This window comes from Apium graveolens, chromosome 7 (genome assembly GCF_009905375.1).
Source record: "Apium graveolens cultivar Ventura chromosome 7, ASM990537v1, whole genome shotgun sequence".
Taxonomy (NCBI): Eukaryota; Viridiplantae; Streptophyta; class Magnoliopsida; order Apiales; family Apiaceae; genus Apium; species Apium graveolens.
Genome location: NC_133653.1, coordinates 23,054,259 through 23,126,347, shown reverse-complemented (window position 1 = coordinate 23,126,347; position 72,089 = coordinate 23,054,259). Strand labels below are relative to the sequence as shown.

Genomic DNA, 72,089 nt, shown 5'->3' with positions numbered 1-72,089 from the left:
AAATGTTTTTGGGAGAGTTTATAAGAGATTTTGAGAAAATGGAAATAGAAGTGAAGGTAACCGGAGCCGGTACCGAAAAGCTGTTTGAGATTGCAATACAGTCCGAATTATTGGAAAAGAACATATTGTGCCAGAAAAAGTGATGCATGAAGGCAGAGAGCCAACAGTTAGATAAAAGATTAATACCGAGAAAGATGATAAGGGAATAATGAGGTATTCCTACAGAATTTGGGTTCCAAACGTTTAAGAGCGTAAGGACTGGATCTTAGATAAAATCCACAGCTCGAGGAATAAGATTTAAGGCAAACCCCGAATGTGATAGTCAGGGAGGTTACCATTAAGAAAGAAGGAGCCCATAACATAATGAAGTGGAAAACAAGGATTTTAACGTATAAGATAACCCTAAGTATGGGAGAAGGATGAAACATTTCATACTAAGGAAACAGAAAGTCAAGTAAGGAAAGGAGACCTGAGACGGTACTCCTATACGGCAATTCATGGACCTGTCTAAAGAGAACTTAGACTATTATCCCCAACCACCACCCTGAGGGGACAGTGTGGTGGGAAATTCTTTCAGGACCTTTAAGTCACTAAGCTCTCAGAGTTCCAAGGAACAAGCGAACCCAGTCGAGGCAAGAGCCTGGCTAAAGGAAATATAGGAATCATTTGAGATTCTAAATGATTAACGAATCACAAAAGACTGTTTTGTCACTTACCCTCCTAAGAGAGAGGCCACCCGCTGGTGAAAGACCAAGAAAAGCACGGAGCCAGGAGTTAGAATAAACTGATTAAAGTTCAGTCAATTGTTTTCAGGAAAGTAACTCCCAAGGTTATGAAGGTAGTATAAAAACTTTAGAGCCAGAACAAAAGCGGACAAGTATGATGAATTATGAATTTAAGTTGTAAAAGTTGTCAAGATTCGTTCTGAGGACACGAATCTAGAATGACGGGATGTTTGAAATCAATGCTTATGTTGTGTTGGTTCATGTAATGGTTGTAATGGAAACGAAAATAAAAGACTGAAAAGGGTAGGAGTATAAAGGGATATAAAGGAAATAGAGTTGAGAAGTGATAAGGGAGTTAGGTATGGGAAACCCTAAGAAACCCTTGCAATAAATATAGAGAAGTGTGTCATCATCAGCGCGATGGTGACTGATCATGAGATAAATTCAAGGTTTGAAGGCGTAAGCGATACGTATAGTTAATTCCCTTGAAGTTGACAGTATTCGATGAAACTTTGAGATAGATCGATTGATTAATAAGGAAACGCAGATGGACTGAGGAGTCAAGAAAGTAAGAAATTAGGAAAATTGGATGAAGGAAGTGTCCTTCAAGAATATGAAGTGTAAGACCGGTGGCTTGATACCCGGAAAGGGAGACGCCAGGTATGAAAGATATCCCAACATTGAGATGACTGTTGAGATAAACAACAAAAGTAAATAAGGAATTATTAAGAAGAAGTTCACGTTGAACACGACCAATATCTTCCAGAACATCCTTGTTATCGTTACCCAATTTAGGCAATAAAAGCGGATAACCGTTGTTATCTTTTGGAGGCCATATTGATTGACCTCATTTTGAATACAGATGTTATTGTGAAATTCGGCATATACTATCGAGGTGGGAATGATTGAATAAGACACCCTTATCAGGGATATATGACTTGATTGATCCATGGAAGGATGCATGTACCTTTTTAAATGTGGAATTAAAGATAGAACATCGGTAACTTAAAATGAATCATAGGGGAATGCATAAAGGTTGGCATTTCACCCTTAATAGGGATAGTATGAGTTTTGACAGTATGAATTGGAAAGGATTAAGGTAATAACAACCTTTAAGAATCAGTGGAGAAATTTTTCAGAAGTATATAGACAATGATTCTGGTATTAATAAATGGTATCTTGATATGCCCTGTATCTAGGGAATACAGGAGGAACGATTCAAGGATAACCTTAGAGGTTTTACAAGGAGAAAGGTAATATTCAAAATTATCAAGAATAGAAATGTTGATAAAGGAAATGTGATGTAATCATAATGATGCCAAGTGGGGCATGTGTTAAACAACGAGAAAGTATGGATCGAACCAGTAAAGGTCGAAATTGTTCAGGGAAATTAGGACCTAAGATAAAAGATGTTCTAAGTATGATTGAGAGTCAGTCGTGACAGTGATTAACCTCTAAAGACTGAGGCAATAACTTATGGAAAAATGGTGATATTTTTTTTTACTCATCAGATTTTAAGGAAAACATCTTCACACAAGCAGTGATTGGAAATGAGGTAGAAAATTTAGTTGAAGGTCATTTAAAAGACATTGATTGTAAGGAAATTTTACTATCAGGAAAGGCCAAAGAGGTGGCCAACACTTTAAGTGTAAGAGGACAATTATCGGCGCTCGTGCCAGAGGAATACAGTAAAAATGGTTAAAGCCGTGAAGGTTGTATTCTGGTTTGGAAGATTGACATTCCTTCTGATGACTGTGCAATACCCAATCGTAATAGTAGTTTGGTAAAGGTTTAATTCGTATAATCGCCATGAGCGGGCTATCTATCTTAGAAGGTACTATCTTGAGATAAGCCAGGACCATGTTACGGAATGACTAAATGAACCTTTGAGATGCATGTTTCCCAATAAAGACATATGATTAATAATGGTATTAACCTGCTATCGTTGCTTTGATTGAAACTCTTCTGCAATTTTATCTGCTTCATGTCATGAAAGTACGTCAGAATTTGGAGTGTTCTTCATGAATTATGAATGGTGATTATGTTAACTCCTTAGAAGAATTCTATACGACATGTATGGACTCCGTATGGTTAGTTATTAAGATTTCATGAAAAGTGAATGACGACAGTAGGTCAGTGGTGGACCATAGTAATGCAGCAATGATTCTGCGAGTAATGAGCTGATTACAACCGTGAGACTTGTATTGGAATGGATGTTGAGATTGAGTACCACTAATCGGGTCGTGTTGACGTATAAGTTATCTTTGATAGAAAAACTAGGTCGATTATTTACCTATTGAATATTTATTCCTTCTTATCAATAGAGAGTCGTATTACTATAAGAGGAAGGTTGCGATGCAAGCATAGAATTCTAGTAACGATGATGTCTAGAATGAGATCCCAGATTCAATTTTCGATATCGAGGGAGTTTCAAAGGTGATTGTGTATAAGCTCGAGGAAGAGCATGGGTCCATAGAATGATGGACGGAATGGCAAAAATATTTAGGCATGTGAAATACGATGCTATAATACTTGATGTTCATATAAATACATATATGTTTTGTTCTCCTATGACAAACCTCTATAGTTCAGAGGTAGATTCCAAGCCAGATATTTTATGGCAATAAATTTTTTTTACGTATATACAATTTTCTTCAGTTCGTTCATTTCTCTTCTTTTCATTTCATGTAAGCTGAGAAGAACAACCCTTCCAGAAGGGGAGGTATTGTCGAATGATAATCTATCTGTGTGATAGAAGCCTAGTAGGATACCACATGTTGTTTAATTGCTTGTCAAGTACTAAAGGCTGGCCACCTTCTGTACTAACTATGCAATAGAACAAGTGTTCATGATCATAGTGATTTCTCAACAAATTCCTTTACTTCTATATGATTGATCAAACTTTGGAAAATAGAATCAGCTGAAAAAGGAGTAGTAAAGTTATGGTGGTATTCGAAATGGAAACGCATGTGTGATACTAAGGTTGACGTGGTTATTAAAAGGTTATAGAACGCTAACGAGCAAAAGTATAACCAGTATAATATTAGGAACGGAAGGTAGTAGCGATTACGAATTGGAAAAGAATGGGTATTGAGAAGCAAAAGCTCTAATGCTAAAAGCTATAATGAGAGTCTGTGCAATAGACTTGAAAGAATTTGGAATGATCACTTAACACGGATTGAGTTTTCTCACGATAATAGATCGTATGTCAGGTATCGAGATGTCGTCTTATGAGATCTTTGAGGGAAGACAATGTCGATCCCCCTTATGTTAGGATGAAGTTGTAGAGCGCAAGATGCTCGGACCAGCAGTGGTCCAAAGGACCAAGGATATAATAGATTTAATCAAAGGATGGCTGGTAGTAGCCCAAGATGGGAACACGAAGTAGGTTGATTTAACACGAAAGGACAAGGAATAGGAAGTAGGGGACCTAGTGTTGTTATATGTATTCCCTTGGAAATGATTGATGAGGTTCGGCAAGAAAGGAAAGCTAAGTCCACAAATTGTTGGACCCTTGGATATATTAAGACGTATTGGGAAGTTAGCATATGAGCTAGCCCTACCCCCGAACATGTAGCAAGTCATAACGTGTTTCACGTATCAATGTTAAGGAAGTGTAATTCGGATGCCAGATAAATAGGGGCATATGAGCGCATAGACATGCAACCAGACGTAAACTATATGGAGCAACAGGAAGGGTTATGGATTGAAAAGGAACAAGTGCTTAGGAGGAGGGTTATCAAACTAGTCAGAGTTGGTGGTAGAACCGCAATGTGGGAAAATTTACTTGATAGTTAGAAAGTGCAATGCTAAGAAGGCATCCCTATTCATTTTTATCTGATTCCGGGACGGAATCCTTTTAAGAAGGGGAGACTGTAATAACCCCAATTTTTGGAATTTTTGAAACCCTGATGAATAGTAACTTTTGCTGATGATGCTGATTAAGGAAAATTATCAGACCACACTATATTGGAGTACTGTTATGGAAATTCTAAGATCGTATTAGTATTCCATAAAGTAAATAAGTGTATGTAAAGATCGTCAGAATCCAAATTCGAACACTTTGATTTTTTCCCAAAAATCCACCAGATACCGAAAGAATTGAGTATAAGGTAACAGGATAAAAATGATTTAAATTCAAGGATTATAAGAGAGGATCATAAAAGGAATATAATGTATTGAGAAAGGTTAAGGAAACCTAAGTAATAAGATCCCGGGTATGATCCATCAAACGATAAACGAGAACGAAAGTTAAGCGAACCGTATAACAGATCAGCGATCATTAGCCAAGTAAATAGGAGTTAATCAAAGAGGTTAGTGGATGATGATGTCATCACACCAACAAGAAGAAGACAATTGTGGGAAGATGACATAAGCATGACAAAAAGGAGGGATTGGTTGGTTGATTGTGAACCATTCATCCTTTACTATGGTAAAAAGTTAATTAAATAATCAAAAGGATATCAACCAAGCCAAGCAAATCATAACACAAAAATTCACTTTCCCATTTCAAGAGGAAGCTCTCGGCTTCTTCATTATTTCAAGGAAAAGAAAATCCAAATCCAAGATCCAACCATTGTTAAATTGCAAGGTAATTATCCAAGGTTCCTTATGATTAGTTATGGATATCCTATAAGTTTGAGCTTCAAATTCATTCACAATGTCTTCCTAAAAATCATGGAAGAAGAGGGTAAATAGTGTTTTTCAAGAACTTAAATTTTTGTTCTTGAGTTTTTGTTTAGATTAAGCTTGGATAAGGACTTTTAAGGGTGATTCCAAGCTAATTACTTGATTCTCCACTCTCCAAGGAAGGTATAACCCCTCCAAACCCTAAATTTACTTGAGTATTAGGTTTAGTTTTGTTGTTTTGGTTCATGAGAAGCATGATTCTTGTAGACTTAGAGATTGGTTGGTTTTATTATGTTTTGGAGTTGTAAATCTTGTTGGTTAGTTAATAAACTTAAGTAAACTCTTAGTTCATGATTGAAAAATGAGTATGAATTGGTAATATTGAGTTGTTGGGGCTGTTGTAGTATGGTATGGATGGATTTTGGTTGTATGAATGAATTGTGGTTGATTGGTGGTTGGTTTGGAGTAGAATAAAAATTGGTAATCGCGTAAATATAGCCGTCGTAATGTCCGATTTACTTTAGACTGTTTTTGTTCTTAACATCAGGACCCGAGAACTCACTGTTAGGTTTTGACCATTGCCATGATTAGATAGTTCATATTACGAGCTTCGTTCTGATATGTGGTTCGCTTGAATCCGATGTACAGTTTAGGAGAAACGACCGTTTTAAGTAACGGCGCTTCGCGACTGAACCATTACCCCCCGCCTTACTTTGAAACCTTGGTTAAGGACTTTAAATGACTAATTGGGATATGAAACAATTATGTTAAGTGTATTAGGCAGTTGGTAAGGTACTCGCGAAAGAATCTCCTTAAACCTCTTAATGGTTAATTTATTAAAAATGGTGGAGCCGAGGGTACTCGAATGACTTAGGTGATTCGTTAAGTGTAGGAGTGACCATAAGCGAACGTTAGGGTTCAATTGGTTAAAGTCTAGTTTCTTAAGCGACCGGGGTTTAATTCCAACTTATGTTGTTGTTCAAAGGTTATCGGACCCACTCTAAGCTTAAGTCTATTCGGGAGCACTCAGGCAAGTTTTCTACCCGTTATACTGTTGTTGTGATGTATACATATGTATATGCATTTTCTTGTGATAGATGCATGATGGTTAATTAGCAAATCTTACGATATATTGGAGCATGTGATATGGTATATATGCATGTCTGTTTCGTGATCTTGATATATATTTGTTGATTCAATTTCTTATAAGTTGCATAATACCTATGCTAGAGATAAGCAGTAGTTGCGTATACCCTTAGTATAGGGGACCCAAAGGTGAACATTTTCTAAAACCGGGAGTCGATGTTCCCGAGTATATTATATATATATATATTTTTATATATATATATATATTGATATAGTTTTCAAAACTATTAATCGAATAAATTTTATTCGATAACTTTATTTTAATTAATGAATATTAGTTGAATATTCATTCGAGGACTTATGCTCCGTTTATTTTATTTAATGAATATTATTTTGAATATTCATTCGAGGACTTAAGACTCCATTTATTTTATTTAATGAATATTATTTTGAATATTCATTTGATGACTTATGACTCCACTTATTTATTAAATAATATTCTTTATTTTATTAAAGAATAATGTTTCGATAATCAAACTTATTTTCGATTATTCAAATAAAGATCGTACTTTCGTATAAGTACATCTTTGGTTATTTATTATTCATTTCAAGTATAAGTTTTAAAACTTCTACTTCAATTATTTTATAAGGATTATCCTTTTGGGAATATTATTTAAATAATAATATTCAGATATTTTCTAATATATCGGGACTGATTTATTTCATTAAATCAGTTGTACTTCAAACATTCTTAAAAATGTTTTCGAGTCTTCAAAATGAATTTTAAAAGTTAGAGCGGATCCCAAAACTCATTTTTATATTTAAGATCTTCCTTTCGAAGGGGATTTAAATACTCGCTCAAAATCTTAGGGATCCGGCTCTGTGGTGTATTTTATATTCGCAACGAGGTTGCTGTTTTGAGAAAACAATTTGATTACTTGCCCAACGTTCGGGAAGTAAGTCCACCTAATTGAGTCAGCATAAGCGACAGGCCGGGGTACGGTCTATGAAGGTGTAAGAGGCTGGGTAACAGTCCATCCATGCGTGAGTGGCCGGGTAACGGTCTAACGCGAGGTCCTAATGCGGCCAGGGTGATGACCGGCGAGGAATTCATCCATCTACAGTAGAAAAGGTTACTTATTGGTATCTTTGCCTGATCAGCAAGATATCAGGTTTATGCCAAGGTTTTCTCATTTCCAAATTCATTGGATATTGCAACTCTCTTTATAATTTTCATAACAGAGGTTTTCAAGGAGTGTATGAAATGTATATATATAGGTGTATATATATATATCGGGACTTAATGAAGTATCTCGTAACTTCATTATTTATAATGATATTCAAAGATTGAATCTATTCAAATCTTGTCTTGTAGTCTCATCTATGTGATGAACTTTTGAAACTAATTATAACTTGAACGGTGGTAGTTCAAGTAGTATTTACAAAAGATATAAGTATATTGGGGTATCTTGTAACTTCATCTATTCAACTTATATCTGGTTAATGATTATCTTATGCATGACAAAGATTTTCACAAAAACGTTGAGACAAGGCTAGATATATGAGATCACCTTGCAACGATATTTTTATACATTTATAAACTGGAACTCTGTGTATATTATAGATGTTAGAGGATTTCAAAGATTATGAAAAGTATATATACTTATATACTGAATATTTTGCGACTTGGTCGCGTTAAGATATCAATTTGGTTCATTTCTTCTTGACCAAGACTTTCATGAGTACTATGAGAATGCTCACATATTGTAAAACATTATACATATTATTTTGGTGGGCTTGTTGCTCACCCTTGCTTTCTTCTTTCATCACACAACAACAGATAGAAAAGATGAACAGGACTAAGCTTCCAATTCACAAGCGGTTAGGAAACGTTCCGCAGTTTTCTGGAAGTGTTGATGCCGCCGTAGCTGAGGTAGGAGCTACCAATAGGCTAGGTTTTCAACTATTGATGAACCAAACTTATGTATATTTATGAATTATAATAATGGCAAAGAATATGTAAATTATTCAGAAACCCTTTTAAGGTGTAATGGCATATAATTGTGGAATAAAATGACTCGTGTTATTTTTGGATATTCATCTCTGAGACTATAACTTGTGGTGTGTGTGTTTATTGTGGGGTCACAGTACGGAGTAGTTGATTGTTTATTAAGATTGGGTGTTATTAAGGGAAATGGAACTCGTGACAACCCGGATCCCCGACCCCGGATTTGGGGGTGTTACATACTGTTTATCTCTAGCATAGGTATTATGCAACTTATAAGCATTTGAATTGATAATAGAATATCAAGATTACGAAACAGGCATGCATATAAATATCATATCACATGCTCCAATATATCGCAGGACTTTGCTAATAATAACCATGCACTTATCTCAAGATAATGCATCAATATATTACATCACAACAACAGTATAACGGGTAGAAAACTTGCCTGAGCGACTGGGGGTGGTAAAAGGCCCGGGGCGAGTCTGGTAACCTATAAACAACATATAAGTTGGAATTAAACCAAGGTCGCTTAAGAAACTAGTCTTTAACCAAATAAGACCCTAACGTTCGCTTTTGCGCTTAACAATTCATATAAGCCGCTCGAGTACCCTCGGCTCCACCATTTTTAATAAATTAACCGTTACGAATTTTAAGGCGACTCTTTCGCGAATACTCTGCTAACTGATCTATTAACCTTACATAATTGTTTCATACTCCAATTAGTCATTTAAGGACCTTAACTAAGGTTTCAAAGTAAGGCGAGGGGAAATGGTTCGTTCGCGAAACGCCGTTACTTAAAACGGTTGTTTCTCCTAAACCGTACATCGGATTCAAGCGAACCACATATCAAAACGAAGCTTATGACATAATCTAGCTAAACATGGCAAAGTCACAGATTCAACAGTTAGCTCTCTGTCCCGAACACTAAGAACAAGCAGTTGTATGAAATTGGGCATTACGACGGCTATTTTTACGCGATTACCAAGTTTTAAACCACTCCAAACAACCACAATTTCACTCACAACAAACCCTTATCCAAACCTTACTACATCACTCCCCAAATCTCAAGATTTTCCAATTTATTCAGCCCCAAACATGAACTACTAACTATACTTAAGTTTCATTAACTATAAACAAGATTTCAACATCTAAATCACTACAAATCCAATCCAAACTCTAAACACACAAGCATCATGCTTCTCATTTACTGTAACAATCAAACCAATCCTAATACTCAAAGTAAAGTTAGGGTTTGGAGGTGTTATACCTTCCTTGGAGTGATTAGAGTAGCTAGGAAGCCTTGAGATAGCTTAGGAATGCTTGGATCTTAAAGGAAAAATATGGAAAACAAAGTTAGTAACTTGAAAACACTATTCATCATCTTCTTCCTTGATTAATTGAAAGAGATTGTGAAGGAATTTGGAGCTTAAACTCCTAGGGTAGCCATAACTAATCATAAGGGACCTTGGGTAATTACCTTGTAATTTAACAAAGCTTGGATCTTGATTTTTGGAATTTTTCTTCTTGAAAAATGAAGAAGGCCGAGAGCTTCTTCTTAAGAGAGCAAGTCAACTTCTCTTCTTTTTGCTTTTTGAATTATGTGTGGTTGCTTCTTCTTTTTTCTTGGAAATTGATTAAATTTTTACCATGGTAAAATTTGCTTGGCCAAGAATTAACCAACAACACCCTTCTCCTTATCATGCTTATGTCATCAAGCTTGTGTCATCTTTTTACACTTGTCTTCCCTTTATGGTGTGATGACATCATCATCTACTAACCTCTTAGATTAATCCCTTAATTACTTGGCTAATGACCGCTTATCTGTTATACGGTTCGCTTAACTTGCGTTCTCGTTTGTCGTTTGAGGGATCATATCCGGGATCTTATTACTTGGGTTCCCCTAGACCTTTCTCAATATTTTATATTCCTTTTTATGATCCTCTCTTATAATCCTTGAATTTAAATCCTTTTTACTCATGTTACCTTATACTCAATTCTTTCGGTATCTAGTGAATTTTCGGGAAAAATCAAAGTGTTCGAGTTTGGATTCTAACGATCTTTACATAAACTTATATACCATATGAAGAACTAATAAGATCTCTGAATAACAATAAAAGAACTCCTACATAGTGTGACATGAAAAGTTTTCTTAATCAACATAATCAGCAAAATCACTATTCATAAGGGTTACAAAAAGTCCAAAATTTTTGGGGTTATTACATTCCTCAAAGCAAAATCCTCTTTTTCTCTGCAAATTTCCCTGCTTCAACAATGGCACCAGTAGTCAAGATCATGTCTCATTCAGGATTCATTTATGAGAAGAAAAATTTTGTAGCTCTTGTGAACAAAGAAATTCCGACCTCCGAGGATTATCATAAAATGATGGATTTTATGAAGGTATGCAAGCTTAGTTATGTCATGCTGGAATCACCCACTGTGAAGTTGTGGAGGAGATGTGGACTACTGCTGTCTATCAGGCAACTGACAAAACTATAACTTTTACCATCAAAGGTAAGGAATTTTGCATTAACAGTGATACTATTCAAGCATGCTTTAAAATTCCTGATAACACTACTACTAAACCACACACAGATGATGATTAGTTAGCTTACTTAATTCTATTGGCTATGCACTTCCTACCACTAAGTTAAGTGAGATTAGAAGGCTAGGAATTAGGAAAGAGTGGAGTTATCTGTGTGATGTAATTACCAAGGTGTTTTCTGGTAAGATAAGCAATTTTGATTCTATCAACACTACCATGCTCAACATGCTACTTACTGATAATTACTATAATTTTAGTGATGATATCATGTTTGAGTTAGGTTACAAGTTAGGGGAGATCAAAAAGAGATCTAAAAATATTTATTATACTAGATTCTTTATGATTATTGCTAACCATATTTGTGAGGACCTTGCAATTGAGAACCCAACCAACAAACTGGATTGTTGGGTTCAAGAAAGGAGAATAATTGCAGACTTAAACAGAGCAGATCACCACAAGGAGGTTCCCCTTGTTTATTTACATATCATGGAAGGCCCTCGGGTAAGTGAGGTAGATACTTTTGTCTCTACTCCTTCTACCTCCCAAATTTCTTTGCCATTGACTGTGGCTATGGCATCTGTGTCAATGACCCAACAGATGCCTACCCAAGCCACAAAATCTAAAGTTTCCAAATCCAAATCAAAGAAACCACACTCTGGTGTCTCTCAAAAGATGTCAGTTTCAAAATCTACCAAAACCAAATAGGGGAGTGTGAAGGGTGGTAAGATTGGTGAGGGACGGGGTGAACATAAAAGAAACCCTAAGAATAAGGATGGTGAGGTGAGTGTACCCAAACCTAGCCACACCACAGTTTCCCAACAAATTGTGGTGCTTAATAAGGAAATTAGCACAATTCTAGTTTCATCCTCCCAAAAGGATGCTACTATTGAAACAAGCTCCCAACCAGGAGCACATGCCAAAAGGGTTAGGGACACAGATTCACCCCAAACTTATACACGAAAGAAGAAATCTAGAAAACTTAGGGATGTACAGGGATCACACACAGTGCAAATTGTAGCTAAAGACTCAGTCACTGCACCATCTCAAATTCAGCTTGATGTGGCTCCTATAAATGTGGAGTCACAGCCAAAATCTTTAACTATAGAAGCACCAAACACACAAAACTCTCCCACCAATTCTCTGTATGTGAATATGATTCACACATCAATCCCTGATCCTCCTTCTTTAACTCTTTTGGAGAAGTCAAAATTCAATGCAAGTGAGCATCATCTTCTAGATGATTTGTTGGCTCACTTGCCAATTCTTTCAGGAACTGTTGTGACTTCAGTGCCTAAATTATCATCAATCTGCACAGAGTCCACAATAGTTTCAAAACCAAACTCTATCATTTCCTCTATTCCGGTGGATATCATTCATCCGTCGGTCAGTGATTGTATCCCGATAGATGTGCCTAACAGCAGTCATCTGTCGGCTATCATAACTACTACTGCGATGGATGTTCCTCATCCGTCGATACTCACTACACAAGTTGATTTTTCAACAATTGTTACAAGTGTAGATGAGTTAGTAGTTGTACAATCACTTCTAGAATTGAGGGAATGGAGTGAATAGAGTGAGAGGATGAGTTGCTCTCAGGCAAAAGGAGAGGAAAAAGGAGAAATTATGCAGGCTATTTCTTCCAGCCTGGAAAAAGTGAGTGAGGGGAGTTCCACATTAGTAGGTGAAGATGAGGGTGTGAGGGTGGTGAGCCAAGGGGAGTCCTTGATGCAAGAACGGAGAGAAATTGAGAGAAAAGTAGGTACAACTGAACTTTTGGAAGAGCCCATTGTAAGTGAGTTAATGGATGTCAATGAGGCTGACAAGAAATAGCTATTTCAATAAGAATATCAAGCTTTCTTAGACTCTGTTTCTTATGAAGCTGAGGCATTTACTCACCCTGTGTCAGCATATCAAGCTTTAGCTGAACAAGACAATGTGGTTACTGAAATGATGTTAAACTTGGTGTATACTACTGCTTCAATACAAAGGGCCAAGGATGTTATAACTGCTATGCCTTCCACAGCTGGTAATGACTTTGAATTGGCTGAAGAATCATTTGGGGATGGTGGTGAGGATGATGAGGATGATAGCATGAGCATAGGGGGAGATGCAGACATTTCTTCCTGGATGTTAACCAAAGACTGCTCATATTCACATCTCCAATCCACCTTATTCAAGCTTATTCATGACACCCAAATAGTAATTCAAGCATCCATAAGTGCCAGCACAAAAAGGTTACTCAAGGCACACCTGAAATCTCAATAGCTGCACAAGATTCAGGCTCTCCAAAAAAGTCAAAATATGGATGAAATCAAGCAAGAAATTTCTAATGTCAAACAAGATTTTCTAGCAAGATTGGATGCTAAACTTCCAGGAACCACTATGACTGAAATAGCTCACAAGCTCAGGAAGGAAGCTGATTTGAACAGAAAGGTTGAGACCATGGACACTAGACTGATAAATGTGGAGAAGTCAGTGGCAAAAATACTTACAAATCAGGAAGCTCAAACTGATCTGCTCCAACAGTTGATGGCTGCACAACTCTCTACCTCTACTCAACTTGATGCTAACAAAAAAGGGGAGAAAGATTATATCATCCCAGTTAGTCAGGGGGAGTCAACAAGTGAGGGGGAGAAAATGCTCAAGATTCAAGTCAGTAAAGTGATTGTGTAAGCTATTGCTTTCTATAACACACCAGCTATGGATAGCATTGATCTAATCAATCTAGCAGCAGCAAAGCTGGAATCAAGTGACAAATTGAAAAAGATTGATGTAGCAGCAGTTGAGAAATAGCTGGATGATAAATGGAAGCAAATTGATGAAGAAATCCAAAAGAATTTTGGTCCAATTGAGAAGAAAGACAAGGTCCTTTCTCACTTCTCTCAATTGTGACAAATTTCTGTGAATGAAGTGAGTCTGGGTAATTTGGAAAAGGGCCAATCTTCATGTATAAAGTCTCCAATGGCCAACTTGGTTTTGAAGCCCAAAAGAAATTATCCAAAGTCATTAGACAAGAATCCCCTGGACCTTATATTTGAGACTCCAACACCGGATGAAAAGAAGTTGTTGGCAAGGTCCATTGCATTCTTCAAAGATCCAACTGACTCAGTGCTAAAAAGAAGAATTGCTAAGATCTACATGAATGGAAAAGAAATCTGTGTGGTGGCTGGACACCCTCAGTTTGCAGAAGCCAAGAAGGAAGAAAAAGAGAGAATCAAGCAAGAAAAGAAGTAGGCTGCTTTAGATGCTAAGAAACTCAAACAGAAGAAAACGTAAGCTGCTATTGTAGCCAAGCTTCAAACTGCGAAAACTGCAACTGAGATTTCTGAGAAACCACATGTGGTAGCAGAAGATCAAGATCAGAAAATGCAAAAGGAACCTCAACAGAAAAGGAAGTTCAGATACAAGATTCTTCCCAAAAGAATGTTGGATTTTGATGATGAGAAAATGGAAGATTACATTCCCAAACAGTCTACAACTTCAACTCAAACATCCAAGCCCTCAGTGGTGCAGGAAGAATTTAAGGTGGATCCTACAAGGAACTTTCATGGTGAGCCAATAGTTCCCAAGGATGAGCCAGTAGACTGGGACAGTTTGCCACTTCCTGAACTCAATTTACCAATCTTCAACAAGTCAAAGAAGACAAAGATAAGAGCAATCAAGAAGGTCAAGCCTGTGAGTCTCAGAACCAAAACCTTAACCAAAGCTCAACCAACTGTGAACAAGGGAGATCTTCTATACATCTGTGATATCAAGGAATTTTCAGATATCAATCTCTACATGGATGAATTAGAAGAAGTGAGGGGAATTGATGCTCACATAAATCTTCCTGAAAGACTGGTGTTCAAATACAAGGGTGGGAAAGAGAATATATGGCCCCTTCACAGAATTCTTCAAGAAAGTTGTTCTATTTTGATAAAGATCTTCTCATCCTTCAAGAAAAAATTTGGATTCAATGTGACAGCCAAGAAATTGGTTCTAAAGAAGATAAAAGAACTCAGGAGCAGAAAAGCCTCAAATGCACTTCCAAGAACTCTATCCATTCCCTTCATAGAATATAAAGTGCACTTGAGGCCTTACTGGATGATGAAATTCATGGATGACAAAGGTGTTAGAAGATTCTTCATATTGGATGACCAATTAAGCATCTCAAGCAATGAGACTCTATTGGAAATGAAAGAAAAGTTGGATCTATCAAATGCTGAAGAATTTGAATTTACATACAACTCCAAAATCAAATAGAAGATAACAACTGGAAGCTTGGGAAGAAATCTAGATAGTCAAGGAAATAGAAAACATCTGCTCAGACTAGAGGAGCACCTTGATAATGATTGTGAAAATTCTTTGTACACTTTACTTTGTTCAATTTTCAAATAGACTGTAGCACTTACTAGTTTTATCTACCATAATTCAATCTGTATATTTAGGGTGTTTTGTTATCATCAAGTTTCTCTTAATTTATGGCTACAACTCCAGTAGGCATAAATTGGGGGAGATTGTTAGGAATATGTTGTGAACTTGATGATAAGTTGAACAAAACACCATAGTAGATTTAACTTAATGTTTTTGTAGCTCTCGACGGATGTTCTAATATAGTCCTGACGGATGAACTTTATAGTCCCGAAGGATGACAACTGAACATCCATTGAGAGTGTAGTTTATGTAATAATAAGTATTGTAGCACATTTCTGCAAACAACAATGTTTTAGCTGAGTAGATATTGTAGGATTCTTTGAGTCATGTTGACTACTAGATTGATATGCAGAATAGGTTGGCTAATTGTAAATATAAGATGTCTTGTAATTCTGCATAAGTGAAATATAATCAAGTGACAGAAAGACTTCTGACGGATGATCTACAAAGGCTCCTGACAGATAATCAACAAGGCTCTCGACGGATGATCAACACAGTCCCGACGGATGATAATATTCAAAATAGCAGTTGACAGTGACAACACAGTCACATGCGTCGGGTGTTTGCAAATGGAATGTGATAGCCTAATTGCAGGATTTAGAGAACATATAATCATTACCATTTCATGCAATTGTAAAGATATTCAAAGACGCTGGATAGAGTAATGTAGCAGCATGAAGTTAGACAAGATAAAGTTTGTCTTATTGTCTTGTCTTACTATCATGTAACTTGGTAATAAATAAACCAAGTGAAGCAAGTAGAACAACCAACTGTGTAAGCATAATTTTTAGAGAGATAGATAAAGCTGTATTTGTTAAGCATTTCTATGAAATTTTGTAAGTTCTCTTGTAAGCAGCAGTGTGCTATTCAAGCATCACAGAGTTCTCAACTTTATATATATCTCTGGTGGATGAGTTCAAATCCACCAGAAAGTTTAAAAGCTTTGTGTTTTATTACTTTGTGTTTTGAATTCTGTTTTATTCTGATTCCGCATTTCTTGCAAAATCAAACACAGTTATATATATTAAGTAAGAACATTCTTAAAATCAGAAAAAGTAGCCAGAATTACAATCAACCCCCCTTCTGTAATTCTTGTTGCATTGTTTGGGTTTAACACAGTCCATTCAATATGAAGCATTCATTGCAGAATCACCACAGCACTTTACCGGTACTGAGGTTTTGGAGATAAATGTTGAAGGACCACCTCATATGGCTACTATTCTTGAAGATCTGAAGTTAAATGTTGAAGGCATGGCATTTTCTGAAGCAGATGATTTTCACACAGCTCCAATTCCTGATGATTTGCTAAATAATGATGCTGGAGATGAAGTAGCTCAGTTTACACATGAGCCAGTTGCTGATGAGGAATCTGTTCATGAGAGTGAGTCTCATGATGGAGAGAATGTTAATGTAGTTTTAGATCCTGATAAGGATCTTGATGAGCTTTTCTTTCTTGAATACATGCCTAAATATGAGAAAAATAATAGATTAGTTGAGCTGGATGCTAAGAAGAGTAGAGAGTTTTCTGACGCTGAATGGAATTCTAACTGGAAGGATGCTTCTTATCCTATCTCTATTGCTAATGTTTCTTAACATCTGGAGAGAGCAAAGCAGAGTATTGTAAATCATGATATTTTGACATATCTCAAGGCTTTTACACTATTGGTAAAATCAGTTCTGCACACTCAGTCTCAGGCTAATACTCAAATTGATAAACTCAAGGAATCCTTCCTTGAAACCAAGCTGACCACAACCAAGGAGATCCAAAAGCAATCAGTACCCATCATTGCTAGACAAGACAATATGGAAGCCAACCAAGTTAAGTCGAAAGTTACTCAAGCCAAAATGTCTGGTCAATTGGATGAGGCACAACGGTCTATGGAGCTTATTGTTTCCCTCCTACTTGGGGATGATGCCAAAAATGGGGAGAAAGTGTTGAAATCTAAATGCAAGCAGCTCCAGTTCAAAGATGTTGCTAACAAGGATGGTCCTGGTGGTGATGGTAAAAAGAAGGAACTTGTTTTGATGAAACAAGGTGGAGATCTAATTTGTTCTAGTGGTACATCTAAAATTGCTAGTCAATCTAGACAAGGTGGAAAAAGAAAGAGATCTGGAAGGCAAGTCTCAAAGACTGTGCAAAGTCAAGAACTGACTGTGGCTAAATCTCAAAATCTAAAAGTCACAAATGTTGATGAAGACTAAGGCATTCTGGAGATAGAAGTTGGTGCTGAAGAAAGTCGGTATCTACAGATATTGAAAGTAAAAGGAAAGAAAATAACTCTATTCTACAAGGATCCAAAGATTCAATCTTTTGATTCTGAGGTGAGTAGAAGAATATTTGAAAGAGAAAATTCTAGAGTTGACATGGAACAGCTTAGGCTTTTGGAAGAAGAGTATAAATCTTTGAAGTCGGCAAATACTGATGTTGTCTTACCTTATGAAGATATTCCTGGTAGCAGACCTACAAAGGTGTGGTAATTAAGGAAGTCAGTCAAACTGATGCTGAAGGGCCTTTAAGGTCTCAAGTAATTTTAAATGCAGACAGGAGTTATAAGGGAAATGAAAAGATTGGTGAGAAGTCAAAGCAAAGCCTAAAGATAAGTCCAAGAAGAAATCAACATCTAAAAGTTCAAAATCACAAACGCTGATAGATCCAATATATTCAATAGTTGCAGCTCATGATGATCCTAATGATCAGAAGATACAAGATCCAAAGCCTGCAGATAAGTCTAAGAAGAAATCAGTATCTAAAAGTTCAAAATCACAAAAAATAGATCCAATATATTCAGTAGTTGCAGCTCATGATGATCCTGATGATCAGAAGATACAAGAAGAAGAAGCTGAAAGGCATATGTCATAGCCTACTCGTTTATTCGAGTATTTAACTCAACTCAAATAAGAATGTAATAAGTAAATAGTGGATCAATCATCAGAGAGATCTCACAAAGTAACATCTGTCAAAGATCAAAGAAACATTGTTCATCTGCAGACTTGAAGATTCACTGGAAGAAGTTCAAGAATTTGATCATGCCTCAGTGATGTAAATCAAGATCGTGGATTTAATCAAGTGATAGAGATCTCGTCAAGGTATCAATTTATTACAAGGATTCAATCAGAATATCAAAGTCAAGACATGAAGAAACGTCACGGAAGTTAGTCACTCATGAACCAGACAGTACATCGAGTGTCAGCATTGAAGTGGCGGAATTGATTCATAAGTCTCAGTGACTTTTAGAAGATTGTCAGAAGAATGGATGCTGCTCAGCGTTAGTATTAATTCTCTATTAATTAATTAAGTCATATAATTTAATTAAGAAAATAAATTATATCTGCAAAGATTAATTTATTGATTAATTGAATTAAATTGATTAATTAAGTTAGAATTAATATTAAGGATTTACAGAATTTTAATTGATTAAAATCTGTTTTAATTCTAAAAAGACAACTGATTGTACTAGTATGACAATCGGTATGACAATTGATAGTCATACCGAAAGTCATGCTAATTCAGTTGATTGTCTTGATAGAATTATTGTTTAGATTAAAATCACTTATTAATTCAGTAAGACAATTTCATTTGTACTACTATGACAATCGGTATGACAATCAATAGTCATACCGAAAGTCTTGCTAGTTCATTTTAATTGTCTTACTAGCTCTAAAGGATTGTCACACCAGTTCAACATTCTCGGCTGTGGTGATTAAAAACAAGCAGAGACCAATTCATTTACATAACACATACAGAGAGCAATCAAACAGAAGCCAAGAACAAAAAGAGAACAAGCAGCCAAAATATTTCATCTTATCTGCTAATTCAAGTTTACAATTTCTAGCTTGTAAAGTTAAATCCAATCAACTAGAAATCACTCTCTTGTTCTTGTGTATCAATCTAGCGGATTAAAATCCCTAGAACTTAATCTCAAATCGCTTTTAGCATTTGATCTTTTAATTACAAAAATAGAAAAAGTTCATGTCGAATTTATTCTAGATTTGTAATAATTGATTTGAGATTAATCCCTTGTAACCGATACCGTAGTTGTAACACCTTTCAAGTTTAATAAAAGTTTTATTTAACTTGAATTTTGTTTCACAATTTTATTCCGCATTTTATTCGACGAAACGGTATTGTTTGCATTCAACCCCCCCTTCTACAAACAAATTGGGACCTAACAATTGGTATCAGAGCCTTCTGATTAACGTACAAATCAAGATCCTAGACTTTTGTGTTTCTTTCACTTCTTGAATTTTTTATTCACTCAAAAAATTCATAATGACTACACAAAAAGTTGGAACCGTTAAAATTCCACTTTTCGATAAAGAAAATTATGTTATGTGGAAGAAGAAGATGCTACTGTTTTTACAGGTTGCTAACCCCAAATATTTGCAAGTGTTGAAGAAGGGTCCAAAAATTCCTATGGTTATGGAACCAGAGGTAATAGAAAATGATGTGGTGATCACCAAAGCGAGAACTTATGTGAAGGATCCTGAGGACTTCTCTCCTGCTGAAATAGAAGAAGCTTCCCTGGATGCTAGCCTTCAATTAATCTTAGTAGATTCCCTTAATCCCCTGATGAATAGACATGTGATGAATTGTAAAGATTCCAAACATATCTGGGAAACTATTGAGATTATTAATGAAGGCACAGAGGAAGTTAGGGAGAACAAACTAGAAATCCTAACCTCTGAATATGAATATTTCAAATCAAATCCAGGAGAAGGAATCACTGAAGTGTTTGAGAGGTACAATGCATTGATCAACAACCTGAATATTAATGGTAAATACTATTCCATCAGGGAGGTCAACAAAAAGTTCCTTTTAACACTGCCAACTCATCTCGAACATAGAATCACTGCCATAAGAGAAGCAAGAGATCTGAGTGAGATTTCTTTGGAAAGGCTCTATGGTGTGTTAAAGACTTATGAGTTGGAGCAGATTCAGCAGAAGGAAGTTTACGGGAAAGGAAGAGTGGTCAGCACGTCTACTGCTCTAGTAGCTGATGAACAACAACAACAACCACAATATCAACATCAATCTCAACAGTCAGAAAGAATGGTACAGTCTTCCAAGGTTGAAGATAATGTGATAGTAGCAGAATTTGATTCTCCTACTACAAATCAATCAGGAGATACCACTGCTACTGACGGAGAATCATCAAGTCAACATGGCAACAACTCAGGGGGAGATGCTGAAGGATCATCTAGTAGGACACAACATCACAATGAATTTCAAGGCGAATCATCAAGATCACATCTTCCAAGACAAACAGTCTGGAATAAAGCTCACCCTTTTGAGTTGATTATTGGTGATCCAGATGTTGGAGTCAGAACTAGACGTGCTACTCAAAATGAGTGTCTGTTCTCAGGATTTCTTTTTGAGATGGAACCTAAGAAAATTGAAGAAGCACTATCTGATCCAGATTGGGTGATTGCTATGCAAGATGAACTCAATCAGTTTGAAAGTCAACAAGTCTGGAAACTGGTACCTAGGCCTGTACACAAGAAAGCTGTTGGTACTAGGTGGGTATTCAGGAATAAACTAGATGAAGATGGTGTGGTTACAAGAAACAAGGCAAGACTGGTAGCTAAAGGGTATTCTCAAGCTGAAGGTATTGATTATGATGAAACCTATGCTCCAGTGGCTAGACTTGAGGCCATCAGGATATTTCTGGCATTCGCAGCATTTTCAAACTTTAAAGTTTATCAAATGGATGTCAAGAGCGCCTTTCTGAATGGAAAGCTGGATGAAGAGGTATATGTAGAGCAACCTCCTGGTTTTGAAGATCCAGATCATTTGGATTTTGTTTTCTTTCTTTTCAAAGCTATCTATGGGCTAAAACAGTCTCCAAGAAAATGGTATGACACTCTCTCTGAATTTCTTATTGAAAATAGCTTTATTAGAGGTGTCATAGACAAAACTCTCTTTTCTAAAAAACATAAGAATGATACTATATTAGTCCAAGTCTATGTGGATGATATAATATTTGGGTCTACTAATGATAATCTCTGTAAGAGATTTGCTAAGTTAATGCACAGCAAGTTTGAAATGAGCATGATGGGAGAGCTGAAGTTCTTTCTTGGATTACAAGTAAATCAAAGGTTAGATGGAACATTTATTTGTCAATCCAAGTATCTCAAAGAACTCCTCAAAAAGTACAATCTAGAGGATTCTGCATCAGCAAGGACTCCATCAACTACAGCTGTCAAGCTTGGACCATGTGAAAACTCCATTAAGGTAGATGTCACAAGCTACAGAGGTATGATTGGCTCGTTACTCTATCTTACTGCAAGTAGACCAGATATTATGTATGCTACATGCTTATGTGCAAGGTTCCAAGCGGATCCTAGAGATATTCATCTCGTTGCTGTTAAACGAATCTTAAGATATCTTAAGGGAACACCAAATCTAGGTATTTGGTACCCTAAAGAATCTGGTTTTAACCTTGTTGGATATACAGATTCAGATTATGCAGGAAGTGTTGTTGATAGGAAAAGCACCTCAGGAAGTTGTCAATTCCTAGGAAGCAGGCTAGTCTCATGGTACAGCAAGAAACAGCAAACAGTTTCCAACTCAACGGCCGAGGCTGAATATATTGCTGCTGGAAGCTGCTGTGCTCAGATCTTGTGGATTAGGAACCAACTACGAGACTATGGCTCTGTATTGAACAAGATTCCTATTTTATGTGACAACACAAGTGCAATAGCCATTACCAACAACCCTGTGCAGCACTCGAGGACAAAGCACATTGACATCAGGTATCATTTTATTAGAGAGCACGTCATGAATGGTACTGTTGAACTATTTTTTGTTCCAACAGAAGAACAAATAGCAGATATTTTCACTAAACCACTTGACGAATCCACATTTACCGGATTAGTTGGTAAATTGGGCATGTTGAATAGTTTTAGTGATTAATTTAGTTAATATCTGGGATCTGTTCTTGAATGAATTTACAAATGAATTTTTCATAAATGAAAAATTCATTTGCAAATTTATTTTATCATTTTATCATATTTCTTGCTTATTTCTATGTAATATATATTATCTTATCTATTGTTATTTTCCCTTCTTGTTAATTTAAAATATCTCAGAATATTGTATTTCCTCTAAAAATATTTTTCTATGAATTTTATTTGCTAAAATTCAAGAGAAATCTATTTTTGGAATAAAAATAATAAATTCTGATATATTGTCTTTGTTTCTGTAAAAATTTTAAGTGTTTATTTCAGTTTTACTATTTTGTAATATAGTTTCAGTACATAAATAGAAGTCTGTTCCTTTTATTTTATTTTGTTTTCTACTGCAATGACAATCGGCAAGACAATTGAATTGTCTTGCTGAAAATCATTTCAGTACTTATATATATATATATATATATACTTATTTTCATATTAATTCTGTGTGAAATCCTTTTATTTCCAGAATGATAATCGGCAAGACAATTGAAATTGTCTTGCTGAAAGTCATTTGCAAATATAATTGTCATTTCAGTGTTTTTCAGTATAGTTTTATACTGGCAAGACAATCGGTATGACTATTGATTGTCTTGCCAGTTATAAACATTATATATATCTATTTTATTTTATTTTGCCTGGTATGACAATCGGTATGACTATCAGATTGTCATACCAGTTATTATTTTAATACTTATTCTATTGTATTTCTTTTCCTTCTTTTGCCTGGTATGACAATCGGTATGACAATCCCGGATTGTCATACCAGCTGTTATATAAAGGCGTTTGGTGTATTGTTTTTAAACCATTTCATCAGTTCAGTTCATTTCAAAAAAATCTAACAGTTTTTATCTCTTAATTTTCTCTCTTCTCTCTCTTCGAACCAAACCATCAATCTGAGTATTTCCTTGCTCGAGTTTTTACTCAGCTTACTATTTCATCAATTTTTTGATATATACATACAAGTATATATATACAAAGGTGCTGTTGAATTTTTATTAAAAAAAAAAATTTATAAAAATCAGTTTGCCCCTTCAAATTCCATTTGTGTTGTTGATTTTGAACTTTTTTTTTTAATTTTAATTTCTGATTTGTGTCTTTTGGCTTATTAAAACTGTGTTTGTGAGTTAAAAAATTCTAACGAGATACATTTCTGTCTAAATTTTTCGATTATAATTAATTTAATTCGAATTATTAAATTAATTTAATTAATTCGAATTTTCTTAATATTATTCTTAAAATTTTGAAAAGCGTGTGTCTTATTATTATTTTAAATGGCTCTCAATTTCCAAATTGTCGCGCATAATCAGGTTGGTTATTTTAATCCGGAAAAATGTGATGTTGAAAAATTTAAGCCTTGGATTAGATTTTTAAATGACCATTCGATTGTTAGCTCTGCTATTAAATCAAATGTGATTTTAAATATCGATCTTCTTAGACTGATTTGCACAACCTCTACTGTGGCCGATGATTCAAAATCTTTTTCATTCACCGTGGCAAACACACAGTATGTAGTTGATGAAACAGTCATCAATCGTGCGCTAAATTTTCCACTTGACAATTTCTGTAATTTACCCTCTGAAAATGATATCACAAATTTTTTCAATGCTATTCACTATCAGGGGGTGATCAATTTAACCAAACTTTCTAAATCAAATTTGGTGTCTGAATGGGATATTTTCTTCGATACACTTTCCAAAGTGTTTGCCAACTGCACAAAATCCAATTTTCATAACATCACTTCCACTCTGCAGTATATTGGTCTTGCGGTTGTTTTCAATCAAAGGATCAATTTTGGCAAACTACTTTTTCCCATTCTCTTGAGACGTCTAACTTCTGCTTTACGTGATCATTCTACAAATCGTAGGGTATCATGTTACTATGCTCGTTTTCTCATGCTTATAGCAGATCATCTACTCACACCTGAACACAAAGCCCTTTTTGCTAACTCTGCTGTAACTGAACCCCCTCCAGTTAGCAAAAAGATTTACACTCGCCAAGACACAACCTTCAAATTCATGCAAGTTCCAGTACTTGTATCTGCTTTCATGGCCAATTATATTCCCTTACCTATTTTCAATCTTCCCGGCCATGAACGGCAACCTCAACCTCCAGTGGTTCAAGCCACCCAGGCTCTTCCATTACAGGTAGTAATTCCTCACTCTCACTCTCTTCCTACTTCTGTTGACAGACCCCCAGTGGTTGATAGGGCTGACCATGAAGTTGTAGAACCACAGCTTCAATCCCAGGTCATAGAGCCAAACACAGCGTCTCATTCTATCTCAACCTCTCCCCCACTGTCTAAAATGTTACCCAGGAGATTACTAGGAAGTAGTACATTGTTAAATATGAGTGAACCCTCAGCTCTGCCTCCTCCTAAGAAAAGAAGAACATATTCTGAGGCATCTGAAAGCCCATCCTTGTCCTCCCAACAGGACATGGACTTTGAAATGGCCAATGAACAGTTACTAGATTCATTCTCTCAACAGGATGAATCTATTGAAATTCGCCATAGGGCCATGGCATCTTGTACTGAGTCAAGCACAATTCCATTACTCACAATGGAACCATACACTTCCCCAGATCATACTCAGGACACACAGCGAGGAGTGCACGTAGAGTCGGTTACAGTGCCTGCCATAGTTACGACAGAAGAGCAGTCACATGCTTCAGAGGGAAAATCTGACTCTCCGCCATCTTTAATAGAGTCATTTTCTCCCCTCCCAGATCCAACACCTCTGGCTCCCTTATGGGATTCTCCACTCGCAGATTTATCTGGAGAAAGTGGAGGGCAACTCGGTCAATCTATCCCTGAAGCAATTCAGACATATATTCCAAAAGATTTGATAGCATTGACTGAGGATCGGGACTCGCGAATTCCCATTGCACCACCACTGACCTCTCTTGAAGAGGCTAGGGTGATTTTTAATGCAGGTACACAAGAACAGCAACTGGAAGACTCCTCACGAGCAATTATATTGAGAGAAACACATGCACGTGAGATGAGTGAACCAAACACGAGTGAACTTCAGGTGAGAGCACACACAGACACTGATACTGTAAACCTGTTAGCTCAGATTGCTGCCCTAAAAGAAGAACTTGCTAAAAGCCAAGCTGAAGCTCAAGCATTCAAAGCACAAGTGGTTGAACGGTCTTCTTCTTCCACCTCTGTCAACAATCAGCTTGCAATCATAAGGAATGACATCTCAGATCTAAAGACTACTGTAATACCAAAGCTCAATTCTATTCAGGACACTCCAAATTTATCAGCTGATGACATATCCAACTTCTGCTCTCTACACACAAGAATGACTTCTCTTGAAGACCTCGTTGAGATGAATCATTCACTGGACTCCTCAAGATTTCTAAAGATAGAGACGGGCATGGAACATCTAAATGAAGGGATGAAGCACCTATATTACATGATGAAGAATTCTCATTGCCCTAATGAAGAACAAAGAGCTTATTTTGAAGGACCGTCTGGTGGAGGATCAGGCTCTGGAGGTGATGGAAGTTCCAAAGGAAAGTCAGTAGAGGATCCCTCAACTAAGGGGGAGAAGAAAGGGAGTAGTGCCAAAGGGAAAGAAAAAGATACTTCTGCTGGAGATAAAGGAAAGGCTGATGATGTCTACTACAGTGGAGAACATGATGACTTCGATATTTTTGACATTCCCACTGAACCAGTTCAGGAAGATAAAGATGGGTTATTTGAAGCTGAAGAAGAAAGTGATTTTGAAGATTGGGAAGAAGAAGATACAGTGGATCCTAGGTTTGAGAAAGAATTTCAGAAAGAGCAGTCAGAGATGCTAAGAAAAGAAGCTGAACTCAAGAAGGTCTCTCAGATCATTGACAGGAGGAAAGACATACAAAGAACAGAAACTCTTCAAAAGCAACGTCTTCATGACATTAAGGCTCAAGAAAGGAGAAGAGATGTCAGACTAAAGATTGGTGAAAAATGGGATGAAGCTAGGAGAGTACTCGATATGCCTCAGCTATGCACTAACAATGATAGGCAATTCTTACATCTTCTTGACAAGCTGGAAATCTCAAATCCTAACAATGACATGTACATGAATGCTATCAAGACTGAAGTCTCAAGGATCACAGCTGCTTTTGATAGATCCCTAAATGAGATGAGCATTTTTGTATATTGTCAGAGTGAAGGATCATTCAAGGTGTCACTTCATCTATTTGAGAATCGTTCGTTGTCAGAGATTTGGGTTCTTTTAAACAAAGTCAAAAGAAGCTCAGAATTGAATGAAGTTCTTCGGGAAAGGCTTAAAGAGTTTGCCAGCAGGGCTAGTCCTCAAGTGGTCAACAATCCTCATCAGGTGAGATTCTTTAAGTCTGATTGTCTTCAAATCTGTCAGCTAGATGTACAATCTCTTAAAGACTACTCAGCTAAGCATCTGGTCTGGATGGAACATCATTTGAGAACTGCTGGATATTCATCCATGTTGAAGACTCAAGCTGCTGACTTGATTCAAGCTTATTCTGAAAAGAATGTTAAAAGGTACAATCAACTCAAGAATAAGCTGAAGTCAGTTGGAGTTCAACCAGTCAGACCATCAAGCTTCACTTCAGAAAAGGATCGTGTCTTTGACAAGGAATTGCTTCAAGATTTAGAAGAAGGTGAAGTCAGGAGAGAAGACAACTGAAGTCAATTAGCTCAAAACTCAATGTAATATGATTAGAGCGTTATGAATCAAGATAGTCTAATGTAGTTATATGTTCAGGCTAGAGGAACATCTATCTTGTATTCACTTGTAAATTTCATTTGGAATCTGGAAAATGTTAAATATAATCCAGAACTTTTCTGCTATTTACTTTACCTTACTGTTTATATCTTTTTCTTATTTGTTAGTTGAGTTATCCTCTAGGTATTTGTTGTTATTGTCTAACAAGCAAATAGGGGGAGATTGAAAGGCATATGTCATAGCCTACTCGTTTATTCGAGTATTTAACTCAACTCAAATAAGAATGTAATAAGTAAATAGTGGATCAATCATCAGAGAGATCTCACAAAGTAACATCTGTCAAAGATCAAAGAAACATTGTTCATCTACAGACTTGAAGATTCACTGGAAGAAGTTCAAGAATTTGATCATGCCTCAGTGATGTAAATCAAGATCGTGGATTTAATCAAGTGACAGAGATCTCGTCAAGGTATCAATTTATTACAAGGATTCAATCAGAATATCAAAGTCAAGACATGAAGAAACGTCACGGAAGTTAGTCACTCATGAACCAGACAGTACATCGAGTGTCAGCATTGAAGTGGCGGAATTGATTCATAAGTCTCAGTGACTTTCAGAAGATTGTCAGAAGAATGGATGCTGCTCAGCGTTAGTATTAATTCTCTATTAATTAATTAAGTCATATAATTTAATTAAGAAAATAAATTATATCTGCAAAGATTAATTTATTGATTAATTGAATTAAATTGATTAATTAAGTTAGAATTAATATTAAGGATTTACAGAATTTTAATTGATTAAAATCTGTTTTAATTCTAAAAAGACAACTGATTGTACTAGTATGACAATCGGTATGACAATTGATAGTCATACCGAAAGTCATGCTAATTCAGTTGATTGTCTTGATAGAATTATTGTTTAGATTAAAATCACTTATTAATTCAGTAAGACAATTTCATTTGTACTACTATGACAATCGGTATGACAATCAATAGTCATACCGAAAGTCTTGCTAGTTCATTTTAATTGTCTTACTAGCTCTAAAGGATTGTCACACCAGTTCAACATTCTCGGCTGTGGTGATTAAAAACAAGCAGAGACCAATTCATTTACATAACACATACAGAGAGCAATCAAACAGAAGCCAAGAACAAAAAGAGAACAAGCAGCCAAAATATTTCATCTTATCTGCTAATTCAAGTTTACAATTTCTAGCTTGTAAAGTTAAATCCAATCAACTAGAAATCACTCTCTTGTTCTTGTGTATCAATCTAGCGGATTAAAATCCCTAGAACTTAATCTCAAATCGCTTTTAGCATTTGATCTTTTAATTACAAAAATAGAAAAAGTTCATGTCGAATTTATTCTAGATTTGTAATAATTGATTTGAGATTAATCCCTTATAACCGATACCGTAGTTGTAACACCTTTCAAGTTTAATAAAAGTTTTATTTAACTTGAATTTTGTTTCACAATTTTATTCCGCATTTTATTCGACGAAACGGTATTGTTTGCATTCAACCCCCCCTTCTACAAACAAATTGGGACCTAACAGAAGCCAATCAGTTTTATAAAAGAAGAAAGATGATTCCTGGAACTGATTGGGCTGAGAAATTGAAGTTAACAACAACCTCTGACAATGCTCAAGTTGTAGAAGAAACAAATGTTGAAGCTCAACCAGTCACAACCTCTGATACAACTCAAGTTGTTGACATTTCAAGTAAAATGCAAGTTGAAGTCACAAATCCTGATTCAGAGGACTTAAACTCTGATATGCCTGAATTAACTTTAGAAAAAAATAAGAAGCTACTATGGGAAGCAAGAAACCTGCACCAGTAAAAGATTTTTCTGAGACTATAAAGAAGAACTATAGTGGAAATTCTCAGTCTAAAAGAGCTGGTAGAACAAGTGGCTTGGGATATGCAAATGCTGATTATTTTTTTTTGAAGCTCTGATTCTAAGGAACCCTGAAAATCTAAAAGAGATTGGTGATAACACAAAGCTTGAAGATTTGAAGATTAAATCAGTTCAGTTTGTGAATGATCTAGTTGGTGAAAAGTTGATCTATTTTCTGGAATCTGGATGGAGGTTGAGGCTCACTCAAGAGCATTTGAAGAATAAACCATGGCAGGAGTTGGAATTCATCACTACTTTACTCAAGGTAACCAACTCTACTACTGCTAGATGGTCTGAATTTTTGAAAAACTTAGTACAAATGAAGTAGAGAGGAATGACATACAAGTCCAACTATATTTCAAAATATATTCATGAATCTGGACATGTTGATATGCCTACTTGAGGAGCCAAAATGGTTAAGTCTCTAGGAAGAGAAGTTCTTACTTTTAATCTTGATTGAAAGAAGATTGGATATCTGGAACTGGATGATTTAGCACTTGGAGAATCAAATTTACATGACCTCAGAGCAGCTGTTTATCAGAATGATGAATCTATAGAGGAGCTCAAGGATATCAAACAGCAAATGCAAATGTATGTAAATGTTCTTAAAAGACAACTACTCAATAAACTCCTTGATGAAGCTCCAGATTGTACTGAAGTTCAATACTGAAGAAAAAGTTAAGAAGCACTGACTGTAAGATGGTTATTTGTTTGAATTTCTACATTTAGATAGTTTTGACATCATCAGTTTAGAACTTGTCCATATTTCATAATGCACAAGTTGGGGGAGATTGTTAGAAGAAATTGATGATATCAGCATATAAACTGTCAGAGTTTATAATCAGCATTTGATATCAGACTTTAGTAGAAGGTGACGTCATCAACATTTTTTCATCAACATTTGCTAATTAGTAAAAGACATCAATATTTGGTCACTACAGCTAAAGATCAGGAGATATCAAAGATGAAAAAAGTTTTACAGAATTCAAGTTGGTGAAGTACTTTACTTCTATTAGCAATCAAATTAAGGATATATTTTGTGATTTCTTATTGTAATAGAATAAGATTCTTTATTTGATTGTGTAGCTGTGCAGTATATAAGCATAGATTAGGTTAACACTTCATGTGTCGCGTATTGATATATCTTTTGTGTAACCTAGAAGCTTTCAAGAATATATGTTCATCCTTTGAGAGATTAGTTTGTAATAAGTTTTTATCAATTAATAGAAAATTGTTTATACTATTGAGTGCTTAATTCGATTTATCTGCATAAACTGTATTCACCCCCCTCTATAGTTGTATTAAGGATCTAACATATCATATATGTATCGCATGTATAACTTTACAAAGTATTTTATTTTACGAAACATATTTAATTTGCAGAATATTTGTCAAGTTTGCAGAACATACACATTCTACTTATTAAATTTAAAGGATCTTCAACAATTTTAATGAATTAGTAATATTTGTATAATATAATTTACGTAGTATTTTAATGACAGAACATATGTGGTATTCTTCTCCGATGAAATATGGCTCTCCCTTGACTCTACATATCTATATTATATTATAAAACCGGAATAGGGTATAATTTGGTTCAACGGTTATTCCCTAATTTGGTTATTAAAAAATAAATAAATAGTGTTATATATTTGCTAAACTACTAAATTATTAAAATATTACATGCATAGTCTACTTATTCTACTAAACTACAACCACGGTTTATCCTATTATTAAAAAAATAAATAAATAGTGTTATATATCCGCTAAACTACTAAATTATTAAACTACTAAATATATTATACTTATCCTACTAAACTACGACCACATGTTATTCTATTACTTTTTTATAAATTTATTATTATTATTATATATTTATATAAATATTTTAAAATTATTATATGACAGGATAAATAAAAAAAATTAAATATTAACAGGAATCCGTGCATCGCGGAACATACACATTCTACTTATTAAATTTAAAGATTTTTTAACAATTTTAATGAATTAGTGATATTCGTATAACATACTTTACGTAGTATTTTAATTGTAGAACCTAGGTGGTATTAATAATGATCTCCCCAGGACTTTACATATACTAGCTTACGGCCCGTACGATGCACAGGTCTTGGTTAATATTTTTTTATATATACATAATTTTATTAAAAAATTATATAAATAATTAAATATTAAATAATAATTATATAATTATAAATTTTATTAATTATATAATTATAAATTTTATTAATTATATAATTATAAATTTTATTATGTATTATTTCAAGTTTAGTTCAAATAGTATATGATTGGAGATTTTTTTCATTAATAATAATGTAATTGTTTGTTGTTGGTGAGATTCGAACCTAAAAACATATATGTATCTTTATTAATAACAATATAAATATTTGTTGTTAACGGAATTCGAACCTAAACTTATATATCTATAACCGAGACTGCATGCACGGCTGGTAAGCTAGTATCTTTATAAATATTAATATAAATGTTTGTTGTTGACGGGATTCGAACCTGAGAATTTGTGGAGTGTTATTTTTTAGTGTTTGGATCTAACAGCGGTTATTATTTGATAAAAAAGATCCGACGGTCGAGATTGAAAGGGATAACCAAAATGAGGGTTAACCAAACTACAAATTATACCTCCGATTATTATAGTATATATATATATATAGGGGCTACTCTAATGGAAACCAATTTAAAATAGAAACCAGAAATCGAATAATTTTTTTAAAAAAAACTAATTCGAAATATAACACATATAGTATGCAAATCGATCGTTAAGAGATGTAGAAAAATATAGTGAAATCGGATTTTAAAAAAACTTACGCTTTGACGGGAAAAATCAAATTAAAAATAGAGGGAAAAAGCTGAAATTGGGTGTGGGAGGGTGCAGAGTAGTTGAGTGAGGTGATTTAGATAATATATATATATATATATCCATGTAGTCCATCTTTTAAAAAAATAAATAGATAAATTAATGTTAAAAAATATAAATAATCACCGGAGAACCCGAAGGGGCCTATTAAGCAAATCCCAATCCCGCTCATCGTAGTAGTCTGAAAACAAAAGGCAGAGCTTGGTCGATTATACAGGTAGTTGTGAAAAAGGACAAGACATAACTCAAGAATGTTTTTTCACATAGTACTAGAGAGAAATATGCAACTACATCCCCGCCACTTTGGTCGAGATCTTCGTCCTAAACTTGTCTCCAAATTAATGAAAGATGTCGAGGGCACCTGCAGGTACAAAGCAAACCCTAAATTTGTATCCCCTACTCATTATATACACACTAATTTCAAGATAATTTCTTTTTCTTGAATTACGTACAATTATATGCTGTGAATTTCATATTTACCTAATTGAACTGTTTACAAGATTAATTGACCCTTATGTTATTTTGAAATTCGATCATAACTTTAATGCTTGCTTTTGGTGGGTTCACAGCGGGCGACATGGGTTTATAGTGGCAATTACAGGTGTGGAGAATGTGGGGAATGGATTGATAAGAGACGGCACGGGCTTTGTTACCTTTCCTGTTAAGTACCAATGTGTTGTTTTTAGGCCTTTTAAAGGTGAAATCTTGGAAGCTGTTGTTACTATGGTTAATAAGGTAACTAGTGCTCTTGACTGATTATATGATTTGTAATTTGCTTTTTAGTTGTCGGATATCTTAATTATTTATATGTTGCTGTTGCAGATGGGATTCTTCGCTGAAGCTGGACCTGTGCAGATATTTGTTTCTAATCACGTCAGTCCTAATTTATACATTCTAAATTTTGATTTTGGTGTTGGTACTTTTTGTTCTAAGCTCGTTTTTGGTACACCGCAATAACATATCATGGTATTGTGTTAGATGGTCTTTTGTCGCTAATGCAATACTCAATACAAGTAATATTACCACATATAAAGGAAACATGACTTTAGTTTAGTGCTTAGAAAAACAGTGAACGAATATTCATCCAGCAGAATGCAAGGAGGCTGTCTTCCGTGTATTATGTTATAGGAGTGACTAGCGAATGCCTGTGATTACCACAGCATATAATTATCACAATACTACTTTAAATTGGTTTCCCGTTACTGGTTTTGCTTAATTGTAAGGTAACTAGCCAGACATGTTAATATGAGTCTTATAGACAGAATATGCTTAACCTTCAAAAAGTTGATTGTTTACAATAAGATCTGGCGTCATGTCACTTCTGACGTCTTTAGTTATTAGGAAGAATACATCCTGTATAAGGTTTTAATAGGAAAAGCAGCTTAAGAAGTCACCTCACTAAGAATGTAATAGCATGATCTACTCTAATTTTCAATTAGAGACTTTATTTCAATTTGCTTTTGATTCATTCATGCCTAATTATTTGACTGAACATAATTAATATATAACTACGAGACATAGGTTTTCTCTAATTTTTTCTATGAATCCATGAGCATACCAATTTAAATTTACCCGAGACAAGTGTAATGTATTCATATTTCATTTGTGTTTTCATTAGTTGATCCCGGATGATATGGAGTTCCAATCTGGTGATATGCCTAACTATACAACTTCAGATGGATCGGTATGTACCTCCATTTCATTATCTTACTCATCTTTTTATCAAGTTTCAATTCTTTATTTATGCTTGACAATTGAACTCAATTTCAGGTTAAGATCCAAAAAGAAAGTGAAGTCCGGCTGAAGATCATTGGAACCAGGGTTGATGCTACAGAAATTGTAAGTGGTCATCTGTACCCTCTTCTATATTATTACTTCCTCCGTCCCAAAAAGATGGGCCCGGTGAGGTTTCACACCTAAAGAAATATGAGTTCACTCTATTATACTTATAGACTAATGTGGCCTCTCATGACATAGTAAAAATTGTTTGCTAACCAGTGCATCATTAGTATTTGCTATGAAATTGGTGCCTGCTATTTATACATAGTATATCTGCTATATATGGGACAAAAGGTTTGCTATCCTAAGTCTCCCTTGCTTCAAGTAGTTCCGGACAATATCGCTTTGTTAGAACATCAACTTGCTCGGAAAAAAATTGACCCCATGAAAGCATATGTGAACCTAAGGGCCTGTTGTGGAAAAAAAATTTAGTTTTCTATCTCTAAATTTTTTAAAATTTTCCAAATTCGGCATTTCTGGGGAAACTACTGAAAACTAAGAGAACGTGTTTCACTAGTGTTATTGTAGGTTTTAATTCAGGAAAAGTAAAATATACAAATAAACAGAATTTTAAATAGCATTTTTCGAAATCAAATATATTTCTCATAGGTTTGTTGTAACTTGTCGTTCATATATTTTTTTAATGTTTGCTCAACTAAATATATAAATATTTTATGTTGAATGAAGCTTACGTATATTCTAATGAGAGATAAGAGTACTAAGTTGTTTAATTTAATCTGGAACATGTTCTGCTTCTAATACTTTTGTAAGCCTATGGCTAATTAGTGAACTGTAATTGAAAATGATGTTAGATGTTATACTATCATTATATTATGAACACTTTGTTTGCACTCTTTCTTAGTTTGTGTTGATTTTTAGAAACATTGTGATGCAGGACAAGATTTACCCATCTAATGTTTAACTTGCTGTGCAGTTCTGTATTGGAACCATAAAAGATGACTTCTTGGGTGTGATCAGTGACCCAACTTCTTAACAGACCTGAAGGCGTATGCGCCTTGTTCAGAAGTCATGCCTGGCGTTAGATCCTCGTCATGCTTAGATTTTCTGCATTCATTATATTTGATCATGCTTAGATACACTAGTCAGTAAAACCAGAATTCTTCAGGTGCTTGTACCTTAATTAATGTAATATTATTTGTACTATCCTGATCAGTGGCAGAGGGTAATGGAAAATGCATTGAGGGTAAATTATAGTTCATATAGCTTGGTGGGGTTGGAGTACATGGCTTAAAATTTTAACTTTCATTATGCTTGATCTAGTATAAATCTTAATATTGTTGAACCCTTAATGATGTGCTGCATTTATAACAACTGAAGGATGCATATTTATCCAGCTTTGCCAGGCCGAGTTTTATACTAGATCAACTGTTTATACATAATGGGTATTTATCCATATTTATCCGGTTTTGGACCGGGCTGAATTTTCACGAAAAAATAAGGTCCCCTCGAGGCACGCAGACCGGATCAGACCGAATCTGATGAGGAATTTTTCCGTATTAAGCTTCAGACTTTTTTCTGAATCAGATGGGGGCCTCAATTTGTGCTTCGGATTTTTTTAAAATTTCTACCTTTATATTAGTTTACGAAAACGTGTAACAATTAAGTAAATCAATTTTAAATATGGAGCGGCGTAAATTTATATATATTGTATTCAAAAGGTGCCTGGTTGACCTACTTCACTATTTTCTAAAATATCTTATTAATTCATTTTTTTTATATTTTATATTGATTACTACACATTAAATATGCATTTAAAACACTTTTAATACACTTTAATCCTAATATATTTTTTTAATACAATTCTAAACTAATTTTAATACACATTAGTTGCATCCATTTTTAGGATTTTTAATACACATTAACTTTGTATTTTTAATCACATTTCATTTTTTAGTTTCTATTAAACTCAATGCAATTTATATTCGCTACATTGTAGATTAGAGGATGTTAACTTTCGAGTAATATTTTATGTAAACGAACCGTGCAAATTATGGAATTATATAAATATTTTGATTTATATTTAGAATTTACATATAATTAATATAAGGAAGTTTTTTCTTTTACACGTTAATAAATAATATATGGCCCGTATTAAACTTAACCAACAAAACGCTTTTTGGCTATTATATTTACCAACCCTGCCGTTTTTTAGACCGATAAAATCAGTGAAAAAGTTAAAACAATTTTTTACTACATTATATTGTACCTTAATAAATTAAAATTTTAATTAATTAAATTCTTAAACTAAATACTAAACATGTATATTATCTGATAGGATTTGGCTTTTAAAATATTATTCAGTTATATTTAAATTTTATACTTTTGATTTTAAACATTACATTCACATGATAATTGCTATTTTTCACATTCACAATTTTTGTTACGATCATTAAAATTTTAGAAATGTTTTAGCAACATTCTTCCAAATATTTATTTATGTAAATTGTTACAACTTTTTAAACAACCCTAAAATAGCTATTAAATAATTTTATACAATAAAATTAATTTTAAACTTTTTAATAATTAAAAAATAAAAAATTTAAACTCGTCAAAGTGCGGATAAGTTACCTGAACTCATAAATAATAATCTATTATTTCACGTTTATAGAGGTGGCTATTAATTTTGTCTTACATTGTTTTTTTTAATTTTAATAAAATATGGATGACAATCTTCAAATATTTAAAATATAGTTACTGCCTTGCCTTCAGGTTTTTTTACTACACTTGCCTTCAGGATAATGAAGTGCTATTTTGACGATTCTAAGGTCGCTTTTTTATTTATTAAAAGTCGATTTCATTTACTTAATTTTACATAAATATTATTTAATTAACATTCTATTTGAATTTAATTGTTGCTATTGTTTATTTCAAATAAAAAACGAGTTTGATATATTACGCCAACTATATCGAGAATACTTAATTTATAACAAAAATTTATATCTATTACAAAATATTTGTATTTTTTTATCAGCGGCTATCCTTTAGGTGCGTACTGGTAAATCCTACGGATTCACTCAATAACATGGAAAACACGTGAACTAAGATAAAATATATTTAAGCTGACTCAGGAGGCATAAATATAGTTATTCACTCTTTAATTAACTGAATCAACTCTCACTGGAAAATATTTGCATTTTCACATAAAATGCTGGTAAGTTAACGGTCAAATGATGATCTGGCTCATTAACATTATCAAATACGTAAACAATTTCTTAAACAAATTTTCGTGCCGCGACTTTATACTGTATTTTAATTAGAGATGTTTAAAAATTTTGAAATTTGAAATTCGATCTGATCCAATTCACAAAAAAACCGAAAAGCTCAAACCGGAGAGAAGTCTGGCCCGGCCCAAAGCCCGAAAAATCCGGATAAAAACCCGTATTTAATAAAACCGGGATAAAAGGCCGGATCTAAAAAACCCGGATAAAAGTCTGGACATTTTGAAAAACCCGATTAAAAAACCGAATTTTTATATAAAATTTGAAAATATACGATATTTTTTATAATTTTTGAAAAAAATTATTATAATATTAGAAGCAATTAAGGTATATATGGTTATTCGCCGATTTATTTTGTTAAAGTTTTCTGTTTTTCGTCAAATTAAAATGTATTAAAGATAATTACTAAATTAGTCGTATATGTAATAAATTTCATTATTATAAATTGCAAATGATGTTCTATTTAAATTTATAATTTTAGATTATATAGTCTGTGACTATATAGAATATATGAATTAGGCAGTCTCGTGTATCAAGAATGCATATAGAAAAATAACAACTAATAAGCTTGTGTTTGACACTAATCTTGGACAATACAAATTGTTGTCATGTTGTACATAATTATATTATTATAATTACATATATTATATTAAAACTTAATTATTTATTTCCGTATTTAAACTACTTTCTTCGATATATTAAGATATTATTTTATTCATTATTTAAACTACTTATAACTTTAGTTATAAAATATAAAAATAATATTTAATATATAAATAAAAAATGCGGATAAAACCTGATCCGGTTCGGCCTGTAAGCTTAAAATGGACCTTATATTTCTAAGGAAGTTCTATACGACTCGATTTTAAAAAAGTCTAACCAGATCTATTTTCAAAGAAAGCCAATTTTTTAAAACGCGAATGCCGGAAGATGAAGAAAAAATGACAAAAATACCTCTTTTTTTAAAATTTGTGACAAGAATACCACTTTTTGGAATGTTTGGCCAAAAATACCTACCTAATACGCATTTTAAAATGGGGTATTACTAATACGCATTTTAGAAATGGGTAACTTGTATAAAAAAATTTAAAAAAAAAATTAAAAAAAAAATAATTATGGATACGCATTCGTGAGATGCGTATCATGCCTTTACAAAGCATGATACGCATGTCAGGAATGCGTATCATGATTTTACTTTTTTTTTGTTTTTTTTTAAATAATAGTCATTTGTCAAATGCGTAATAGCATTACCCATTTTTGAAATGCGTATTAGAAATGTATTGTTGGTCATATCTTTCAAAAACGGATATTCCTGTTACATTTTCTAAAAAACAAGTATTTTTGGCCATTACGCGAAGATGAACTTCTTCTTGTACATCTCTCGGGGAGAATTGTTTAAATTAAAAAATCTTGAAACCACTGCAGCAAAGCTCAAAACCTCGCAACAATAAAATTAAATTGTTAAGCCCCTCTCTCAAAACCCTAGATTTGTATAGGCACAGCGCCACTCAATTCGCATCAAGGTGATTACTTTTTATATTTTTTCTATATGTATATGTTCATTTTTTGCCACCTCCTTTGCTGTATTGTAGCTTAATTAATCCTTTACATTTCTTGTCTAATTTAAGATATGAATGAATATACAAAGTATCTGTTGTCTATATGTTCATTTATGTGTTTGTGTGTGGTTGAATTTGTAATTTGTTAGGGTTCTAGTAGAGGATGTTGATATGTTATATTTTTCTATGTGGTTTAGGTTTCGAAAGAATGAGACTTAATGTAGGGAGTTTTGTGTTGGTAATTGGTTACGGTAGATGGAATGAGACTTCATGTAGGGAATATTTAATATCGGATAGGTAACTGGTAACGATAGATGGAATGGGACATAATGTAGGGAATATCGTATCGGTAATTGGTAACGATAGATGGAGTGAGGCTTAATGTAGGAAATATTGTGTCGGTAATTGGTTACGATAGACGGAATAAGAGCTAATGTGGATAGTGTTGTGTCAGTAAGCGGTTATGGTAGGAGAATTGATGTAGGGATTATTGTTGTTGTAACGGTAGCTAAGTTATATGTATCTTTAAATTGGTTATTGTGAGTAATATGGAATTGTTTGATTAGATATTTTGTTTTTCGGTATGAATGTTGGTGTTGACTTTCTGTATGAGCTTGTAAATCCATTTGTGTCTACTGACGTGTCTGCGTATTTTGTTTTATGTTTTTTTGGCAGAAGTGATAAGTGGGGAAGCTGGATAGAGAGAACGTGAATATGAGTATGCGAGCGGGCGAGAGTGAGGTGGTTGGAAAGAGTGGGAAGAAGAGTAAGAGGAATAAGAAGATAGAGATGGATGGGGTGGAAGAGATGAGTGATCGTACGGATGTGGGAGATGGGGTTGGAGAGATTGGGAAGAGGAAGAAAAGTAAGAAGAAAGAGATGGATGGGGTTGAAGAGATGGATGGTTGTACTGATGTAGAAAAAGCGGAGCTTAAACAGAACTTGGAATCGAGAGTAGAAAAGAAGAAAAAGAAGAATAAGGGGAGTGGCATGGTCGTGGGTCTGGAATCTGTGAATGGGGAGAGTTTTGGACAGTTTGATACTGATAATCAACTCGAAAAAGTTAAGAAGAAGAAGAAGAATAAGGAAAACAACATGGTTGCTGGTGAGGAATCTGTGAATGGGGTGAGTTTTGAGAAGTTCAATGCAGTAAATCAGTCGGGAAAAGTTAAGAAGAAGATAAAGGAGAAAAGAATGTCAGTATCTAGTGAGAAGGTAACTGATTGTGTGGATGCATTGACAATGGAAGAGGCAGGTAGCATAAGTTTGAATAAAAGAGAAAATAAATTGATAAATGTGAATGAACATGAGTTGCCAATGGATTCTTCACCGCATGACACACAAGATGAAGATAATACAGTTGAAAACCGAAAGAAAAAAAAAGCGAAGAGGAGAAGTTCTGAGACTACTGAAAGTTCATATACTTTGAAGGAGAAGCCTGAAATTGAACCCAAAGAGAACAATAATGTTGTAGGGAATGTGGAGAAGAAGAAAAAGAAGAAGAGGAAAAGGTCTATGGAAAAAGAAGATGAAAATGACAAAGGGGAGAAGAATTCAGTAAGGGGAGAAGATGTTGAGAATTTTATAGTTGATGATGGTATGGTTGCTCGAGAGAAGGTTAAGAAGAAGAAGAGGAAGAGGAAGAACGAGGAAATAACAAAGAAGGATCGGCGTTCTCATAATGCACAAGATGATGAAGCCACGAATGTTTCCAAAAAGGGGAAGACCAAGTCAGTAGATAATGATTCCAATAATCCTAAATCCAGAGAAAAGAAGAAAGATAGGTTTTCTATTGATGAAGAGATTTTTCTTCCATCTGATATGATAAATTCTGGGGATGAAGAAAATGAAAAAGGGCGCTTAGTCCAAGGCAAGAGATTCACACCGGAAGAAGATGAGATTCTAAGAGCAGCTGTTGAAAAATATATAGAGTCAAATTGCTTAGGTGAAAATGGTCTGGAAATGGTCATGAACTGTAAATCTCACCGACAAGTAAAGAATTGTTGGAAAGAAATAGCGGAAGCCTTACCACATAGGCCTAGAACAGCGGTATATTACCGTGCTCATATATTGTTTGAGGGAGGCGAGAGGCATGAATGGACTGAAGAAGAACGAAAAATGCTTCTGGAACATTATGAAAAACATGGTAACGATTGGAAGATGTTGGCTAAAGAATTGAAGAAACATAGATTTCACGTGAAGGATACATGGCGAAGAATAAAAATGAAACGAAATAGTGGACATTGGTCCCAAGAAGAATACCAGAACCTGTTTAATTACGTGAATGTTGATTTGCAGGCTAAGCTAAATGAAGAGAAGAAATCTAAGCATGGAATGTTACGAGATAATATATGTTGGACTGCAATCAGTGACAGATTGTCAACAAGAAGCGACGCACTTTGCTGTATGAAATGGTACAACCAATTAACATCTGCTATGGTTGCTGAGGGTATTTGGGCTGATTCTGATGATTACCGTCTGCTTGATGCACTTTTCAAGTTAGACGCGTGCTGCATAGAAGATGTGGATTGGGATGAATTGATTGATCACAGGTCTGGTGATGTATGTAGGAAGCGGTGGGACCAAATGGTGCTTCACATAGGCTTTCATGGGGTCAAGTCTTTTGCCGAGCAAGTTGAAGTTCTGGCAAAGCGATACTGTCCGGAACTAATCGAAGCAAGGGAGACTTGGGATAGCAAACCTTTGGTCCCATAAAATAGCAGATATACTATGTATTCAGAAAAAACCTTTGAAGGCTGAAAGGTAGCACATACCATAGTTCTGTCTGGGGTATGCATCGTAAAGATATTTAGCGATGTTTATGTTTAGGTATTGTTAGAGTTGGTATGCGGTATCCTTTAAATTAATGCATGAATGTGGAGATTACAGGTCAGGATGATAGTTAGATAAATAGTTTTGCTCTGAAATAGTTTGTGTTGCTGCTCATATTTTTTAGAATTGTTGTCATGAATTCCTTGTTTTCGAGAACACATATATGTGTTCGGTGTATGATCTCTTCATTATATGCAGTCATTTGAAATGTTTATCAATCCACTGGGGGGATAAAGTAAAGGGGCCTTTTTTCATCTCTACTGCCAATTCATTTTGCACACATGTTTGCTAATCTTATATTGTAGCCTTGCTATTATTTCCCAAACTTTAACCTGATGTTCTAGGTATACGTAGATCTGGCAAAATGGGCGTGGATCCGAAGAACCGAACCGAAATTTATGAAACTGAGATCCGATCTGAGATCCGAATCATACAATTCGATAGTTATCCGAAAACCGATTTAAACTGATCCGAAAAATACTCAAACCGGAAATTTAACCGAAAATAATCCGAAATACAAGATCCGATTATAACTTGGAACCGATTATAACCGAATAATATATTACCTGAACCGAATATGACCCGAAATAAGTAAAATTTATACTTAAACAATTTTATGTTTATGATAATATACTTATTTAATCATATTCTTTTGTAAAAGTAAATAATATTATATTAAAAAAAACTAAATTAAATAAAAATGATATTTTTAAATCTCAAAAATTGAAAAAAAAATTAAGTTATGATCCGAAAATATTCGAGCTGAATTTAATCCGAACAGAATTTTATCCGATCTTAATCCGAATTAGACCCGAACCGAATCACATCCGATCCGATCCAAATGGTCTTGAAATATATCATAATTCGAAAGTAGATTCGTTCCGAAAGTGATCCGATCCGAAACCGAACCGGTTATCCGAATCGCCAAATCTAGGTATAAGTATGCTTTCACAAGCTGTTGTAAGAACGAGTTTTCTATATTTCAATCGCACCGTAAATAGGTCACAAAAATAATGCACAAAAAATATTTACTTTTGAGATTAACATAACATTTCTCTTTGAACTCTGGAAAAAATATTTTTAATTACATCATTGAGAAAACATTATTTTTGTCCCAAGTAATAAAATGAAAATTTGTAATAATAAAATCTGAGTATCTAACTAAAATTCTCTCTCTCTCTCTCAAAAACACTGTCTCCTCTACTACAGCAGCCGTGAGTGCTAGAAATCTTGAACACCCAGCTCAAAAAACTAATATTCAATCATCAACTCTATAGTTCTCAAAGAACCCCGTCTTATTTTCATTCGGGAATTAATTTTTTGCTAAAAATTTAACCATTTTGGAAATGATAATTTAAATTTTTGCTTTTGCTGTTATAGTATTCAGGTTAAAAAGTTGTGCTATTATGAAGACAATGGCAGAGACTATAAATACCATTTCTTCACTTGTTGAAAGCTCTGCTTCCGGTACTTAAATTTACATACATTTGCATAAAGATTATATGGTATGCTTTAAGTCTTTGTGTTCAAGCTTTTAACTTTTTCGTTTGTCTGTGTGTAGCATTGTTTAGTTCTTGGCTTGTAATGATGGTGGCTAGAGAAATTGTGCAATTTTAATGTTGATGAATCGATACCCCGGATAAATGAATGACCCTCGATAAATTTATATTTTTCTCGATCTCAACATAATAGAGTCTGATTTTTTAACCTTGATCAATGAATAATCTTGAGTTTTGACAAAGGAATAAGGTTATTTCGTCTAGGGGGTATGGACTTTGGCAGGTTTAAGTGTTTATGTAGTCTCAGAATTGATACTGTTATCTTGTAGTTGTGTTTACTTTGATGATTGTTTACGGTTTGTGTTGTGAGGAGTCTGTCTTATGCTGACATGTTCGTAATCTCTTCTGTTTTGTTGTATATGTGTGTTTCGTGACAAAGGGAAGGATAATGAGGAGGAATGTACTTCGAGTCGGGCAAAGAAGGCCCGTATGGGCCAAGGCAAAGTAGGATATTTATTCCCCACAACACCTAAGCCGTTCATGACCAGGTTGCTATTCGGTGATGATCTTTGGAAACTCGGAAAGACAAAGCTAGGAAAGAAGGTTAAAAGGATTGAGAAGCACACTGCCCGGGTATATGATACTTTCTGTCAGTTTTTTGTACCATTATGTTTGTACCTGCGATATCTTTGTTTGATGTTTCCCATTATGTTAATTCTTATCAGCTGTCATTTTCCTTGTGTCTTGTTGTTGACTGTTGCTTATGCCTATGGGTTGGCGACTGATGCACTACAGGATAGGAAGAGGAGGAAACGGGCGGAAAGAGAGCTAAAACAGGTTAAGCAAGAAAGACATGGATTGGTTGCAGATTTAGATCTCATCACGAAAGATGTTGGAGGAGGCTTTGCTGCTATTTAGAAGCGCCTTGAAGATCAAATAAAGGAGGTTGTTACTATTGCTAACACTGCCGAGCAGAAATCGAGTGATGCCAGGAAGTCCCTGGCGGTGTCGGGAACCAAACTGAAAGATTACAAAGGTGGTTCGGGATTACAAAGCTACTCCGAGGTGCAGGCAGGACTTGGAGGATGCTGTAGCAGCCTTTCGAGCGAGTAAGGATTTTAGGAAAACCGTTGGCGCTGAGAGCCGGAAGATAACGCCACATGTTGTGGAGTGTTGCCGGGAGTTCTTTAGGGACGACCTCAGACGATCCAGGGATGGCTTTGAGACCTTGTTTTTGGAGTGGATGAAAGCTCGACAGTGGGCTTAAACTCGTAGGGAGGTGAGACAGTAATTTGTTTATACTTCTGTGGCTATATTATTTCACATATAGTTTTGGTGTTTCCTGCATAGTTCTATTAATATACTATCCATATACTGGTTGGTAGTCACATGGATTACGATTATCCAAACTTTTAGAAGTGAACAGGTAATAAGTGCTATACTTGATGATGGTAATTAACAGGGGACTGCGACAGAACAAAATATATTTACCTGCAGCTAGTGATGTTATGGAATGAATGTTAATCTGTTATCTCTAGTCTTTTTGCCTATTCAGCAAAAAGTAAGGATTCAAGCCCATCTGGAGGCACGGATGTGTTTGTAAAGCTGTGCAATTGATCATCTCAAACTGAGAGATAAATTATTACAAAATTTATGTTGTTTTTTACTTGAAATTTGTAACGTGTCATTTTAGAATGTTCTATGAGATTGTTGTTGCTCTCAAGTAAACACAAAAGGCGCTTGAACTTCTCTGTGGAAAGTCCAAGACTTTGAGAATCTAAGTGGCAGGCCAAAAAACTCTCGGAAAAGTTGGTTGGGGATGGTTAGCTCAAGATTCTGATGATTCAACTCCAGAAGATATCTGAGAAGACACCTCAAGAAAGTGAGCTTAATGATGCACAGCCTGCATGGTTATGCAAGAAGCATGTGAATAGTAATTGAGAACATTATCTAGGGACCTATCTGAATCTGGCAGACTCTTGTATAGCTCTAAACTGGCTTCTGTTTCTATTAAAAGCTTGGAAGAACGCAGTTGAAGAAGCCTGTTAACATGGAGTTGCTGTAATTGCAGAGCCTGGGGGTTACATAAGAGACGATGATGCAATTGACTGTTGTAGCACGTATTTTGAGGGTAGAATGTATAGATTGTACAATTTTGATGATAGTGGTTCCGAGTTATTGTTGGGACCTTCCCTTCCCGGAATCTGTTGGGTGTGGGTGCTTTATGTGCCGGTACGACCTCTGGAAACTAATTTTGTAGCACAGGGAAGAACTTTAGAAATAATAAAGGTTGTTTCATTTATAACTTCAGTTGCATCATTTTCTGACACAGCAAGCAACAACAGTTCTGGTTGCATTATACGGTGCAATAAACATAATAGCAGAGGAAAGAGCATACAAGTAAACATAGATTTTTGGTCCTTAATACGAAGAAAAAAAAAAGCTTTAACCAGTATTTAACAATCATAATCCCCTGATAATGGTTGGCAACTACCACAGTCTATTCACCAAAAGCAAAACCCAAAAACACACACTCCTGTATTGTATGTATGGCAACCCTCTATGATCTACCACATAACAGCAATAAAGTATTACATTCTTCTATGCATTTAAACCTAGTGCTAAGCTTGACTATTATCCCACGAGAAAGTCATGGGTTCAAATCCTCCCCCCGCATTCGCTATAAAGTAAGGGAAACTATCAAAATATATTGTGTACTTGCAAAACTGACAGTTAAATCCATAAGTAACAAGTGCTCAACAAGAACTGCATATGACCAATTATTTAATGTATAATACTACATTGACAAAATGATACAAAAGATACATATACTCCTAAAAGTATAAAAGATGGTCCAAACCAAACTAAACTAACCTCATGTTTCCACTCAGAGAGCACGATCTGGGGATATAATCATAAAAGCATACTAAGTATATATAATATGGGAGATTGGGAGCTCGTATTTGTGATCATGATCACAGGCTTGTACATGAAAGTTAGTACCCTCCAGTATTGAAATCCATGACTACTTACTAGTCAGAGGAACCAATTTCCATCAACCTCGTAAAGCAAGGATTATAGCCCAACTCAACAATGTTAAAGATAGTGTGAGGTAGTTTAGTTGATCAAGAAGCAAAATGTTGACGTTCTATATTAACCTTTTCAGCAAGGTTAAATTGACGGTATGTTAATCTCTCTTTCTCCCCCTCTCTCCGGTTTTTATTTTAAATGTTAAACATCATATGATGTATGCACTAATTTTTGTTTCAGATTGTTTACGATATATGTACATATGAGGAGCCATTCCATTGTTTATCATCTAGTACGTAGTAAGAAGTAGGGCTGTCAAAAAAATTCGAAAAATCCGATATTCGTCCGAAAAATCCGCATTCGTATCCGAAATAAAGCGAATATTATCTGTATCCGAAACAAAGCGGATATTATCCGTATTCGAATCCGACGATTGCGGATACGGATACGGATATAGGCATATTCGTATCCGATAATATCCGTATCCGCTAAATATATTTTATATTTAAATATTTAAATAATTTAAAAATATATTATATTAAATTTATAGTATATTTATGTGTATATATATACATACATACATATATATACGGATATATTATGTTTGTAAAATTTTATAGACATGGAGAAAAAAAATAATTTGAGTTCAACAATTTAAAGATAACGATTATATTGAAAAGATAAATAAAAAATTAATTTTTTAAAAAAATAAAATATGATTAAATCACTTTATCTCTTATTTTAATTTTTAAAAATGAATTTTTAATTTTTACTATATTTTTTCTAATTATTTTCATTTTTTTAAAAAATTTAATAGAAAATAAAAAATCTGATTTAAAATCGGATTCGGATCCGGATACGTATCCGTCGGATCCGGATATAATTCTTTAAATATTTTCGGATTCGGATACGGATACGGATATGGATTTTCGGATTCGGATCCGGATACGGATATAGGCAGATCCGTATCCGAATTATCCGTTTGATAGCCCTACTAAGAAGATATCCTAATGAGACCAACCTCTACCTGTGCGCTTGTTGAAGAACCAAAAATCAAGCCTTGGTCAACAATTTTTACATTCTCTCTGCCATCTATTTAGATCCTTCATCTCACACAATACTGTTTACCAAGTTTATCTTTCTACAATTCTACAAAATTTTCCCTTATTGTATCAAACAACCCCAGAGAACTTGTTCCTAGTGACTAAAATATATAATAAATGGTCGAAGAGTTTTAGGTTAAGGGTTCTGTGTCCATGATTGGCATGAAATCTTATTGGGGCACCTACCTACCAGTACGCAAACACTGCTCAGCTGGTGTTGCGTAAAGTACGGTTTTCACCGGAGGCTCATTTCTGAAGTTTAAATAAAAATATACACTTGTATCAAACCTAGATTGTAGATGCAACCTAATTGTTAACACTTGCTACATCAGTTCCACATTAGAACATTTAGGTTATACATTTAAATAAGTTACATATTTAGAGGTTGTTCAATGGTTGACACTTTTGGTATGCTTACTGGGATAAGCAGAGTCCAATAGATTTTCCTAGATAGTCAATAAGTTATAGGACCGAGCCAACACTTACTTTAGTATTACACGCCAATTGCATGATTTTATCAATTTTGTACATGGACTTCGTATTCTTCGAGTCTTCGACTCTTAGGTGCTTGTATATCGACAATAATTACCACTGGATACGAAGGTACTGCAGAATGTGGATTAAGATATATAAAACAAATTTGAGAAAAAATACACACACACACATATATTCAATGCACACTTCTTAAAAATGTAACAATAATAATTCGGCTTTCTAAATTGCACCAGGTCATAGATTTCAACATTTTCAATAAAACATCTCTCTCCGCTTGCAACTACAATTGCTAACTATATATCCAAGGCTAAATCTTGTCTCAACAAACTATGTAATTGTCCTATATCCAGAGTTATTTTGTCATTCATCAAGACAGATAGCTGCAGAAATGAAGAAAATACACCTGGACACTCAAATAATAATGAACAACCATGTGCACAAATTATACAGGAAAACTGTATTAACTAAAAAGGAACAAAGGTTAGTGAAGAAACATCACCAAACACAGATACTGCTGTGTTAATAAAAGTTCAGTATCGAGGACGAAACAAGTTGATATTTGAATAAAGCAGAAAAAAGAAGAATAGAAGAGAAATTATAACCTAACATTTTTTTAAATGGTTATATGTCATCATTGGGTGAACATTTAGTATAAAAATAATAAAGAACACAAAGAAGCCAATAGCCCGGCCCTAACGTGATACATCATAGTTCTTGATTAATATTTCTGTTTTACAAATCCAGAAATCAACAAGATCAAACGATTATCATTTTTCGATTCGTCAACTTGAACCAAGTGACCTCTAGATGTTTAATTTATATCATTATCCATAGTAAAGGCAAAACATATGACAACCAAATTCAGAAAGCTGAACAAAATACCGCGAATTGATTTGCAGCTCATTCCATGACAACTTTGGCACCAAGAGCTTTCATCTTCTCAATAATTTGTTCTCCTTCTTCTTTTGTCACACCCTTCTTAAACACTGCAGGAATCTTCTCCACCAACTCTTTAGCTTCCTTAAGACCCAAATCCGTAAATGACCTGACTTCCTTAATTATCTTAATCTTTGCAGGTGCGTCGAATGACTCTAACTTCAGCTCAAACGCAGTCTTCTCTGGCTTTGCCTCCTCCTTAGCTGCAGCCGGTCCCTTCATTGCACCCATAGCACCCAATCCAGCACCGGGTCTCATCACACCAACAATCGGGGGTTCCTTCATACCCTTCTTCTTCATAATAATCTGACCCAACTCCGCAATTTCCATCAATGTAAGCCCCGTTATTTCATCTACAAGCCTCCACACACGTTCCGAAGGAGGACTGCGATGTTCTGTGGGATCAAATGTAGCTGGGTCATAATCAGCCGGAAGCCTCCTTTGGTCATACTCAATTTCTTCATCCTCCTCTTCCTTAATGTTTCTCACCGCTTGAGCATATTTCCGAGCCAACCCAGATGAATTAAATCCACCAATACAACTAATATCAGGTCTTAAAAATATCGCATTCGGCAAAACACCCCTTAATCTCAAAACCAAACTCATTTCCAAGATCCTGATTTTCCCCTTTCCAATTCAAGAAATCGAAAAACCCAAACCTAAGCCACCTATACACACAAAAGATACAAACTTCATAAATGAAATGCAATGCAATTAGAAACCAGTATAGACCATTATCACAAAAAATCAAACTCATTTCTAAAATCTTGATTTTCCCCTTTTAAATTCAAAAATTAAAAAACACAATCCTAAGCCACCTATACATACAAAAGATACAAACTTTATAAAATGAAATGCATAAAAAAAACCACTGTCCTCCATTATCAATAATATTGAGCTCATTTCTAAAATCTTGATTTTCCCCTTTCCAATTCAAGAACTCAAAAAATACAATCCTAAGCCACCTATACATCCAAAAGATACAAACTTTATAAAACCAAACACAGATATCAACCAGTACACTCCATTATCACACATAAATACTAAAATAGAACACAAATAAACAGGTCTATACATACAAATGAATATACAATAGATACACACAGAATTCATGGTGGGTAAGATGGGTTTTGCATTTTATGTAGATACATGTTATAGATATATAAATATGTGTATATATATGCATAAAGACAAGGATTTAAGAGAGAAATCCAAAGTGTAAGAGCTTACCTGAGGAACCAAGTGAGGAAGAGAGAGTATTGTTTGGGTTTAGCAGAGGTTTCTCACTTACCAAATGTATTTTACATTCTTGGGAAATAAAATTGATGAATTTAAAAACTTTATATTTGGTCTATTAAGGAATTTATTATTTCTAGTTTAAAACGACTTTAAATAACTTTATATTATACTTTTTTCGCAAAAAGATAATTCAAATTGAATACTTAAATTTATTCACTTAAAATTTTAAATATATGATTTCATGATAAATATATTAATACATGTGTATTTTCATAATTTTTTTATCTAGAGATACTTTAAAAAGATAATATTACTAAATGAATGATATAATTTTATTCATATTTCTATATGTTAACAAAAAATTATGATTTAAATAAAAGTTAAATTTAGTTCAAATCAATAGTTTACAAACTATGATTAATTTTATATTAATTTTTTTTATACTTGATCAATAGTTTACATTGTGATTTATCCCGGATCAATAGAGTTTATATTAATGTGTTTTAACGAAGGCTCCTCATGAATACTTTACATTATTGTGTTTAAACCCAAGACGTGTTACACCAATCAAATTCAACTAATTATTTTTAGTTTAAAATACTATTTTTTTAATCCCTGATTAATAGGATCATTTTGTTCAACCCATATTAATAGCATATATGATGTTTTTTTAGTTGTTTGAATTATATTTTGATTTTTTTAGTTTAAATCAATTGTATAATACTTTTTTAGCCTAGATAAATTATTTATGTTATTTTATTTAAACTCAGTTCAATATATTTTTTTAACTGTATCAATGGTATTTATTATTTTGTCTTGACCCGATACATTCAATATTAACCAAATACAACTAATTATATTTATTACTATTTAAATTTATTATATTTCATATCAAAAATTTAATTTTATTTTAACTCGAATGAAAAATGCAAATGATTTTGTTTTATCTAGAGGTCGTAATTATCTTTTGACAATATAGATATAGATATTTATAATATCTAATAGATATTAATATTTATTTTAAAATTTAATTAGATAGTAATTAAATTGGTTGTTATGATAAAATTGTTTTAGAATTTAATTAAATAAAAATTATATTTTGGAGTAAGTTGAATTTATTATCAATTAAAATAATACAAAACTTAATATGAATTATAATTTAATTTGGTTATAAAAGTTGATTTAAATATATATTAGAATAATATAGAATTAAATATAAAATAATATTTAAATTGATAGAGATATTTAACTTCAATATCAATTAGAATTACCAACCAAACTCGTGCGTGCCATGCACGGATCTTTTGTAATATTAAATAAATTCTTAAAAATTTGAATTAAAATCTTAAATTTGCTCATTAAAATTTTTTAAATGAAATGATTTCATAATAAATATATTAATCCACGTATATGTTCATGATTTTTTAATAGGTGATATTTGAAAGACAATAATAGATATTGAATAATATAATTTTATTGATATTTCTACGTGCTTTTACAAAAAAAATGATTATATTTTAATTAAAAGTTAAGTTTTAGTTTAAATAATAGTATATGAATTATGCTTAGTCGTCTTATATAACTTTATTTTATTTAGAATCGATAGCTTACAATATTTTGTTTTAACCCGACACTCATTACACACCGACAAAATCCAACTATTTATTTTAAATTTGATTTTAATTTTTTAAGCTCAGTTTAATATGTTAATTTTTTTAGTTCGGACAAATAGTATATATGATTTTGTTTTATCTAGTCGAATTATAATTTGATTTAGTTTGGATCAACTAAATAATATATTTTCTAACTAGGATGGATAATATATATTATATTGTTTTATCACGGTTCAATGGTATAGTGTTTTTAACCGGATAGTATTTATTATTTTGTCTTAACTCGGGGAACATTATACCAACCATATCCGGCTAATTATATTTAACTAGCATAAATCCCGTGCGATGTACGGGTTCCCATTAATATTTTAAATTTTTATTTATCCAGTTATATTATATTTTTGAAATATTTATATAAATATATAATGATTATAAATTTATAATAAAAATAATAGAATAACATGTGGTCGTAATTTATTAGAATAAATAGACTATTTCTAGTAGTTTAACAATTTAGTAGTTTAACAGATATATAACACTATTATTTATATCTTTTAATAATAGGATAAGTTGTATTCGTAGTTTAGTAGGATTTGTATACTATATTTAGTAGTAGTTTAATAATTTAGTAGTTTATTAGATATATAACACTATTTATCTATTTTTGTAATAATCAAAATTAGGGAATTATCGTTGAACCAAACCGTTGAACCAAATTATCTCCATTAATATTTTAAATTTTTATTTATCCAGTTATATTAAATTTTTAAAATATTTATATAAATATATAATGATTAGAAATTTATAATAAAAATAATAGAATAACATGTGATCGTAATTTAGTAAAATAAATAGACTATTTCTACTAGTTTAATAATTTAGTAGTTTAGCAAATATGTAACACTATTATTTATATCTTTTAATAATAGGATAAGTTGTATTCATAGTTTAGTAGAATTAGTATACTATATTTAGTAGTAGTTTAATAATTTAGTAGTTTATTAGATATATAACACTATTTAACTATTTTTGTAATAATCAAAATTAGGGAATTATCGTTGAACCAAAGCGTTGAACCAAATTATCTCTATTCCGGCTATTATTCTATAGTATAGATTTATTTTAGATTTTATTTTAACCCAGATTAATAATATTTTTTTCATTTTATCTTGAGATCATTATACCGAGTGGCGAGTAACAAATTAACTTTTAATTGTATAGATATAGATATCTATAATATCTAATAATAATTAAATTAGTTGTTATAGTAAAATTTGTAATATAAATTAATTTAGTAATAATTAAATTAGTAGAATAAGTTGATTTCGATATCAATTAGAATAATATAGACCTTATTATGAATTAGAATTTAAATTTTTAAACGATTTGACTTTAATATCAAACATTATAATAAAGAATTCAATATGAATTAAAATTTAAATTGGTAGATAAAGTTGTTGTGGAATAAAAACTAGGGTCGTGATTACAATTAATGTTAGGGTTGTTGAGTTTCGAGTTTTAATGGTTGTTCTCGCGGTGGGGACTAGCTATTCTCGCAAGATGCATACGTATCTCTGTGTTGTAGAGAATCAAGCCAAAAACGTAGTTCTAGGTTGAGCCCTTTATGTAGATGTTGAGTCTAGGGTTATATTAGGGTAGAAAGACTTGGTGGACAAGTCTCCTACTTAGATGGAAAGCAGGACTCTCCTAGAAGGTGGATTCTGAATCTTTCCTATGAGGAGTTTGTCTCAATATTGGATACGATGTTGGTGTCATCATGGTCCTCATTCTCAAGCCTGCTCGGCGGGCCTATCATATAGCTAATTTCGGGTCGTGAGCTACACGAGCCACTTTGGGTCGTGGCCCTTACAAACTGCTCGAACTATTAAAACTCATATTGGACCATGACTGTGACGACCTACTTAGGACCGTGATGTCACGGGTTTGACCAATCAACTTTAGGACACAATTAATTCAACATTAATTATGTTTTTACGGATTATTTTTCATCCATATCATTTCCCCCCAACATCCGGGAAAACTTCTTGAGTTTTCGTGGAAGTTATAATGGCCTAATCGTGACTCGAAGGTGATTTCGTCCCTTCTTGGGTTCGTCCATATTATAAAGTATGGAGCGACCTGCACATTCACAGTGACTTATTCATTCTTAAGTGATATTTCACTTTTTAGGTCTTTACGAAGCTAATTGAATAGAGTTTAATGCTAAATTTCCCTAATCGAGGCTATATGTTGGGATTTCATCACCTTTTAACCTTCGTCAAGGTTAATTATAAGATGAAAGCCACTAACAGGCTCTAATCGGGGTTAATCGGGGCTAATTTCAAGGTAAAAAATGTTAATTAGGCTTAACATAGCCTAAATTTTGAGCTAAAGTATGCTAGTTGGCCTTAACCTCGGCTAATCGACCCTTATAGGGGTAATTATTAAGCGTAAGTTAATTATCCTTAATATAGGCTAATTATAAGCTACATTACGCTAATTTGCCTTAATTACGACTAATTGGTCCTAATCGAGGCTAATTATTGAGCATAAGTTGCTAATTATCCTTAATATAGGCTAATTAATAGCTACATTACACTAATTTTCAGTAACCGCCATAATTAAGGCTAATTAGTAAATCTAAAAATTTCAATTTTTGGGTGAAAAATCATCAAAAAAATTTGTTAGGAATATGTTGTGTACTTGATGATAAGCTAAACAAAACACCTTAGTAGATTTAACTTAGTGAATTTTGTAGCACCCGACGGATGATCAATTATAGTCCCGACGGATGATTCAATATAGTCCCAATGGATGACTAATTGATATCCACCGGGTGAGTAGCTTATGTAACAATAAGTAATGTAGCACATTTCTGCAAACAACTTTGTGTAGATTCTGTAGTAGCATATGAGTCATGTTGACTAGTAGTAGATATGCAGAATAGGTTGATTAATTGTAAATATTAGATGTCTTGTAATTCTGCATAAATAAAATGGAGTCAAGTGTCAAATAGCTACCCAATGGATGATCAACAAAGCTACCCGACGGATGATCAACAAGGCTACCCGATGGATAACAAGCATGTACCCGACAGATGATCAATTCAAATATCTGTTGACAGTGACAACACAGTCACATGCGTTGGGTGTTTACAAAAGGAATATGGCAGCCTGTTTAGCCGTGTTTTGAGAACAAAGAAGCATTACCATTTCCATGCTATTATGAAGATATTCAAAGATGCTGAAATAGAGTTGTGAAGCAGCATGGAGTTAGACTTGATATATTTTGTTTTATTATCCTATCTTATTACCATGTAAACTTGGTGATATATAAATCAAGTGTAGCTTGTAGAACAAATGGTGATATATAAATCAAGTGTAGCTAGTATAACAACTAACTAAGCAAACACATTTTAGAAGAGAAATAGAAAAAGCTATAACTGTTAAGAATTTCTCTGTAGTTTGTTTGTTCACTTGTAAAAGCAGTTGTGAGCTATTCAAACTTCACAGGGTTCTCTTGATATATGTATATATATATATATATATCTAGTGGATACATTCAAATGCACCAGAAAGTTTTGAAGACTTATTTTTTTATTACTTGTGTTTTGATTTATATAATTCTTTCATTCCGCACTTTGCAAATCAAACACTTATATATAATTAAGTTAAAACCGTTTTAAAAATCTCAAAAAGAAGCCAGAATTACATTCAACCCCCTTCTGTAATTCTTGTTGTATTGTTAGGGAATAACAATTGGTATCAGAGCAAACTCTTGAAGTACAAAGAGTTTAAAAATCACAACAAACAGCAAGATGAACAAGAAGGATGTTGGAGTTAAGATTCCATTTCTGGACAAAGACAATTATCACCACTGGAAGGTGAAGATGCACCTACATCTTCTTTCTCAAGATGAGGCTTATGTGGATTGCATAGAGAGAGGTCCTCATGTACTAATGAGAGCTGCAACAGGGAATGAACCATCTGTTCCCAAGCCAAGGCATGAATGGTCAGATCCTGATATTGAGCAAATCAGGAAAGACAAGAAGGCCATGAAAATATTGTTCAATGGAGTTGATGGTGATATGTTTGATAACATCATTAACTACAAAACATCCAAGGAGGTTTGGGACACAATTCAGATTATCTGTAATGGTACTGAGCAAGTAAGGGAGAATAAGATGCAGCTGCTAATTCAGCAATATGAGCACTTTCATTGTGAAAATAGTGAGTCTCTCACTGACATTTTTAGTAGGTTTCAAAAACTACTAAATACTCTGAAGTTGCATGGAAGAGTCTATCAGACAAAAGACTCCAATCTCAAGTTCCTTAGATCTCTTCCAAAGGAATGGAAACCAATGATAGTCTCATTAAGAAACTCTCAAGATTACAAGGAGTTTACTTTGGAAAGACTGTATGGCATCCTGAAAACTTATGAGCTTGAAATAGAGCAAGATGAGAGGATGGAGAAAGGAAGGAAGAAAGGAGGGTCCATAGCACTGGTTGATGAGTTAGAGAAAGAGAAATAGATGAATGTAGAAGTTGTTGAGTCTACTTCAAAGGCCTGTGAGAACAAGGGAAAAGGGCTAGTAGCTCAAAATGAATATCATTTGAGCCAAGATGACATGGATGATATTGATGAGCATTTAGCATTCCTTTCCAGAAGATTTGCCAAGATTAAGTTCAAAAAGAACTTTGGAGCAGCCAAGCCAAATAGAAACATGGTGGATAAATCTAAATTCAAATGTTCCAAATGTGGCTTGACACATCACTTTGACAATAAGTGTAAAAAGTCAGATTCCAGCAAAAAGAAGTTTGAGCCTGTTGATTATAGACATAAGTATTTTGAGTTGCTCAAGCAAAAGGAAAGGGCTTTCATTACACAGGAAAATGACTGGGCAGCTGATGGTTTGAATGAAGATGAGGATGTCAGCTATGTCAATCTAGCCCTAATGGCCAAGTCTGATGAAACAGAAACTAGTTATTCAAGTAATCAGGTAATCACCACTAACCTAGCACATTTATCTAAAGCTGAGTGTAATGATGCTATTAATGACATGTCTACAGAATTATATCACTTGCGTGTTAAACTTAAGTCACTCACCAAAGAAAATGCTAAAATCAAAGAAAACAATCTGTTTTTAAGTGAGAGCAATAATGTGCTAGAATCTCAGTTTATTGAATTTGAAAAATTGAGAATTGAGTGTAAGATTGTTAAGGATGAATTAACTGAGTCCTTGAAGAAAGAAGATATTTTGAAGAAGCAAATTGAACGAGAACAAGAGGTGATTAAGGCATGGAAATCATCCAGAGATGTTCATGCTCAAATCACTAAAGTTCAAGGTATTGAGTCCTTTTGTGATGCAGTCTGGAAAAAGAGTAAGGAGAAGCTGGAATCCAATTTGGTTGAAGGATTGATAACAGATGTGGACTCGACACATGATGAGAGTCATCCGTCGGATAATCAAAAGAATTTTCCGTCGAGTGACACAAATCCTCATCCGTCGGCTGTAAGCAAACCTGTGAGCAAAGCCAAACTTACCAAGCTGAATGAGAAATATGGATTAGTTTCCAAAAACTTTGTTCCAGGAGAATCCAGTCAAGTGAAGAAGAAGAAGAAAGTTAATGTTGGCCATATGTCTATCAAGCAATTGAATGACAGATTGGAGAAGATTGAGGTTAAAACAGAAGCTAAAAAGAAAAACAATAGAAATGGGAAGATATGGATTAACAAACATAACAACTACACACCTGATAAATATGCCCCAAGAAAAATCTGTGTTAAGTGTGGTAGTGTTAATCATTTGTTTGTTAATTGCAAACTTGCCATGCCAACTTCCATATCTGTACCCTCTTCTTTTCCCAACATGACTGCCATGCCTTCTATGCCTATGAATGTTATGTCTGCTCAGAGTATAAATGCACAATTTGCTAATATGCCATTTGCACCTAATCCTTATTATGCTGCATTTAGTATGCCTCAAATGCCATTTAGCATGCCTTACTGGAATAACATATTTGCAAATAGCATGTCTTTTCCTGTCAATCAAAGTGTGCATGATAATTCTGTTTTAATGACTGGTTTCAAAGGTCCAACTCAAATGACCAAGGATGAATAAGATATTCCCAAGTCAAATGAGATCAAACCTAAGAAACCAAATAAGAAAGCTATCAAGGCAGGACCCAAGGAAACTTGGGTACCAAAATCAACTTGATTTGGTTTTTATGTGTGCAGGGAAATAGAAAGAATCTTTGGTACCTGGATAGTGGTTGTTCAAGGCACATGACTGGAGATCCTACCCTGCTCACAGAGTTCAAGGAGAGAGCTGACCCAAGTATTACCTTTGGGGATGACAGCAAGGGTTATACTGTGGGATATGGCTTGATTTCAAAAGACAATGTCATCATTGAAGAGGTTTCCCTAGTGGATGGTCTCAAGCATAATTTGTTGAGTATCAACCAGCTTTGTGACAAGGGCAATTCAGTAACCTTCAACTTAGAAGCCTGTGTTGTGACAAACAAAAGGAGCAACAAAGTGGTTCTCACTGGTGTGAGAAGAGGAAATATGTATCTAGCTGACTTCAACTCATCAAATGCAGAATCTGTTACTTGTCTTCTCAGTAAAGCAAGTCAAGATGAAAGTTGGTTGTGGCACAAGAAGCTATCCCATCTAAACTTCAAGACCATGAATGAGCTTGTCAAGAAAGAACTGGTTAGAGGCATTCCTCAAGTGCAATTTTGTAAGGATGGATGATAAGTGGCATTTTATACCACTTAGAACGTCTTAAAATGGCTTAAATTGGTGTCTTGAAATCAAGTATTTTATGTATTTGATGCGTTTTTCTAGTGTTTATGCATTTCAGGGTATTAGTTGCATTTCGGAGAAGGAATCATCAAGAATAAGCCTTGGCGTGTGTTCACCATTGCGAGAGGAAAAGAACGGGCAGATTACGGCGAAGAAACGGAGCAAACCTGGAAATTTTCCAGTAGGGTCCTGCGCGCCCGCGCAGTAATGCTGAGCGGCCGCGCAGCAGCCTTGCGCGCCCGCGCAGAAATGCTGAGCGGCCGCGCAGGGTCGGGGAAAAAGATATATTATTTTAGACTTCTACTTCTGTTTGGCTTCCAACTTCTATGTAATCTGAGTTTTATGGGACTATTATATAGGTAGATTTGAGACGTTTTTCACAGAGTATTAAGAGGAGATTATGTTTTAGATTGTGTTTTGCAAGAAGCGAAGAAGATAAGGAAGAAGACCGATTTAGCACACAGCAGCGAAGAGGAAGCATATATTCTTGTGATTCTTGTTTCGTTGTAACGTTGGATGCTAGTTTTCTTGCTTTGACTTATTTACTCTTGTGACGTACTCTGTTTTAATATAATTAGTTTAGTTGTTATTTTCTTGTGTTTATTTATCATGATTTCATATGAACCCATGATGGCGATAAGTTCTATTATGGGCTAATCGTGATCATGGGGTTGCAACGGATTTATTATGGAATTCTTTAGTTAATTGTTTAATACTTTAGTATGTGATGATTGCATGATATCTAGTATTGGTTGTGCGTATTCGTCTTATGTGCGTCGCGAACATATAAGATAGGGTGTTAATCTCTTGTGAAGCGACGGTGGATCTTGAGATTTAGAACTTGCCATGCTAGCATAGGTTCATGTACGTTGTGCATGATTAGTGGGTAACTCTAACAGTTTTATTTGCCCTATGTAATCAAAAAGGAATAACTTGTGCTTAAATCGTTGTGTTGTCAATTTCTGTAGACATATAGGAACTCAACATAATTGATGACTATTCAACTTCTATCTTAATTGTGGATGTTTGGTAGAATGGTATTAGTACAATGAAAGTTGGCTTTTATCAGTTTCGTGTTATTCGATTAATATCATCACTGTCACATGCTAAAGGTAATAACTATGGCTATAGAAGGAAGTAATAATGAAGTTGTGATCTCATGAGTGTTTTATTATTGATAAATTGAAGTGTTAGTTAAGTGGTTAATTAAGTAGTTAATTATAGTTAATATTTAATCAACAATTTTAAGTGTTATTATCTTAACATTGAGAAGTAGTCATACATTGGTGAGTGAGTAAAATTAGACAATAACTTAGTCTGAGTCTCTGAGGGAACGAACTAGAAAGTATTCTATATTACTTGCGAACGCGTATACTTGCGTGAATATTAGTGCGTGATTTCGCCCTAACAAGTTTTTGGCGCCGAGTTATTTGTTTAGTTTATGTACTTACCATCATTGGTCATTAGGACTCGGTGATTAGGACGTAGTAGTTAATTACTCTTTTCGGTTGTGTTTCAGGTACTTTAGCAAACGTTTATGCAAACTCGTTCTCGTGCTCGCAAGAGGACCTTAGATACAGCTGAGGAGAAAGACGAAGTTCTTGATACACCGGAGAAGTTAGATTTTGAGGATTCGGATTCAGGAACTGAGCAGAAAGAACCAGTAAACATGGGAGATCGTATTGTTCAAGCTGATCCAGCTCTTATGGATTTTTCTCGGCCTAAAATTGATGACATTCAGTCAAGCATCCTTCATCCGGCTATTCAAGCTAACACCTTTGAAATCAAGCCGGGCACTATTCAGATGGTGCAGAATTCTGTTTCTTTTGGAGGAGCGACAACTGAAGACCCCAACATGCACATAAGGAATTTTGTCGAGATCTGCAGCACTTTTAAGTATAATGGTGTGACTGATGAGGCTATCAAGTTGAGGCTTTTCCCATTCTCACAGAGGGATAAGGCTAAAGACTGGTTACATTCTGAACCAGCTGGGTCAATCACTACGTGGCAAGATCTTGCGCAAAAGTTTCTGGTGAAGTTTTATCCAATGGCAAAGACTGCTGCTATGAGGAGTGCTCTTACTCAATTTGCGCAGCAACCTACAGAATCTATGTGCGAGGCTTGGGAACGCTACAAGGAAATGTTGAGAAAATGTCCACATCATGGAATGCCGGATTGGATGGTAATCACTGGTTTTTATAATGGTTTGGGGGCCCAATCTCGGCCCATGCTCGATGCAGCAGCTGGAGGCGCCTTATGGGCTAAAAGCTATACGGAGGCGTATAATCTTATCGAGACGATGGCTGCAAATGAGCATCAAAACCCAACTCAGAGGATGACGTCAGGCAAGGTAGCAGGTATTCTGGAAGTTGATGCAGCCACCGCTATTGCAGCCCAGCTCCAAGCGCTATCAATGAAGGTTGATTCTCTGGCTACGTATGGAGTTAATCAAATAGCTATGGTTTGTGAGCTTTGTGCAGGTTCTCATGCTACGGATCAGTGTTCTCTTGTCAACGAATCTGTTCAGTATGTGAATAATTATCAGCGACAACAGCAGCCTGTGCCAGCGACCTATCATCCTAACAACAGAAATCATCCAAATTTCAGCTGGGGGAATAATCAGAATGCTAATCAGCCACCATATCAGCAAGGAGTAAGTAAACAGTTTAACCCACCTGAATTCCAGCAACCACAGCAGTATGCTACAAGGCAATCATATCCTCAACAGGGAAGTGCAGCTGCACCTACTAGTGCTGATTTTGAGGAACTTAAGCTGTTGTGCAAGAGTCAGGCAGTTTCTATCAAGACCTTGGAAAATCAAATCGGTCAATTAGCCAATGCAGTGCTCAATCGTCAACCTGGCACTCTTCCCAGTGACACGGAAGTACCAGGCAGGAAGGAAGCCAAAGAGCAAGTCAAGGCTATTACCTTAAGGTCTGGAAAAGTAGCTGATGCTGAAAAGGCAAAAGAAGTCGAAGCTGAAGTTAGGGATGAAGAATCTAAGCAAAAGGAGAAAGCGGCGGAACCAAGGAAGACTACTGTTGAACACACTCTGCCTGAGGCTAATACAGGGGAGAAACAGCTCTATCCTCCACCACCTTTTCCTAAGAGATTGCAGCAACAAAAGCTGGATAGACAGTTCGGGAAGTTTCTGGAGGTGTTCAAGAAACTTCACATCAATATACCTTTTGCTGAGGCTCTGGAACAAATGCCTAGTTATGCGAAGTTTATGAAGACTATTCTCTCAAGGAAGGTGAAACTGGATGACCTTGAAACCGTTGCTCTCACGGAAGAATGCAACGCTGTTCTGCAGCAAAAGTTACCACCAAAACTGAAAGATCCAGGAAGCTTCACCATTCCTTGCACCATTGGCAATCTAACTTTTGACAAGTGCCTTTGTGATTTGGGAGCAAGCATTAATCTGATGCCCTTGTCGATCTTTAAAAAGCTGGATCTGCCTGATCCAAAACCCACATACATGTCGCTACAATTGGCGGACCGTTCCATTACTTACCCAAGGGGCATAGTTGAGGATGTGCTTGTCAAGGTGGATAAACTCTTCTTTCCTGCAGATTTTGTTATTCTGGATTTTGAGGAAGATAAGAAGATTCCCATAATCTTGGGGAGGCCTTTCTTGGCTACTGGTCGTACCTTGATAGATGTGCAAAAAGGGGAACTTACTATGCGGGTCCAAGATCAGGATGTGACCTTCAATGTATTCAAGGCAATGAAATTCCCTACAGAAGATGAGGAGTGCTTAAAAGTGGATGTGATTGATTCTGCGGTTACGTCGGAACTCGATCACATGCTAATGTCTGATGCATTGGAAAAGGCCTTAGTGGGGGAATTTGACAGTGATGATGAAGATAGCAACGAGCAATTATAATATCTGAACGCTTCTCCCTGGAAGCGAAAGCTGGATATACCATTTGAATCTCTTGGTACTTCTGACCTCAAGAACGCTGAAGGGAAGCTCAAACCATCAATAGAGGAAGCACCTACCTTGGAGCTCAAACCATTACCTGAACACTTGAGGTATGCTTTTTTAGGTGATTCATCTACGTTACCTGTTATTATTTCAGCTGACCTTTCAGGTAGTGAGGAAGACAAGCTCTTAAGGATTTTGAGAGAATTCAAATCGGCTATAGGATGGACCATAGCAGACATCAAGGGGATAAGTCCTTCATATTGTATGCATAAAATTCTGTTAGAGGAAGGTAGTAAGCCAACTGTGGAACAGCAACGAAGACTGAATCCCATCATGAAGGAGGTGGTGAAGAAAGAAATTCTGAAATGGCTAGATGCAGGCATCATTTATCCTATTTCTGACAGCTCGTGGGTGAGCCCTGTACAATGTGTTCCTAAGAAAGGAGGTATCACTGTGGTCGCAAATGAAAAGAATGAGCTCATCCCTACTCGAACAGTTACAGGATGGAGAGTATGCATGGATTATAGAAAATTGAACGAAGCCACAAGGAAGGATCACTTCCCTCTCCCATTCATTGATCAAATGCTTGACAGATTGGCGGGACATGAGTATTTTTGTCTTCTGGATGGTTATTCCGGGTATAATCAGATTTGTATTGCACCAGAGGATCAGGAAAAAACTACCTTCACTTGTCCATTTGGCACATTTGCTTTTTGTAGAGTTTCGTTTGGGTTATGTGGCGCCCCGGCCACCTTTCAGAGATGTATGATGGCTATATTCTCTGACATGATTGGAAATAACGTCGAAGTGTTCATGGATGACTTCTCCGTCTTTGGACACTCATATGATGAATGCTTGAATAATCTGCGCGCCGTACTCAAAAGATGCGTGGAAACTAATTTGGTGCTTAATTGGGAGAAATGTCATTTTATGGTGTGTGAAGGCATTATCCTTGGGCATAAGGTCTCTAGCAAAGGTCTGGAGGTGGACAAGGCCAAGGTGGGAGTCATTGAAAATCTTCCCCCACCTAATTCGGTGAAAGGAATCCGTAGTTTTCTCGGTCATGCGGGTTTTTATCGGCGATTCATCAAGGACTTTTCAAAGATATCTAAGCCGTTGTGCAATTTACTTGAGAAAGATGTGCCTTTTAAATTTGATGATGAATGTTTGGCAGCATTCGAAACTCTCAAGGAGAGTTTGATCACGGCACCAGTTATTACAGCACCAGATTGGACAGAACCATTTGAGATGATGTGTGATGCGAGTGATTATGCGGTAGGTGCAGTTCTGGGACAGCGCAAAAAAAATCTCTTCCATGTGGTCTACTATGCGAGTAAAACTTTAAATGGGGCCCAATTGAACTACACCACTACTGAGAAGGAGCTTTTGGCTATAGTCTTTGGCTTTGAGAAATTTCGATCTTATCTGCTTGGTACGAAAGTGACAGTATTCACTGATCATGCAGCTATTCGCTATCTGGTTTCTAAGAAGGATTCAAAGCCGAGACTCATTCGTTGGGTGCTTTTACTTCAAGAATTTGAGTTTGAGATCAAAGATAGAAAAGGTACTGAGAATCAAGTAGCTGACCATCTCTCTAGGTTGGAGAATCCCGATTCTACTTCACAAGATAGAACGTTAATCAATGAATCTTTTCCGGATGAGCAGTTATTTGCAATTCAGGAGGAAGAACCATGGTTTGCAGATATTGTAAACTATCTTGTCAGCAATATAATGCCTCCTAATTTGACATCCGCGTAAAAGAAGAAGTTTCTGCATGAGGTGAAGTGGTATATGTGGGATGAACCATATTTGTTTAGACAGGGAGCTGACCAGATCATCAGGAGATGTATCCCGTTCTGTGGGACGGAGGGGATATTACGAGACTGCCATTCCACGGTTTATGGTGGACACTATGGAGGTGAGAAGACGGCAGCTCGTATTCTGCAAGCAGGTTTTTTCTGGCCTACCTTGTTCAAGGATGCTCATCAGTTTGTTTTAAGGTGTGATCGTTGCCAAAGAGTGGGAAATTTGTCAAGGAAGGATGAGATGCCATTAAATGTGATGCTTGAAGTCGAGGTCTTTGATGTATGGGGAATCGATTTCATGGGGCCTTTTATCTCGTCTTGCAATAATCAGTACATCTTGCTGGCAGTCGATTATGTCTCAAAATGGGTCGAAGTTAAAGCTTTACCGACAAATGATGCAAAGGCAGTGCTAAATTTTCTTCATAAGCAAATTTTCACAAGGTTTGGAACACCTCAGGTAATCATAAGTGATGAAGGATCGTATTTTTGCAACCGTAAGTTCACTTCTATGATGCAGCGTTATAATGTGAATCATCGAGTAGCTACTGCATATCATCCGCAAACAAATGGTCAAACGGAAGTGTCTAACAGAGAGATAAAGCGCATTCTAGAGAAGGTTGTTTGTCCGTCAAGGAAGGATTGGTCTTTAAAGCTCGATGAAGCTGTTTGGGCTTACAGAACAGCATACAAAACTCCACTTGGGATGTCACCGTTTCAGTTGGTGTACGGTAAGGGATGTCATCTACCGGCGGAGCTTGAGCATAAGGCCTATTGGGCATTGAAGAAATTGAACCTGGATTTAGATGCAGCTGGTAAGAAAAGAATGCTTCAGCTTAATGAACTTGATGAATTTCGACTTCAAGCGTACGAGAATAACAAAATGTATAAGGAAAAGGTGAAGAGGTGGCACGATAGGAAGCTACATCCTAAGTTATTTGTGCCAGGGCAACAAGTTCTGTTATTCAACTCTTGGCTTCGACTTTTTCCTGGGAAGTTGAAATCAAGGTGGTCTGGACCTTTTATTGTCAAAACTGTGTTTCCACATGGAGCGGTGGAAATTTTTGAGAATGATTCGGACCAAGCATTCAAGGTTAACGGTCAGCGGTTGAAGCACTACTATGGGGACATGGCAAACCGAGAGGTGGTTAGTGCCATGTTGTTGACTACGTGAGAAAGGTACGGAACGTCAAGCTAATGACGAAAAAGAAGCGTTGCGTGGGAGGCAACCCATGAATTGTTGTTACAGGAACCCTTAGAAGTTAATAACCTATCCAAAAACACAAAAAAATCCGAAAACAGGGGCTGAAAATTTTTTTTTTCAGAGACACTCTGCGCGCCCGCGCAACTATGCTGAGCGGCCGCGCAGCTTGCTGCGCGCCCGCGCAGAAATGCTGAGCGGCCGCGCAGGGGTCGAGTTCCAGAAATTTTTTTACAGTTCAGAAAAAAAAAAAAAAAACACACAAAAAACCCATCACAGCCCATAAACCCACGAATTCTTTTCCCATTACCCCATGATTTTATCCCTCAACCCCACTCCTAATCTAATTTAACCTACTCCACACCCTATATATACATACACCTATCCCACATATCTCCCACAAACTTCCTACACTTAAACCCTCACATAAACATCAAAAATCAGTTCTTACACACTTTTATTCACAAATTAATGGCACCCAAGAGAGCACGCACTATTGACAGCAGCAGCACAGTTCCTACTGCTGATTCATCAAGGGGTACTGCTGCAAGGCCTCGGTTAACTGACAGAGTCGCGGAGGATGAGTACACTAGGCTGTTGGGGAAGCCGATTCTGAAGGAGAGGGGGTTTTTACCATCAGGGAGGGATGGTGAGTTGTTGCCCATGATTGCAGAGAAGGGGTGGATAGCTTTTTGTGAGTCACCCGAAGCAGTACCGATGAGTGTTGTTCGCGAGTTCTACGCGAACGCGAAGGCTGAAAAGAATGGGTTTTCTGTAGTTCGTGGGCTGACGATTGATTATCATCCTGCAGCGATTCGCCGTGTGATTGGACAGCGAGAGAGGAAGCCCGAGGAGGAGAACTAGAATGAAAAGACTGCTGAGGACTTTGACTTGGATTTGATTTGTGCGACTCTCTGTCGACCGGGCACAGTTTGGAACCGCAGTCCAGCCAATAATGAGTATCGTCACTTTCCGGCGATCGCCATGAACAGGTATGCCCGTGCATGGAATGCATTTATATGTGCTAATATTTTGCCTTCTTCACATGCACACGAGGTCACAGTTGAGAGAGCACAGTTGTTGTGGGGAATTCTGAATGAGGAATACTATGTGGACCTTGGTGAGTTTATCTACCAAGGAATTCTGAAGTTTTTGAGGGGAGCAAATCATATGAACATCCCTTATGCATCCACGGTTACAAAGCTATGCCGTGCAGTAGGAGTGAACTGGCCGGCTCATGAGCAGTTGCAGTTGCCAGCAGCTCCGATAGATTCTGGCACTCTGAATGGGATGCAGGAGTGGACCGGTGGTGAGCCTGAGGAGCATGGGCTGGGTTATCGTCTTCCAGGAGGGCGTCCAGCACGAGGTGCTACTATGGCCAGGCCAGGGCGTGGTGAGGCTAGTTCTTCGAGAGCTCAGGAGGGTGCTGGGATGGGTGATGCCCAGTATAGGAGGCTTTCACGGCGGATGGATGCCATGTATGAGACGCAGAGCAGGTTTGCTCAGGAGCTCACCCTTGCATTAGGGACTGCTTTTCGAGGCCTTGGAGCTGATATCCAGTGGCCAGTTTTTGGTGAGGACTCTGCATACCCGCCGCCTGATACTCCACCCACTGAGGGTGATGATGATGATGACTCCGAGTAGGTATACCCTGTGTTCCTTTCTACTACCTTCACTGGGGACAGTGAAGATTTTAAGTTTGGGGGTGGTAGTTAAGGAATATTTTGTGTGTGTCATATAGCTGCATATTCATGATAGTTAGTTCATATAGTTGCATAATTTTTGCCATATAGTTTTTTTTATATATATAGCTTTATTTGTTTGTCATATCTTATAGCTCATGCATATACCATGATCCCTTTTGCAATGATTTATCGACTGAATTGTGATATTGATGCGAGTGTAGTGATAGCATTAAAGTGATATTAAGTTGTGTAGGTTGATATGCATGCTAGAAGCACTTGTATTGTCACTAAGTCTTAGAGAATGCTTAAGGACTAGATTGTTGTTATGATCTGATTATTTTCGAGGATAATCTATTTATTATGCTTAGAATTTGATAATAGGTTCTTAGTGGTAAAGGCATGAAAAAGAAAAAAAATGGAGTAAAAATGGAATTTGTTGCTAGTTGTGGCTAGGCGTCAAATGGCTAGTAGCCGGCTCGCATGTTATGCGAGTAGTCTAGGGTTGAGCAAGATGGAGCGAAACGCACTTGCTCAGAGTTATTAAAAAAAAAAAAATTGCAAAATTGATCAAGAGTGGGCTCTTTGGTATTCGAGTTATTAAGTTCTTAGGGGACTTTGTGCCTGGTGACCTAAGGCTTTTAGAGTCTGGGATCCGCTAACCTAACGCTCGTTATATGGATACCATTGTATAAGTCTTTTGTGGACCTCACTCATTGCACGGTCAAATAAGCATTTGAGTTGTAAATAAAAAGCACAATTCCGTAGTAAGCTCCAGAGTTCTTGTAGTGTTGTATATCACTTTGTGCCTAGAATTTTTATTCTTTGTATAATCGTAGGATTGCCTTGAGGATAGTCTAGTCATAGTAATTGGTCTAGTTCCAAAGCATATCTGTTAAGCATTTGCACACACCACGTTTCTGGTTGTATGTCCGTTTGCATGAGTTTATTGATCTTTAGTGTCAAACTGCATTCGCTGAGACGTGACAATTTGGTTGGTTAATTGTAGTAAGGGGGATCGTTGCATTTTCATATAGATTGCATTCATGCATATTTTTATTTGTTTTTGAGTCTGTGACGCTTGAGGACAAGCATCGATTTAAGTTTGGGGGTGTGATAAGTGGCATTTTATACCACTTAGAACGCCTTAAAATGGCTTAAATTGGTGTCTTGAAATCAAGTATTTTGTGTATTTGATGCGTTTTTCTAGTGTTTATGCATTTCAGGGTATTAGTTGCATTTCGGAGAAGGAATCATCAAGAATAAGCCTTGGCGTGTGTTCACCATTGCGAGAGGAAAAGAACGGGCAGATTACGGCGAAGAAACGGAGCAAACCTGGAAATTTTCCAGTAGGGTCCTGCGCGCCCGCGCAGCAATGCTGAGCGGCCGCGCAGCAGCCTTGCGCGCCCGCGCAGAAATGCTGAGCGGCCGCGCAGGGTCGGGGAAAAAGATATATTATTTTAGACTTCTACTTCTGTTTGGCTTCCAACTTCTATGTAATCTGAGTTTTATGGGACTATTATATAGGTAGATTTGAGACATTTTTCACAGAGTATTAAGAGGAGATTATGTTTTAGATTGTGTTTTGCAAGAAGCGAAGAAGATAAGGAAGAAGACCGATTTAGCACACAGCAGCGAAGAGGAAGCATATATTCTTATGATTCTTGTTTCGTTGTAACGTTAGATGCTAGTTTTCTTGCTTTGACTTATTTACTCTTGTGACGTACTCTGTTTTAATATAATTAGTTTAGTTGTTATTTTCTTGTGTTTGTTTATCATGATTTCATATGAACCCATGATGGCGATAAGTTCTATTATGGGCTAATCGTGATCATGGGGTTGCAACGGATTTATTATGGAATTCTTTAGTTAATTGTTTAATACTTTAGTATGTGATGATTGCATGATATCTAGTATTGGTTGTGCGTATTCGTCTTATGTGCGTCGCGAACATATAAGATAGGGTGTTAATCTCTTGTGAAGCGACGGTGGATCTTGAGATTTAGAACTTGCCATGCTAGCATAGGTTCATGTACGTTGTGCATGATTAGTGTGTAACTCTAACAGTTTTATTTGCCCTATGTAATCAAAAAGGAATAACTTGTGCTTAAATCGTTGTGTTGTCAATTTCTGTAGACATATAGGAACTCAACATAATTGATGACTATTCAACTTCTATCTTAATTGTGGATGTTTGGTAGAATGGTATTAGTACAATGAAAGTTGGCTTTTATCAGTTTCGTGTTATTCGATTAATATCATCACTGTCACATGCTAAAGGTAATAACTATGGCTATAGAAGGAAGTAATAATGAAGTTGTGATCTCATGAGTGTTTTATTATTGATAAATTGAAGTGTTAGTTAAGTGGTTAATTAAGTAGTTAATTATAGTTAATATTTAATCAACAATTTTAAGTGTTATTATCTTAACATTGAGAAGTAGTCATACATTGGTGAGTGAGTAAAATTAGACAATAACTTAGTCTGAGTCTCTGAGGGAACGAACTAGAAAGTATTCTATATTACTTGCGAACGCGTATACTTGCGTGAATATTAGTGCGTGATTTCGCCCTAACAATGGACTGTGTGATGCCTGCCAAAAGGGAAAGCAGATTAAAGCATCATTCAGAAAGAAGCTTGATTCAACATTTGAAGAACCTTTGCAATTGCTACATATGGATTTGTTTGGACCAGTCAATGTGTTGTCCATCTCAAGGAGAAGATTTTTCCTAGTAATTGTAGATGATTTCTCAAAGTTCTCTTGGACATATTTTCTAAAGTCTAAAGATGAGGCTAGTGAAATCATCATCAATCATATAAGGCAAGTCAACAATCATCCTGATTTTAAAGTAAGGAGAATCAGGAGTGACAATGGAACTGAGTTCAAGAATTCTGTGATGAGATCTTTTTGTGAGGAGAATGGTATAATGCATGAATTTTCTGCAGCAAGAACCCCACAACAAAACGGAGTGGTAGAAAGGAAAAACATATCTCTTATTGAAGCTGCAAGGACAATGCTTGAAGAATCAAAGTTACCAACATATTTCTGGGCTGAAGCTGTGAACACTTCTTGCTACACTCAGAATATTTCTTTGGTGAATCAAGCAAAATGCATGACACCATATCAATTGTTCAAGAACAAGAAGCCAACTCTAAATTTTCTTCATGTTTTTGGCTGCAAATGTTATATCTTGAGAAACCAGACTGACCAACATGGGAAGTTTGATGCTAAAGCAGATGAAGGAATTTTTTGTTGGATATGCTGTGGGAAAAACATATAGAGTCTACAATCTTAGAACTAACATTGTTATGGAATCAATACATGTTGTGTTTGATGATAAAAAGATTGAAGGACTGCAAGATGAAGATTCTCATGAAAGTCTCAAATTTGATAATGTGGAGATGATTAGTGATGATAGTGATGATGAAAGTGATCAGGAAATAATGGCAAAGGATAATGCAGAAAAATCTACTACTAATGAAGCAGAAAATTCAACATCTGTCGAGTTGTAAAATACTTCATCCGTCGGGAGACAATCTGCCTTATCCGTCGGGAGACAATCACCCTCATCCATCGGAACACAAAGTGCACCATCCGTCGGGTCATTAAGAGAAGCTGAAAGTCAGAATATATCATTAACATAAAATTCCTCTTTTTCAAGTCAAAGATTCACAAACTCAGGCGGAGTTTCTAATAATCAAAACTCAGTCACACATCAAGACAACAATGAGGCCTCTTCATCTAGAGCTAATCTACCTCAATAAAGGAAATGGACAAAAGATCACCCCTTTGAGCTCATCATTGGTGATGTATCTTCTAGAGTTCAAACAAGGAGAGCAACTCAAGAAGAATGTCTATATAGCAGCTTCCTATCTAAGGAAGAAGCAAAGAAGGTAGAAGAAGCTTTGTTGGATTCTGATTGGATTTTATCTATGCAGGAGGAGCTAAACCAATTTGAAAGGAATAAAGTATGGAAGCTGGTACCTAACCCTAAAGAAAAGAATCCAATTGACACCAAATGGGTATTCAGAAACAAAATGGATGAAAATGGCATAGTAGTAAGGAACAAAGCTAGACTGGTTGCTAAGGGCTATTATCAACAAGAAGGAATATATTTTGATGAAACTTTTGCTCCTGTTGCAAGACTTGAAGCCATCAGAATTTTCTTAGCCTATCCAGCTCATGCCAATTTCAAGGTCTATCAAATGGATGTCAAAAGTGCTTTTCTGAATGGAGATTTGGAGGAGGAAGTCTATGTTAGTCAGCCTCCTGGTTTTGAAGATCCAAATTTCCCAAATCATGTCTACTATCTTTTGAAAGCACTTTATGGACAGAAGCAAGCACCTAGAGCCTGGTATGACACTTTATCAAAGTTTCTTTTGGAAAATCACTTCACAAGAGGTACTGTTGATAAAACTTTATTCTTTAAAAATGTTAATGGCTCTAGTATACTTGTTCAAATTTATGTAGATGATATTATATTTGGCTCTACAGATGAAAAAATTTGCAAAAAGTTTGCCAAATTGATGCAAAATAAGTATGAAATGAGCATGATGGGAGAACTAACTTACTTTCTTGGTTTGCAAGTTAAGCAAGTTAGTGATGGAATATTCATTAGTCAAACTAAATACATTCATGATCTTTTAAAGAAGTTTGATCTAATGGATTGCACCTCTGCAAAAACTCCCATGGCCACTGCAAATAAGCTTGAATTAAACACTACTGAAAAGTTTGTGGATATTTCAAGTTATAGGGGCATGGTTGGTTCACTGCAAATAAGCTTGAATTAAACAGTTTATTAATTTTTAAACGGCTATTTTGGGCAATTTTTATTGGTCACTTTATTTTGCTTTATTATTTTTGTCAGTTTATTTCTGAGATTGTATAAAAGCTTAATTCATTTTCAATCTTTTCTTTTATCATTCTCAAGATTAAATTGCTCTAACTTCTTTCTTCTCAAAAGCAAATTCTCTCTCTGCAAACTTTTAAATCTTTAGCAATGGCACCTGTAGTGAAAATCATGTCTCAAACCGGTTACATCTATGAGAAAAACAACTTCTCAGTTTTAGTAAATAAGGAGATTCAACAGTCTGGTGACTACCACAAAATGATGGATTTTGTGAAGAACTGCAAACTCAACTATGCCATGTTGGAATCACCCACCATTTACTGTGAGGTTATAGAGGAAATGTGGACAACTGCAGTGTACAACTCAACAGACAAGACCATCACTTTCACTCTAAAAGGTAAGCAATTTTACATAAATAGTGATATTGTCAAAGCATGCTTTAAAATCCCTGATAACAATGTTACTACTCCACACACAGACACTGATATTGTTAACATGCTTAACTCTATGGGCTATGCACTCACTACCTCTAAGTTAAGTGAAATTAGAAGGTTGGGTCTTAGGAAAGAATGAAGTTATCTGTGTGATGTAGTAACTAAAGTGTTTTCTAGTAAGATTAGCAATTTTGATTCTATCAATATATCTATGTTTAAC

The 72,089-nt window shown here is 35.3% G+C and overlaps 3 protein-coding genes and 1 non-coding gene across 5 annotated transcripts; 2 read left to right on the top strand and 2 right to left on the bottom strand.

Annotated features, from left to right (window-relative positions):
* Positions 1-31,980: 31,980 nt before the first annotated feature.
* Positions 31,981-34,838, top strand: LOC141670453 (DNA-directed RNA polymerase II subunit RPB7). Its single transcript, XM_074476294.1, has 6 exons — positions 31,981-32,207; positions 32,410-32,575; positions 32,663-32,713; positions 33,459-33,524; positions 33,611-33,679; positions 34,554-34,838. The coding sequence occupies exons 1-6, from the start codon at positions 32,092-32,094 to the stop codon at positions 34,611-34,613; spliced, it is 528 nt and encodes a 175-aa protein (XP_074332395.1). The 5' UTR covers positions 31,981-32,091; the 3' UTR covers positions 34,614-34,838.
* Positions 34,839-38,222: 3,384 nt separating this feature from the next.
* On the top strand, positions 38,223-41,361 carry LOC141672646 (uncharacterized). 2 transcript variants are annotated; one of them, XM_074479293.1, is made up of 2 exons: positions 38,223-38,381; positions 39,096-41,361. In XM_074479293.1, exon 2 carries the CDS (start codon positions 39,132-39,134, stop codon positions 41,130-41,132), a length of 2,001 nt encoding a protein of 666 aa, XP_074335394.1. In that variant the 5' UTR covers positions 38,223-38,381; positions 39,096-39,131; the 3' UTR covers positions 41,133-41,361. The 2 variants fall into 2 exon arrangements, with proteins under 2 accessions (XP_074335394.1, XP_074335393.1); XM_074479292.1 differs by having other exon boundaries at positions 38,224-38,381; positions 39,093-41,361.
* Positions 41,362-48,037: 6,676 nt separating this feature from the next.
* LOC141675166 (uncharacterized) lies at positions 48,038-49,617 on the bottom strand. The gene is made up of 2 exons (XM_074481880.1): positions 49,543-49,617; positions 48,038-48,980 (listed from the first exon to the last, which is right to left on the bottom strand). The coding sequence occupies exon 2, from the start codon at positions 48,916-48,918 to the stop codon at positions 48,277-48,279; it is 642 nt and encodes a 213-aa protein (XP_074337981.1). The 5' UTR covers positions 48,919-48,980; positions 49,543-49,617; the 3' UTR covers positions 48,038-48,276.
* Positions 49,618-60,033: 10,416 nt separating this feature from the next.
* On the bottom strand, positions 60,034-60,140 carry LOC141675486 (small nucleolar RNA R71). Its single transcript, XR_012556136.1, has one exon. It is a non-coding gene; the product is annotated as a small nucleolar RNA R71 (small nucleolar RNA).
* Between the last annotated feature and the right edge of the window lie 11,949 nt (positions 60,141-72,089).

Excerpts from the sequence above, each read along its gene's own strand:
- LOC141672646 (XM_074479293.1), top strand. The coding sequence starts at position 39,132 with ATGAGTATGCGAGCGGGCGAGAGTGAGGTGGTTGGAAAGAGTGGGAAG.
- LOC141670453 (XM_074476294.1), top strand. The coding sequence starts at position 32,092 with ATGTTTTTTCACATAGTACTAGAGAGAAATATGCAACTACATCCCCGC. Across the intron at positions 32,714-33,458 it reads AGATATTTGTTTCTAATCAC|TTGATCCCGGATGATATGGA; the intron begins GTCAGTCCTAAT and ends TGTTTTCATTAG. Across the intron at positions 33,680-34,553 it reads GGGTTGATGCTACAGAAATT|TTCTGTATTGGAACCATAAA; the intron begins GTAAGTGGTCAT and ends CTTGCTGTGCAG.
- LOC141675166 (XM_074481880.1), bottom strand. The coding sequence starts at position 48,918 with ATGAGTTTGGTTTTGAGATTAAGGGGTGTTTTGCCGAATGCGATATTT.